Raw genomic sequence first — 72,089 nt, 5'->3', positions numbered from 1 at the left:
GTCACCCACTTCCCCTCACAAAGACCTGGGAAACACTGCCTTAAGAAAGACAGCTCAGCCGAGTGCAGTGGTGCTCGTCTGTAATCCCAGCATTCTGGAAGGCAGAGGCAGGTTGATCTCTGTGAGGCCAGCTTGGTCTACAAAGCAAGTCGCAAGTCCAGGACAGCTAAGACTACCCACAGAAACCCTATCTAAAAAAAAAAAAAAGGCGGCTCTTCCTCACAGCTCACGAGCCTAGCAGTTAAATACTATTCTGTCCACAAGGTGGCAAAACAGTAAATGACAATCCCTAGTAACTTTTGTATGTTTATATAAAATTTGGTTCATATCAAAATACTCTAAAAATATTTTGAAAAATGTGGTCTCCACACAGTTTTTGGTTGACATCTAAAATTTTGTGTCGTAAAAGTGACTTGGATGCAAAAACCTAATTTTGGACAAGTGTTAACCTTCAGAAATAAAACTGTTATATCAGTACATTACACAAATCTGGTGAAACCTAAATACATTAGTGAGTTGAAAGCCACCAGCATATGCTTTTAAAACTCGTAACAGAGCTCTTTGACAGTCGCAAGTTGTATCTTCCTGCTTTTCTCCAGGAGTTCTTAATTCTTCTCTAGTCTAAAAATAAAAAAAAAAGACCCAGAAACATGTTTGTTTGTGCTTAGAGCAATTAGATAGAGAGATGTTCCCATAGACAAATATTGCTTATTGCTACAGTGAGATAAGACTGAACATCACATTGTTTCTAATTTGTGTGTGGCTGAATGTGAACAGAGAAATCTCTCATACTAAATAGACACTTTCTTTAGAAACATCATGCAAGCCTTTGAATCCTTTCAGAAGTATCACACAATGATTTAGCTTCAAAACTCTTATGATTTCTCAGCTGAAAACTCTACTGGGATTTCCTTCCATTTTATTGGAAGCAAACAATTAGGAACCATCTGAAGTGCAAAAAGATTCAATTCCCATTCACTGTTAGAGCAATTTGTTTGTTCACCGTAGATGTGGTGTTCGGAATTGTCTCTCTGGCACCCTGAAGATTTTACACTGCAGGGTAGTGCATGCAGGTGAGATTCAGGATGAAAAAAAAGATGCTTTTCTTTTGTAAGTGCAAAAAGAAACGTGTGAAAGTGGATATGGGAAAAGAGAAACAGCTTGATCCCTCTATCGCAACTATGGTCTCTGGCAGATCAATTTTAAAACACTACATATAAAATTGGAGGATGTAGAAATTTATTTCCTTCAGTCTCCCATACTCTTACTCCATTTTGAAAGTGTCTCGTTATGTTTCTTGTCATAAAAGTTAGACACACATATATATTTATGGGTTTAAAATGTATAGAAGAGGTCATCGTATGAAAAATGAAAGCCCTCTCTCCCTCATTGATCACACCCAATTCTGTTTCCCTGAACTTTGTGAGAAACTTTCTATGTAAATGTGAGCATTTTTATACACATATCCTTTTATGAAATGTAAATAAGACTGTGCTATGCAGGTGTTTTCTCTAATTGCTGTACACAGTCAATAAAATCCCAATAAAATTACAATGAGTTTATTTTATTTATTTATTACTTATTACAATTTATTCACATTGTATCTCAATACAATGAGTTTTTTATGAGAGATTTTACAAGACAATCTTCAAATAAATATGGAAGACTAAAAGACATCTTCCACTTTCCCCTTTTTTCCTCCTGGAAATGAGGAGTTAGTGACGATAGTGGAAACCATCTTATAACCAATCATAGTTAAAAGACCAAAAATCTGATTGCTTCCGCGTATATTCTTTCATAAAGAAAAATATGGTAATTTATCAGCTCTATGAGGCACATCTCTTCGTGTTACTATGTTGCTGGAGTCTTAGAATAATACTTCATAAATATGTTCAGCAGCAGTTTTGTATTACTGGTATGTCTCGCAGTCCATAATATCCTAGACTCAGAGCCTGAAGAGATGGTTCAGCAGTTAAAACAGTGTAATCTCTTCCTAAGGACCTGGAATCAATTCCTAGGACCCACATGGCAGCTCATGACTGTAATTCCAATTCCAAGGGATCCAATGCCCTTTCTGGGCTCTGCAGGCAACAGCAACACACATGGTGCACAGATATACTTGCATGCAAAACATATAAAATAAAACAAAATTTAAAAATAATAATATTTTAGAATCGATGTCATCCTTTGAAGTCACTATTATTTGAGTCCACATGATGTATTAAGTGACCATTCCTAGTTTAGTCTCAAGTCCTTATTCTGACCTTTCAGGCCCTATGAAATATCTCACTGGTTACTTAGACTTCTCTTCCCATCAGCCTGGCCTTGCATCAAACAGATGATGCATATTACTGCTTCCAGGCCTAAGCCCTGTAGTGGAAGTTTTGGTTTCCTTAAAAACTCAGTTATATAAGTATGTTTTTGTTTTAATCCCAACTGTGGCGTATGGGACTGCCTTAGTTTATCCAGAGCTGACAACAGCTTCCTGAGGCTGGGAGAGGGGTGTGGTCTTTGCCAACTGCAGTTAGTGGAATTCTGAGGACTCTTGGAGAGAATACATACCAGACACCAGAGAGAGGAAGGGGCTTTGAGGAGACGAACAAAGGAGGAAGAAGGCTGTTTGTTCATCCTGCTGTGTTTGCCACTTGCTGTTGCTGGACTGCTAGAAATCCTGACGACTGAGATTGCTATTTTCCCAAAGAACCGGATGAACCTAACCAGCCAGAACTAAATCCAAAGAGGTCTATGTCTCCTTCCTCTTCTAACCTTTCTCTCATACCTATGGTTGGTGGTTGGAAGGGAGATAGAGGCTTAAGGAACTTCAAATAGGCTAGAGTTTAAAAAAAAAACAGCACCTACAAAGCCCTCATTTCTTGTGGTTGGAAATCTCCCTTAGAAATTTCCATAGCTTGAGCCAGTGAGCTGGCTCAGTGGGTAAAACTTTGCCATCAAACCTGATAGCCTAAATTCAATTCCTGAGACCCACATGATGGAAGGAGAAAAACACTCTCAAATTTGTCCTGAGGTTTCAACATGCATGCCATTGCACACTCGGGTGCACACACACACACACAAATGTAAACATGCACACACAAATAAACAAATAAATGTAACTATTTTTACTCTAAAAATATAAAATATAAAATAAAATATAAAAAAGAAAATCTTCATGCTGTTCTCTCTTACTTGGGCAGTTCACTGCTGAAATGTCCATAAATATGACTTTATCTCAGAGTTCTTTCTTGACTGTTGTGCTAGTTTTTAAAACTCTATTTTATTTGGGGTTCCTTAAAGCCTCTCCCTTCCAACCTCACAACCCTACGTAGGAGAGAGAAGGTGAGTGGTGAGAGGAAGCACAGACTCCTTTACTATTCCTGACTGTTTAGGGTCAATGGGTTCTTTTGGGGCTGTCAACAACAGACAGCAAGCAGTCTCCTCCAAGCCTTTATGTTGAAACATTTCTCTTCATCTGTCTCCAAGCCACCACACCATCAGTCTCTGGTCTCTCTAAACTGTCACACCTCCCATTTCTGGTCTCTCCAAACCAAACTGCCACACCTTCTCTTTCTGGGCTGTCATGTTTATATCCCTCAGAGTCCTCTCCATGCTACACAGCGCAGGCCATTACCAGCTAGCAAAGACCATCTCCCAGAGGAGTCAGTAATCAGGTGCAGACAAACTAAAGCCCACACTAAAACCCCAGACTTGGGATTTAAAAAAAAAACATTTATATAACATAAATGAGTTTTAAAAGAAACCAAAACTTCTATTACATTTCAACACCATACTTACACAATATAAGACAGTATCTCATCCCTGCTCTATTTTTCTCTAAAACACCATCGCCACATGATGTATTAATAACTACTCCACGGATGCATTAAATATTATACATGCGTACACATTCACAAAACTAATCTAACTCCTTGAATATAAATTGCTCATTCATCTGGTCTCACTATCTACTTTGGGCTTTTGTATAATCAATTATTTCTGGAATGAGAAAATAATTTTTTTCATAAGTCCTCTATTTTCATATGTCTGTTGGCTCTTTCATATTACCTTCCCTTGTGAATTGCTTAGTCAAATCCTTTGCTTAGCTTTCTTATAAATTCTTTTTGTTGTCATTGGTTTTGTTTTATTTGAGACATGATCTCACTGTGTAGCCCTGGCTTCCCTGGAACTCACTATGTCATGCAGGCTGGCCTTGAACTCATAGAGATTTGCCTGCCTCTGCCTTCTGAGTGCTGGGATTAAAGTCATGTGCCACCAAACTTGGCTTCTTTTAAATTCTTATTAATCATCTTAAGTAAATACTCAGAAATATTCCAAGTGCTAGTCTATTTAACTTGTTTAAACCTTGCCACAACTTTCAGAAGAAAATGCTGTGATACTCCCCATTTTATAATCAAGGAAAGTGAGGCAAAGAATGATGCCCATATTCACGCACAAATTAGGTTAGATATGGGAGTCAAATTCAGTGGCTGGAATATAGAGTTTGGACTCTTAACTCCTAGGCTCATAGCTTTTTGTCTGTTTGATTATAATATATGTTTTCCACTTATCACTGTTATATTTTACTTTTACCATATGTTTAAGATTATTGTGTAGACACATATCTCACACTCTAAACAATATTATAGGTTTATTTATTTTATTGTAATGTCTGAATGTTTTGCCTGAATGTATGTCTAGGTACAACGTGTGTGCCTGGTGCCTGTGAGTATTAGAAGAGGGCAACGTATGTCCTAGAACTGGAGTTAGAGATGATTGTGAGCCACTATTTCAGTGCTGTCCTCTACAAAAACAAGTACTCTTAACCACTGAAATATCTCTCCAGCCCTCTTATGGATTCTTGATTTTAGTATCTTATTTTTAAGAGTTATTTTTTTTCCTGGTTCTAAGAGAATAAAGCAAGGGCAAAGAGGGTTGGGGGAGAAGTACAAAGGGAGGCACAGAGAGAGGGAGAGAGGGAGAAAGGGAGGGAGGGAATGACAGAGAAAAGGAGAGAGGGAGGGGGAAGAAGGGATTGGGTTGGAGAAGGGTGGTAGATATAAGAACCCAATAAAGCAGCCAAAATTTCAGGCTACATACCATAGATAATTTGTGCAAATTGAATATAACCTCCATATTTGCTATCCTGGCTGACACTCTGCTATTCCTTCTAAAATTTTTCTTTTATATGTATGTATGTTTGCCTGCATGCATGTATATGCACCACTTGTATGCCTAGTGCCCTTAAAGTCCAGAAGAGAGTGTCAAACCTACTTGGACTGAATTCCAGACTATTTTGAGCCACCATGTAAGTTCTGTTAATAGATTCCAGGTCCTCAAGATGAATGGCAAGCACTCTTTAACTTCTGAGGCATCTCTCCAGCCCCTCACTCTGCTGTTTCTTCATGCTAGACTTAGCATTGGATTAAGAAATATTTTACAAGCTTTATCAAACAATCACTAATTTTAGCATGGTTTTCAAAGTTTCTAATTTCTTTGAAGTTTTGTTTTTATTGCCATATATTAATTTTATATACAAATGGCATTCAATGTAATATTTTATCAGACATATAGAGTGCCCAAGAATAAAAATCCAGCTTCCTAAGCTCAGAGATAGAGGGCTTGCTCAGCATTCCAAAGGCCCTGAGTTCAGACATTCAACACTGGAAAAGAGGAAACTCAACCTCACTTTATCAGGCATCCCCAAACTCTGGTAATCACTATTCTTCATTCAGGTCAACATAGTTCCCACATATGAGGACATGAAGTACATGTCTTTCTGTACCTAGTCTGTTCCACTTAATATAATGATAACCAGCTCCATTCAATTTGCTACAAATAATGGGATTTCACCTTCCTTTAAGGCTAAAGATAAATTTATCTGTTTTATCTCAGCCTCAAGACTGGGCATGTATCCTGAACTTAATGTAACTTCAAATGGAGAAAAGATTACCATCCTGGAGATATTATTTGTGCACAGAGAAAAATCCTTGAGTTATTAAGACTTAACTCTTCTTAGAATGCAATGAAAATTTAAGTCACTTTTTTGTTTAGTATTTACATATAATGAAAGTGTTCATAATTTCATCTTTGTTTTTCTTTTTTCATTACAGTTATTTATTGACTGCAGATATGTACACACACCATGGTGCACAAACATGTGGTATTAAAAGAACAACTTTTTATTTAAATTTTTATTTTTTATATTAACTACAGTTTATTTACTTTGTATCCCAGCTGTAGCCCCCTCCCTTATTTCTTCCCAATCCCACCCTCCTGCCTTCATCTGCTCCCTGTCCCTTTTCAAGTCCACTGATAGGGGAGGGCCTCCTCCCCTTCCATCTGACCCTAGCTTATCAGGTCTCATCATGACTAGCTGCATTGTCCTCTTGTGTGGCCTAGCAAGGCTGTTCCCCACTCAGGGGGAAGGGGAGGTCAAAGAGCCAGCCACTGAGTTTATGTCAGAGAGCGTCCCTGTTCCCCTTACTAGGAAAGCCACTTGGAGAGTGAGCTGCCATGGGCTACGTCTGAGCTGGGGTTCTAGGTTATATCCATGCATGGTTCTTGGTTGGAGAATCAGTCTCAGAAAAGACCTCTGTGCCCAGATATATTTGATCCTTGTGGAGCTCATGTCCTCTCCAGGTCGTACTAACTCCCCCTTCTTTCTTATGATTCCCTGCACTCTGCCCTAGGTTTGGTTATAAGTCTCAGCATCTGCTTTGATACACTGCTAGGAAGAGTCTTTCAGAGGCCCTCTATGGTAGGCTCCTGTCCTGTTTCTTGTTTTCTCCTACTTCCAATGTCCATCCCATTTGTCTTTCTAAGTGAAGATTGATCATCTTACCCCGGGTTCTCTTCTTGTTTATCTTCTTTAGGTGTATAGATTTTAGTATGTTTATCCTATCTTTTAGGTTTAGTATCCACTCATTAGTGAGTATACACCGTGTGTGTCTTTCTGCTTCTGGGATTCCTCACTCAGGATGATCTTTTCTAGATCCCACCATTTGCCTGCAAATTTCATGATTTCCTTGTTTTTAATTGCTGAGTAGTATTCCATTGTGTCAATGTACCACAATTTCTGTATCCATTTGTCAACTGAGGGATATCCAGGTTCTGGCTATTACAGATAAAGCTGCTACAAACAAGGATGAACAAATGTCCTTGTTGTGTACTTGAGTACGTTTTGGATATATGCCTAGGAGTTCTATAGCTGGATCTTGAGATAGCACTATTCCTAATTGTCTGAGAAAGCACCAGATTGATTTCCAAAGTGGTTATACAAGTTTACATTCCTACCAGCAGTGGAGTAGGGTTCCCCTTTCTCCACAACCTCTCTAGCATGTGTTGTCACTTGAGTTTTTTATTGTAGCCATTTTGATGGGTGTAAGGTGAAATCTCAGGGGCGTTTTGATTTGCACAGAGAACAATTTTTGTGAGTCCCTTCTCTCACTCCATGTGAGTCCCAGGAACCAAAGTCAGGCCATCAGGCTTTGCAGCAGGTGGCTTTACCTGTTAAGCCACCTGGCTGGCTGTCCCCACACCTTTGTTTTTTAATGGCAATTTGCTCAAATGCATCTCATCTTGTTATTCATGGCATTATCAAATACTTATTTGGCATAAATTTGTATCAAACAAAATATTGAAGCATTATATGCTATTTCACTGACTGTTGTCACTTGATACCTTGTAAAGGTACATCACTGACTAACTTTAGGAACACTTAAATTGAAAAGCATTTCACCTAATTAAAATTAAGCAATATTTTCATATTTCTTTAATACTTAAAGACCCATTAATATTAGAACTCCATTAATATTAATTTTACTTATACTAGTGCAGTTGGCCCCTGATTTACAATAGTTTGACTTTCTGATGGTGTGGAAGGAATATATATTCAATGTCAGGACTGTATATTTTGGCTTTTGAACTATTACAGGTTAGCTACATACAGTGTGATATTCTATTCTAATGCCCAGTAAATCCTGAAATCATTAGGGGAATCCCCAAAGACCCAACAATATATGGTGTCTCTAGACTTGTGTGCAGTAGTTACTTGGATTCAAGGATTTTATTGTTTGCCTTTGTATTTGTTTCATTTGAGGAGTTCCCTACAATTACCTCACCAAGTTCTCATTGGTGAACGTCTTAGACTTTTGATTGTTGTGACACAAACAGCATGACTAAAATCCTCATGGGGGAGGAAAGGGTTTATTTTATCATACTAAGGAAGTTGAGGCAGGAACCTGAAGGCAGGAGCTGATGCAGAGGCCATGGAGGAGTGTTGCTTACTGGCTTGCAAGCATCATGCACCATAGGCTTGCCCAGAGGTCAATTTAGTAGGAACATTTTCCCCGTTGATGTTCCCTCTTCCAAAATAATGGTAGCTTTTGTCAAGTTGGCATAAAAGTAGGCAGCACTGTGAGGATTTGAGAAACAAAAACAAAAACAAACAAACAACAAAAAAAAACCAACCAAGCAACCAAAACCAAAACCAAATAATCACAACATCAATAACAACAAAACTACAGGGTTCCAGGTAGTATATAGGGTAACAAAAGGTATTTCTCTACAACAGATGTGTGCCCTTGGGATAGGAGAAGCTTCACTACAGGGCAGTACAAAAACATTATCTTAGATGACTTCTACTCCACTCTTGGGCTTCTTGAATAATTCCATAGTAATAAGGGAAAATGTTTATTGTAAATAAAGTTAAAATGCCATAATGAGGGAGATATTAAGGAGGAGACATTTGTGTAGGGCACTGTGATCAAGACCCAGGCACACTGAATAAAATGTAAACAGAAGTGTATAGACTACTTCCTGTCCCCAGCACTGCATTGCCACATCAGGCAGCCTCCTGTACAGTAGGGAGTTATAATGGAAAGAACTACAAGGCAGATTCTCTCTGAGGAGCAATATAGAAAGAAATCTGAAAGCTAAGAAGGGCAACGAAAATAAAGACCTTGAAGGACTTGAAACCTCGTACCATTTCAGCCACAGCAAGCATTTGAAACTTATTTGAAACAATGATGCCTCCAATGTTGCAGCCAAAAGGAACAACAAGCAACAAACCACAGATCCAAGAAGCTCAGAAAACACCAGGAAAAATAAAGCATCAAAACAACCCCCCAAAGCTTACACCTAAGCATACCTAGAGAACCCAAGACAGGGCAGATATTGAAAGGAACCAGAGAGAGCACATGCATGAATAACCAACTTCACAGTTCTGAGGAAGCAGGTGCTAAAATGGCCATGGATCAAGACCGGTAATAATAATGTTGATAATACCAAAATGGGTTTTGTTGGAAATGTGAACAAAAATACACACTGGTTCTGGGAAAGTGACTCCGTCATTGTGTGTCTCACAAGCATGTGGACCTCGGTTCAATCCCCAGCACCCACATAAGAGGCTAGGTAGAGCAGATATTATGTGTAATTTCAGTACTGGGGAGGCCGAGAAAGAGAATTCCTAGAACTTGCTGGTGACTTGCTGGCACTCTAGCTGAATCCAGGTTCAGTGACAGAACTTGTCTCAAAAAGCAAGGTAGAGAATGACTGAGGAAAACTTTAATAAACCTCTGACCTCCATATGTATCTACATGCATTATGGGCACTTGAACACAGATATGCACACACACACACACACACACACACACAGACCACTAGTAGCGCAAAAATAAAATCCCAAGATTAAATGGGTTTCTTGGTAAATTTTACCAGATGTTAAGGAATTAACAGTCCTCTAGAAACCTGGAATTTAAAAAAGAGGGAACACTTCCCAGTTCATTCTAAGAATCCTACAACCAAACAGGGACACCACACAAAAAGAAAACTATAGGTCAATATACTTCAGACAAATAAATGTGAAAATCTTCAACAGAATATTAATGCTAAGTGGGACAGCATATTAAAAGGATTGTTAACTACAGCAAAACAGGGATTATTCTTTGATGCAAGGTTGGTTCCAGTTCTGAATATCAGAGACACTGATTGCCTGGTATGCACAAGACTTTGGCTTCAGACATCAGCACTACACAAATAATATGGAAATAGGTCAATATCATGCACAGTATTAATACAGTGAAGGAAAAATGTTATTAGCCCAATACATGTAGAAATATATTTAACACAAAACAGCCATAATCGAAAAATGGAAAGATAAGGAAAAATTAGAACCCTCATAGATTGTCAGTGGGACTATAAATACAACATCTGCTTAGTAAACAGCTTGTCATTTCATCAAAGTGTTAAACACCGAGTTACCATATGGCCTAGCAAGTTGACCTCTAGGTATATTCCAAAGAGAAATGAAAACATATATTTACACACAACATATATGTGAATGTTCATAGCAGCATTATTGCTAATAGCCAACATGTGGAAAAACCCAAATGACCACTAGCTGATGAATAGTGAAACAAAATGTGGCATACCTATGTAACAGAATAATAGGTATATCAAGGACGACATATAATACAACAGTAGGAAATCTTGAGAACCTCATGTTAAGAGAAAGAAGCTAAATACAAAAGGCTTCAAATTGCACACTAGTAATTGCTGAGCATAGAGGGACCAGAAATAGAGTGTCTGGCACTAGGGCTGGAGAGATGGCTCAGTGGTTAAGAGGAACTGCTGCTGTTCAAGAGGACCTGGGATTTATCCCAGAACCTTCTTGTTGGCTCATGTCTGCCTGTAGTTCCAGTGCAAGGAACCCCCTTCTGGCTTTCTGTGTTCCAGGTACACACATGGCACATAGACATTTATGCAGGCAAAACATCCATGTATGTCAAAACGAAAATTAAAAGAGTGACTAGCAATAAACTCAGAACTTATTTGGGAGTAATAATAATATTCTAGAGTCAGTATTAATTTCTACACAACCTTGAGGACATACTAAAAGACAGTATGAGTCTTATGGCATGTCAATTAAAGAGGATGGACATCAGAAGAAGAAAACAGAAAACAAGTTAGGAGCCTGCCACAGAGGGCCTCTGAAAAGGCTCTGTCCTGCAGACTATCAAAGCAGATGCTGAGACTTATGGCCAACTGTTGGGCAGAGTGCATGGAATCTTATGTAAGAAATGAGAAAGAGTAACATCTGGAGAGGACAGGAGCTCCACAAGGAGAGAAACAGAACCAAAAAATCTGAGCACAGGGGTCTTTCCTGAGACTCATACTCCAACCAAGTACCATGCATAGAGATAACCTAGAACCCCTGCACAGATGTAGCCCATGGCAGTTCGGTGTCCAAGTGGGTTCCATAGTAATGGGAACAGGGACTGTCTCTGACATGAACTGATTGGTCTGCTCTTTGATCACCTCCCTCTGAGGGGGGGCAGCCTTACCAGGCCACAGAGGAAGACAATGCAGCCACTTCTGATGAGATCTGATAGACTAGGATCAGAAGGAAGGAGAGGAGGACCTCCCCTATCAGTGGACTTGGGGAGGGGCATGCGTGGAGAAGGGGGAGGGAAGGTGGGATTGGGAGGGGAAGTGGGAGGAGTTTATGGGGAGATACAAAGTGAATAAAGTATAATTAATAAAAATTAAAAGGAAAAAGGAAAAAATAAAAATGCTTATGTAACTAATAGAATTTTTCTCCAAGAGTTGTGAAGATCCCAAGCAACAATACATGTATAGTTTTTAAGCCGCTTCCAGGCACCATTCCAAGCGCTCGTCAAATTAAAAGTGCCAGTCTTCTGAGGAGGACAAGGGCTGTGCATAGTTGCCTGGGACCATAGTTCCAGCATTCCAGAAACCAAGGCAGGAGACTCATGAGCTCCACAATGCCTCTGGGACAGACTGAGACTCTCTCTTAAACAATGTGGAGAAAGCTGGGCACAGTGGTGCACACCTGTAATCCCAGCACTCAGGAGGCAGAGGCAGGTGGAGGAGTTCCTCTTGTACCTTAGGCCAGCCTAAAACTCTCTAGTAGCCTAGGCTGGGCTCAAACGCATAATGTTCCTGTTTTGACCTTTTGATTGCTAGGATTGTAGGCATGCCCCATCATCACTAAACCCAGCTCATTTCATGTATTTTATTTACAAGTTTTTCAGTTAAGATTGGTTTATTTATATGCAATTTCAGTGTGAGTCAAAGAGCTTTCTTAAAGAAGTAGTAAGGGTTTTTAGTAGATGTCTCATGTTTTATTTTTTCTTTTATTGAAATTAGACTTTTTCATATATTATATTTTCATTATGGTTTCCCCTCCCTGTACTCCTGTCAGTTTCTCCCCACCCCACCCCCCAATCTGGTTATGGGTCTCTGTATTTGTTTCCATCAACTGCAGGAGGAAGCTTCTCTGACAATGGCTGACCTATAAGTAAATCAGATTATTATCATCAGGTGTCATTTTATCACTGCTTATTTTTTAGACCGGTAGTATTTTGTTTTACCCCAGGTCCCTGAGCTATCTAGTCTCATGTTATTAGTCACCTAAGCAGGGTCAGGTATGGATTTTATTTCATGGAGTTAAGACAAGTCAGATATTGGTTGGTTATTCACACAAGCTTTGTGTCACCATTGCCCTAGCATATTGTATAGACAGGACACCACTGTAGATAAAGGTTTTATGGTTGTCTTGATGTTTACATTTCTCTTTTTATACTCTGCAGGGTAACTTCCTGAATGAAAGATGCTTGAACATAGGGGTGACACTCTATATAGGCATCAGCTCAACATCTCCATGTTCAATGAGTTGTATAAGGTAGTGTCTTTAGCAACGGGGCCTTATTGTCATTTTGTTGAGAGCAACTTATTATCTTGACAACAGCCTGGGTTGTTTGTGCTGGCCAACATCTCAATTAGATGTAATCCAAACCTACTACTGGAAACTTCATTTGGTGGTAAGATGGCCAGTTGGGACTTCGTCTCTCCCATTGTTTGGTGGTTTCATTTGGATCACCTTCATACGTTTATATATTTTAGGAAACATCTACTGTATTAGGTTTCCATAGTACCCCTCAAATGCCCCTTAATTTTACCTGTCTCTCTCCCCCATATGCCCTTCTTCAACCCTTGCTCCCCTCGCTATCCCCACAAGATCCTCCCATTCCAGCCATGCTCCCAATCTATCCATAACTATTTCCAGTTCCTAATGAGATTTATTTGTACCATCCAGTGTCTTACTTTATACCTTTCCTCTGTGGTTCTATAGATTGTAGTTTGGCAATCATTAAATTAACAGCTAATATTCATATATAAAGGAATAAATACCCCTCATGAAACTGAAAAGCTTCTGTAAGGCAAAAGACACTGTCGTTAGAACAAAATGACAGCCTACAGATTGGGAAAGGATCTTCACCAACCCAACATTTAACAGAGGGCTGATATCTGGACTATATAAAGAACTAAAGAAGTTAAAAGGCAATAATCCAAGTAACTCAATTAAAAATGGGGTATGGAGCTAAACAGAGAATTCTCTGTAGAAGAATATAGAATGGCAGAGAAATACATAAGGAGATGTTCAACATCCTTAGCCATCAGAGACATGCAAATCAAAACGACCTTGAGATTTTACCTTACACCCATCAGAATGGCTAAGATTCTAGAGACAACGCATGCTGGAGAGGCTGTGCAGAAAGGGGAACCCTACTCCACTGCTGGTGGGAATGTCAACTGGTACAACCACTCTGGAAATCAATCTGATGCTTTCTCAGACAATTAGGAATAGTGCTACCTCAAGATCCAGCTATACCACTCCTAGGCATATATCCAAAAGATGTTCAAGTACACAAGGACATTTGCTCAACCATGTTTGTAGCAGCCTTATTCGTAATAGCCAGAACCTGGAACAACCCAGATGTCCATCAACAGAAGAATGGATACAGAAATTGTGGTATTTTTACACAATGGAATACTACTCAGCAATTAAAAACAAGGAAATTATGAATTTTGCAGGCAAATGGTGGGATCTAGAAAAAATCATCCTGAGTTAGGTATCCCAAAAGCAGAAAGACACATATGGTATATACTCACTTATATAGACCTATAAGATAGGATAAACATACTAAAATATGTACACCTAAAGAAGATAAACAAGAAAGAGGTCCAGGGATAAGATGATCAATCCTCATCTAGAAAGACAAAGGAGATGGATATTGGACATAGGAGAAAACAAGTAACAGGACAGTAGCCTACCACAGACGGCACCTGAAAGACTCTACCTAGCAGTGTATCAAAGCAGATGCTGAGACCCATAACCAAGCCTTCGGCAGAGTGTAGGGAATCATATGAAGAAAGGAGGAATTAGTATAACCTAGAGGAGACAGGGAGTCTCACAAAGTCCAAATATATCTGAGTACAGGGGTCTTCTATGAGACTGTTTGTCCAACCAAGGACCATGCATGGATATAACCTACAACCCCTGCCCATGGTAGCTCATTATCCAAGTGGTTTCCCTAGTAATGGGGACAGGAATTGTTTCTGATATGAACTTATGAGCTTCCCCTCCCCCTGAGAGAGGAGCAGCCTTGCTAGGCCACAGATAAGGACATTGCAACCATCCTGATGATACCTGATAACCTAGGGCCAGACGGAAGGAGAGGAAGACACCCCCTCTCAGTGGACTCAGAAGGGGGCAGGGAGGAGATGAGGGAAAGAAGGGAGGATTGGGAGGGGAAGAGGGAGTGGGCTACAGCTGGGATACAAGTGAATGTATAAAATTATTTAAAAATAAAAAAATATTAATATAAAAAAGGAATAAATACCATATTTGTTCTTCTGGGTCTGTGTTACCTCACTCAGCATGATATTTTCTGGTTCTGCTCTAGCTAAGATTTCAAGTACTATATTGAATGGAGAGAGTGGAAAACCTTGTACTGTTCCTCATTTTAGTGTAATTACTTTGAGTTTCTCTTCGTTTAAGTTGATGTTGGCTATGGGCTTGCTGTAAACTGCCTTTATTATGGTGAAATATGTAGCCCTTTTATCCCTACTCTCTCCAGGACTTTTATCATGGAGGGGTGTTGAATTTTGCCAGACCTTTTCTGTACCTAATGAGATGATCATATGGTTTTTGTTTTTCAGTCTGTTTATTTGGCAGAATACATTTATCAATTTATGTATATTGAATCATTCCTGAATCTCTAGGATGAAGCCTACTTGATCATGCTAGAAGATCTTTTTGATGTGTTCTTTGGTTCAGTTTGAAAGTATGTTATTGAGAAAATTTGCATCTATATTTACGTAGGGAAACTCGTCTGTAATTTTCTTTTTGTGTTGGGTCTTTATGTGGTTTGGGTATAATGGTAACTCTTGCCTCATTTCTAATCTTGTTAATTTGGATATTGACTCTCTGCCTTCGAGTTAATTTGATAAGGGTTTTTCTTTTTTAAAATTATTACTGTTTATTACAATTTATTCACTTTGTATCCTGGCTGTAGCTCCCTCCTGTATCTTCTCCCAGTCCCACCCTCCTTCTCTCTCCTCCCCCTATGTCCCTCTTCAAGTTCACTGATAGGGGAGATCCTCTTCCCCTACTATCTGACCCTAGCCTATCAGGTCTCATCAGGAGTGGCTGCATCTTCTTTCTCTTTGGCCTGGCAAGGCTGCCCTCCCAGGGGAAGGTGATCAAAGAGCTGGTTTTTCAATTGCATTGATTTTCTCAAAGAACCAACTCTCTTTCATTAATTCTTTGTATTGATTTTTTTGGTTTTTATTTATTTGTATTTTATTGAACTCAGCATTGAGTTTGATTATTCTTGCTGTCAACTCCTTTTGGGTGTGATTTCTTCTTTTTGTTCTAGAGCTCTCAGTTGTGCTCTTATGTTACTAGTTTTTGTTTTGTTTTGGGTTTTTTGTTTGTTTGTTTGTTTGTTTAATGTAGGCACTTAGTGATAAAAGCTTGCCTCTTAGAACTGTTCTCATTGTGTCCCATAAGTTTGGGTATGCTGTGTATTCATTTTCATTTAATTCTAGAAAGTCTTTAAATTTTTTTGTTTCTGTTTTGACCCATTTTTCATTCAGTAGAGAGTTGCTCAGTTTCCATAAATTTCTAAGTTTTCTGTTGTTTCTGTTTTTGTTGACATCCAGCTTTAATCGATGCTTGTCAGATAAGATAAATGGAGTTATTTCAATTTTCTTTTTTTCTGTTGATATTTGCTTTGTATCCAAGTATATGGTCAGTTTTGGGGAAATTACTATAAGGTGCAGAGAAAAAGGTATATTCTTTTATGTTCGGGTGAAATGTTCTATAAATATCCATTAGGTCCATTTGGTTTATAACATCAATTAGCTCCAGCACTTCTCTATTTGGTTTCTGTCTGGATGACCTGTGTATTGGTGAGAATGGGGCACTGAAGTGTCCCAGTATCAGTGTGTGAGGGTCAATATGTGATTTAAGCTGTAGTAGTGTTTCTTTTACAAACTTGGAAGTCCTCCTGTTTGTGGCATGGATAGTAAGAATTGCAATGTCATTTTCGTGGAATTTTTCTCTGATGTGATGGTATGTTTGAAGTCTCTTCTAATTAGTTTTTGTTTGAAGTCTATTTCACCAGATATTAAAATGGCTACACCAGCTTGATTCTTAGGTCCATTTTCTTAGATTATCTTTTTTTTTAACAACTCTTTACCACCTGAAGAGATGTATATCCTTGATTTTAAGTTTTGTTTCTAAGATGCAAAAGAAGGATGGATCCTGCTTTCACACCCACTCTGTTAGCCTGTGTCTTTTTATTGGGAAACTGAGATCATGATGTTGGGAGGTATGAATGACCATTATTGTTGATTCCTCTCATGGTAGTGGTGGTTTTTTTGTTTTTTTGTTTTTTTTGGCGTGTTTGTGTGTGTGTGTGTTTCCCCTCCTTTGATTTTGCTGGTCTGGGATTATTTAGTGCCTGTGTTTTCTTAGATGTAGCAGACCTCTTTAGATTGGAGTTTAACTTCTAGAACTTTCTTTAGGGCTGAGTTTATAGATAGATAATGCTTAAATTTGGTTTTATAGTAGAATATTTTATTTTCTCCATTTATGACGATTGGAAGTTTTACCTGGTATAGTAGTCTGGTCTAGCATTTGTGATCTCTTAGAGTCTGCAGTACATCCATCCAGGTCCTTCTGGCTTTGAGAGTCTTTATTGAGAAGCCAGGTGTAATTCTAGTAGATCTGCCTTTACATGTTACTTGGTCCTTTTCCCTTGCAGTTTTTAATAATACTCTTTTTGTTGTTGTTGTTGTTGTTCTGTACATTGAGTTTTATTATGTGTTGAGGGGACTTTTTTCTGGTCCAGTTGATTTGGTGTTCTGTATGCTTTTTGTACTTTGACAGGGATCTCCTTCTTTAGATTAGGAAAATTTTCCTCTATGATTCTGTTTAAAACATTTTCTGTGCCTTTGACATGGGTTTCTTCTCCTTACTCTATTCCTATTATTCTTAAATTTGTTCTTTTCATAGTGTTCCAGATTTTCTGAATATTTTATGCCAGTTTTTTTTTTTTTAGATTCAACATTTTCTTAGACCCAGGTATTCATTTCTTCTATCGTGTCTTCAATGTCTCAGATTTACTCTTCCATTTGTTGTATTCTGATGGCGAAGCTTGCCTCTGAGTTTCCTGTTCAAGTTCCTAAATTTTTTCATATCTATATTTTCCTCAGTTTGGGGTTTTCTTTACTGATTCTATTTCTACTTTCATATCTTTAACATTTTTATTCCTTTCTACCGTTTGTTTGTGTTTTCAAATTTTTCTTCAAGGGATTTTAGTCATTTCCTCTTTAGTGACCATTATCTTATACACAAAGGCTTTTAAAGATCTTTTTCTTGTGCTTCATCTATGTTGGAACAGTCAGGGCCTGCTGTGGTAGAGTTGCTAGGTTCTAGTGCAGACATATTGTTCTGGATGTTATCAATTGTGTTTTTATCCTGGTATCTAGGCATCTGGGGTTGGGAAGAGCATAAATCTAGGTCCTGACATCTAGTCTTGTCTTTTTTTTTTTTATCAGTTATATTTTATTAACTCTGTATCCCAGCCGTGTCCCGATCCCTCATTCCCTCCCAGTCCCTCCCTCCCTCCCTCATCTCCACCGTGCCCCTTTCCAAGTCCACTGATAGGGGGGACCTCCTCCCCATTCATCTGATCCTGTTTTATCAGGTATCTTCAGGACTGGCTGCAAAGCCCTCCTCTGTGGCCTAACAGGACTGCTCCTCCCTTGGGGGGTGGAGAAGCCAAAGAGCCAGTCATTGAGTTCCTGTTAGAAATAGTCCTTGTTCCCCTCACTTTGGGAAACCAATTGGTTACTGAGCTACCACAGGCTACATCTGAGTGGAGGTTCTAGGTTATATCCATACATGGTCCTTGGTTGAATGTCAGCCAGAACCTGGAAACAACCCAGATGTCCATCAACGGTGGAATGGGTACAGAAATTGTGGTATTTTTATACAATGGAATACTACTCAGCAATCAAAAAGGAGGAAATCATGAAATTTGCAGGCAAATGGTGGGATCTAGAAAAGATCATTCTGAGTGAAATATCCCAGAAGGAGAAAGACAAACATGGGATATACTCACTTATATAGACCTATAAGATATGATAAACATAATGAAATCTATACACCTAAAAAAGATAATCAATTGAGCAGACATGGGGTAAGATGATCAATCCTCGTTTAGAAAGACAGATGGGATGTGCATTGAACGTATGACAGGAGTCTACTGAGCACATCTGAAAGACTCTAACTAGCAGTGTTTTCAAAGCAAAGACTCATGACCAAACCTTTGGCAGAGTACAGGGAATCATAAGAAAGAAGGGGAGTTAGTCTGATGGGGAAAGGATAGGAGCTCCACAAGGACCAAATATATCTGGGCACAGGGTCTTTTCTGAGCCTGACATTCAACCAAGGACAATGTATGGATATAACCTAGAACCTCCACTCAGATGTAGCCTGTGGTAGCTTAGTCTTGTCTTTGTCATGTGGGTGTTTTGTTCCTTGGTTTCTGTTTCCTCTGTGGTTCTTAGGAGAATGTGGTGACTGTGTGTGTTGCCTGTTAGGAAATTATTCTGGGGTCCTGATAGGTGTGGCCACTGGGAATTCCAGGTAAAATGGTTTCTGAGTATTGAGACCTGAGAATTAGGAATGCAGATGGGCTCGGGGGACTGAAGGAGTTCATAGGAGGGAGGATGGCCAGCTGTTCCACCAGGATCTGCTTAGTTAGTTCCCTGGGAATTGTTGCAGATATTGTGGTGAGGCCACAGCAGAAGGTCTGCTACAGGGCTGGAGATGAGAGTGCCGCATTGGATTTGGAGGACTGGAGGGTGAGGAGAAGATCTGCAGTTTGCCTACTTGCTTCCCTAGTCAGAATGGCCTATGGGTTCCCAGGGAGTGCCTGATGGAGTTGGGGGCTGGGATAAAGCAATGGGTAAGGGGAAGAAATTTTGGAGGGGGAGATCTGTGTGATTTACTGGAGATAGATACAGTGGGAAAAGGGAGGCTGCTGCAGGTGTTCTGTTGCACAGCTGGGGGTGAGGCTGGGGGATTGGACTTGGAGACACAAAGGGAAAAGCAAAAATCTGCAGTCAGCCTACCTGATTCCCTAGCAGGAATGGCCTGTGGGTTCCCAGAATATATCTCCTGTTTAAAGTGGCTACTTCTTCCTCCTCCTCCTCCTCCTCCTTCTTCTTCTTCAAATGACATCTATGAATACAATCAATATGGCCAGAAGACTTTAAAAATCAGAAAGACTATGCCTTATGAAATTCATTTCTTTTTCTGGATCCTGCCAAATATCCCCATAAGGTTTGTATGGTGGGCCAGGATGGGAAAGGACCTCGCTTTATCAAAGCTCACACATGACTGTAGCATGTGCCCTCGTCCTCCTTATTATTGAAAATTTTTCGGTTTCCAATTTGTTGCTTATATGAATAATCAAAATAGAGGAGGAGTTTCAAACAAGTGGCTGGGAGTAAGGGTATATGTCTGAGGTAGGGGTTGAGGTATTTCTATCAATCATTTTTCCATGCTCACAGCATATGAATTTCCCTCATGTTTCAAGAGTTCAGTTTACAGAGTGTGCAATTTACTGTTATGAGTGCTCAAGGGGAAGCAAATAGCTAGCTAACTCATGAATCCAATTGTTCTATAAAAGGTCGAACATACAGCACAGGGCTTAAGAGGTGAAGAAGGGAAAAAGGAGTCAGACTGGGCTATGAAGAAGGCTACATGGATAACTGTTATTTGACATATGACAAAAAAAAATTACGTTTGTGAGGCAGACAAGCAAGGAATTTGGGGAAGCTTATTTCAGGCAGAGAGAAATGCAAGACAAATCTCTGGGACCACAGGAGACCTCAATGAGTTTATCCTAAGAAACTGCTAGCAGAGTAATACTGCCAATGGAAAGGGAAAAAACAAAACAAAACAAATCCAAAAAACAGAGAAGTCTGAAGTTATAACTTGCAGACCATGACAAGGAGTTGAACAGTCATTCTGCAGACACTGGGAAACAATGGAGATACCTAGATGTGGTGTGCACTCTAGACATATCTTTTGCCTTCAGACGTGGAGGTGGTAGAGGCTATCAAGGTCATGTCAATGACTTATTTTTATGTAGATTGCAACTAAAGGGTAAGGGGTATATGAATCCTTGATTTCTTTGCTTTCTTTCTTTCTTTAAGCTTTTTGAGTCAGGGTTTCTCTGTGAATAGCTCTGGCTGTTCTAGAACTCGCTTTGTAGCCCAGGCTGGCCTTGAACTCAGAGATATGCTTGTCTCTGCCTCAGAGGCATGTGCCACCACTTCCCAGCCATAGCCTCAATTTCTTTACTGTCAATAGCAGATGGCGGTAAGAGAAGCAATATGGGCAGAGAAATGGGTCACAAGGGTAAGGAAAGTTGTATTTTGGTGTTGTTATTTGTTAACATTGGTTGGGAATGGGTTTATCTACTTTTCCTGGGGAAATCTGTCCACCATTCAAATACTCTCTCACTCCAAATATTGAAATATTCTCAGACTAGAATATTGATAATTTTCTCTCACATTTTGACAGTTTCTGACCAAATGTTATCTCTAACTCATAAAGCAAGTGTGGCAACAACCTGTTCCAGACCACCCCCACTGCATCTCGGGCCAAGAAGAAAACAACCAAAGAAAAGCGTATCAACATTTCCCCACATATTAGATCAGAAAGATATGAATCAATAACTGCCACATGATTTTAAGAGTAAAAGCTTAAATTGTAGCATGCTCATATTCAAAACATTCTGTATGCTAGTGGCTTTATTTCTATAATCCTTCATAATACCTCCATTGGTAACATAATATGGAGCAGAACTATAAAATATTATTTTCTCACCATGGAGAGGCATCATCTGCCATTCTTTAAGTGGTCCTGCTGTAAACATGAACCTGGAGCCTGGTTTTATGAAATTACACCACAGGTGATCTTAGGCATGGTATTCAGCATGCCTCTCAAGAATTACTGTATAGTGGAATGGATTGAAGAGCTGTTCTTTCTATAATCATAGAAGCCTCTGTGGCTTTATTTTTTTAAGGGGAAATTGCATTGTACAAACTAATCTTAGGTACGACTGAATAGGAACAACAATAGAAGCAGATTAGAGTTAACCAAAGTCTGAGTTGACACATATGTCGGACAGGAGCCCTCATAGAACTGGAAAGACATATTTCTGTTGTCATTACAAATCTGTAGTGCTCTAAACATACCAGAAAAATGCACTGCTAAAAAATGGAGTATGGGGTTAAATCTAATATTTTGGAGGAATTTTAGGCATATGATTTTGGAACTATTGGCTAAAGATTTTGTTATTCCTAGTGAAGAGTTAACAGCAGAAGGAAATCATATTATTTGCACCTATGAGAGAATATCCTCTTTCATCAGGTAAAGACCGTGTGTGTGTTGAAAAAGGTGTGGGACTTGTTTTGTATACTGATGAAAATGGCAGGCCAATCAAATTCACCTCTAAAAGATCAAAAGGTAGTAGCTCTAACAAATGGAGGGAAAGTTGTGGAAAAAGAGTCACCACCAGCTTCATCCTAAGAAATCAATGGAAGAAAGTTGTCTGAAGGGATGAGGCATTCAGAGAATGCCAAGATAAGAGACAAACCCCTGTCTTTATGGTGTGTCTATGCCCACAAGTTCCACTAAAAAAAGCATATTGGAAAATGTGACCCTCAAAACAAAACAAGCAAAGGAGACAACTTGCAGGAGAGAGGAAGGTAGGAAGCTTGAGGAACCCACCTAACCTGAATGAGGAAGAACACTTGTCATAGAGAACCTTAAAATTCCCTTGATCTCAGGGAGGTTTCCCATGTCAGGGATGATGTCATAAGTACAGAAAAGTTTTCCAAATGTTTAATGCAGGTGAGATAAAGGCTGGAGTGACATAACAGTGGAGGCAAGAGGAAATTGTTGGGTCTTTGGCTCAGAGAATTGATAGAGGAATATGTAGAAGGAGGTCAAAGAACACATATGGAATATTTGGGAGTGGATCAATCAGAAGGTAAATGACAAACCACGAGAGAGGTCTTCATAAGAATCAGTTGGAAGCCGTTTTGCTAGTCATCACAAAGGTGCTCCACTCAGTTAGGATGGAACCAAGAATGACAATAACCACTCCAAAAGCACACTTGAAAAACTGACATCTCCATTAAGTGAAATATTGACAATATGGCTTTTCAATTATTACAATGAAGTATGCATAAAAGCCAAACAAAATATTTACTATTGCTGGGAGTGGTAGCACACACTTTTAATTCCAGCACATATCTCTATGAGTTTGAGGCCAGAAGCAGGCATATCTCTGTGAGTTAGAGGCCAGCCTAGTCTACAGAGCAAGTCCCAGGCTAACCAGGGCTACCTAATAAAACCCTGTCTCAAAACAAACAACAAAAACAGAAGAAAAATGTCTATTTGATTTGATTTCTAGAAACCATCTATAAAACAAAACCTGTATGGGTGTGACAGTTATTTTGAGGTGTCAGCTTAACTAGATCATGAATGAACTTGGAGACCTGGATGCTTTCATTTTTGAGTGGATGAGCTGAGGAAGACGTAGCACCAGTGTGAGCAAGCACTAGCCACGAGCATCCATTGTATTGTGCTATGCACAATTGCTAGGAAGTTGAACCAGTCTAAATAGCTACCCACAGATGAAGGCAAAAGGAATATATGATTCATCCACACAATGGAATTTTATTCAGTTATAAGGAAAAATGAAATCATCACATTTCGGGAAAGGGAGTGGCACTAGAAAGAATTACATCAAGGAAAGTGACAGAGTCAGAAAGACAAGTACATATGCTCTCTCATCTACGCTCCTGGATGTCACTTTCTGAATATGTTAATAAATGAGAGGATGTGTATCTGCAAAAAAAATAGAAAGGGGACTATGAAAACAGAAAAAGAAGACTCAATGGAAGACTAAAAGAATACATGTGATAAAAGCAGTAGGGAGGTTATTGTGGAAGGAAGGGCCCACAGAATGGTAGCAGAGCTATGATGGAGTGAGGGAAGAGCAATACAAAGTACATGTAAAAGTAGCATCATAAAACTCACTACTTAGCATGCTAAATTTTGAAAGTGAGTTAATAATTTTAACTAATTGCCTAAATAGAAATATATCCGTGGGGAAAACGCCAATTTGGCTGATTCTCATTTGGACTCAGTTTCAGTTCAAGGGTATAGTTTACACTCAAAAAATACATATAAACTCGCCTGTTATTTCTGGAGACCAGTGTCTCTCCCTTTCAAGCACTAGGCCCTGAAGCACATGATTGGAATAAAATTTGTCTGACTGTTACTAACTTCACATGTGAAACACTGCATCTAAGAAGAAAAGGAAGTTGTCTTCATTCTAAAGCAAGAATATCCACAGACATCTGATCATTCCATCCTTATAAATTTTAAACTGAGAAAGCTAGAATACAGGGTCCCCAATACAAAACTATTTCCTAAGGCTACCCAGGAATTACAGACAAATTTTAAAGGCACAAGTATCCACTGAATTCTGAGTCGAGGCCTAATAATATTAATTTTTTTTTTCTCAAGACAGGCATTGTTTATGAGATGAGAAACTATATACAAGTAGCTGACATCCCACATATAAAGACCAGTGGTACCTCAAACTTTAATAGAAACAACTCCCATTAACACTGATGTCACAGAAGAAATGAGGGAAATAACTTGAGAAATTGTCACCTCTAAAACAGAACTATTACCAGGGCTCATCCACAAGCATTCCCGTATGACTATTCAGAAACCACATTGAAAGATATTCTCTGTCATTTCTGTTTCAGTTTAAGCCTTCAATTTGTCCATAAAGTCCTCTATACTAGTGATAACTTATGACTGTTTATTGAGTGGAAAAATTGTTGGAAAAGCCTTCATCATGTCCATAAAAATAGCTAGATAGATTCTTGGTATAATGTTCTTTTGGAATATAAACAATTTACCCTTGTTCATTCAAATGCTGATTTCTCTACCCCACTTGCTGGTTTCAATTTGGACATTACATTGAATAAGCATCACCCTGTCTCAAGTTTGTGTAGACATGCCACAATTTGTTCTTTGTATTGTCAATAAAACAACCAGCCACAATGCTGAGGGACATCCTGGTCAGGAAGGGAGAAAAAGGAAGCGAGGGGAAGAGTGGGAGAGTAGAGATCAGGAGGACAGAACTTCAAACCATGAGGAGAGATGAACCAAGATATGAATAAAAGCAAGTATAATGGGTGAAATCTGAATGGTAGGAAACTATGCGGGCTTGGAGGTTTAGGATGGAATAACTATTGCCCAGTATTGTGTTCTAGGTTAACTAAATAAATCCTAGTCTCTGTGTGGTGATTTGGGTATACAGCTGGTTTAAGAATAACCAACCATTAACTAAAAGATAAATCAATAGTAAATATTAATAACCCACAACAATAGATATTGATTGATATGTATGTCTTATTTTATTCTCTGACTAATCTTAGGAGATAGCTACTTACTAACCACAGGAGATGTCAAATTATACTTCTAAGATGACCCTTTTGTATAAGTAACATGAACTGCTGGTCCCCACACGAATGTGCACATATATGCATCCACTCCTACTTATGCATGCACATATATACATTACAGAGAGAACCTCTTAGTTTTTTAGGTCTTCTGTGGGGAAAAAAAAGTCACAAATATGATGGTTTTAAATAACAGAAATTTGTTCCCCGTTCTGGAGACTAGAAAAAGCAAGATGGTAGTAGGCTATTATCTCTCTGAAAACTGCAGGGAACAATTTGTTCTATGAATTTCCCTTAGGTTCTTATGTTCTGGGCAGTCTCAGATATTCAGGGTTTGTGGACACATAACTTTCAGCTCTACTTCTGTTGTCATATGGCATTCTCCTTATAAATCTATGTAACTCTTCTTCTAAAAGCAGTCATCCTGGATAAAGTCCCATTCATCACCTCATCTTCACTGTGAAGACATATGCCTCAAAGGTATAGGTCCCCTTACTTTTGAGACACATCAAAGACAATAAACCTTTTAGTACAACCATGATGTTGTTGTAACTAGAAAATGTAGAGAAGTGAACATTGAGAGGAAATCCAGTTTCCATTTGTCTATCATGCTTTTTCCAGTAATCCCAAACCAACAACTTTAAGAACAGCTTTCAGCTGAATGCCTACATGGGGTCATCACTTTAGGAAAATTTTACCAAACATATCTCAAAATTGTCTTTCACAGCTCAATAATTAAGTTGAGAGGAGATACCCCTGACCTTGGAAACACTCAAGATATTTGAGCTCTATAAGCAAGAAGGCGGACCCTGAGTAAGGCGATCAATCCTCACTCAGAAAGGCAAATGGGACAGAAATCAAAAGAGGGAAAAAACAGGAAACCGGATAGGAGCCTATCACAGAAGGCCTTTGAAAAACTCTGCCCAGCAGTATATCAAAGCAGATGCTGAGGCTCATAACCAAACTTTGGGCAGAGAGCTGGGAATCTTATGAAAAAAGGGGGAGATCAAAAGACCTAGAGGGGACAGGAGCTCCTCAAGGAGAGCAACAGAGCCAAAAAACCTGGGTACATGGGTCTTTTCTGAGACTGATACTCCAACCAAGGACCATTCATGGATATAACCTAGAACCCCTGCTCAGATGTAGCCCATGGCAGCTCAGTCTCCAAGTGGATACCCTAGTAATGGAAACAGGGACTGTCTCTGATATGAACTCAGTGGCTGGCTCTTTGATCACCTCCCCCTGAGGGGGTAGCAGCTTTACTAGGCCACAGAGGAAGACAATGCAGCCAGTCCTGATGAGACCTGATAGGCTAGGGTCAGATGGAAAGGGAAGAGGACCTCCCCTATCAGTGGACTTAGGGAGGGGCATGGGAGGAGATGAGGGCAGGAAGGAAGGAATGAGGGAGGGGGCTACAGCTGGGATATAAAGTGAATAAACTGTACTTAATATTAAAAAATTAAAATTAAAAAAAGATATTTGAGCTTTAAGGCAAGAGGCATTCTTGGAACTCAGAAATGGCCTAATACATTGCAAACCTCACAGATCACATGCCTCACAAGTCCACTCCTGCAGATATTGTCAAATGGTGGATCTGAGCTAGAGGTTAAACTGCCTGAGGCTGAATGCTAACACTGGGCTAAAAGCCTTTCCTTTCAGGATGTTTGAGACTAAAAAAGTAAGAAACATACATATTGAGGCGTGACTGGCAATTTGTGGAGGCTCTAATATACTGTGGAGCCAAGCATGGAACACAGGAGTAAAGGACAGTTTGACAGTTACAACTGTTTTAAAAACATTTTAGTAGCATAAATTAATTAAATGTGCTCATGAGTTTCATTTTTAAGAAGTTCATACCTGTATATAATATATTTTATCATATTCCATGCATACATGTATTATCTTCTCTTGTCCCCATCCCACTCTTGCTAATCCCCTTTCGCTTCCCAACTACCCCCCTTATATCTCCATTTCTTTTATGTATGTGTGACCCAGTGAGTTTCACTGAAGCTGTTTGCAGGAACATGGGTGAGAATTTGTTTACAGGAGCACAGACACCTTAGGAGTGGATACAGCACTGAAGAAAATGTCTTTCCTTCCACACATCCACTGTTTATTGCCTATAAATCTTTGGAAAGGAACCTCTCCCTTCTGTGGCAGGGTCTTATGTAGCTCTTATGCAAGTAACCACAGCTGCTGTGATCTCAAGAGTAGACTGTAAAGGTGTGGCATGTCTAGGAATCTCTACTTCATACCCGTGTCCCACCTTTCCTCTGGCTCTCAATTCTTTATATCATTTCTCCTGCTACATTCCCTGAGCCTTGAAATGGATGACATTGATGTCCTATTCATGCTTGAGCATTCAACTGTCGCTTATTCTCAACATCTTGGCTAGTTTTAAATCTCTGCATTTACTTACCAGTGAAAAAAAGAAGCTTCTCCAAACAAAGATGGTAGCAGCACCAGTCTACAGATATAAACAGTGTTTAGAAGGCAATTGGACAGGTGCAATGTCATGTTCATTTAACAAAGCAACAACAGTAGCTTCCCAACGAGGACTTACGACCTCCTCAGGCATGGGCTTTTGGCTGCATTTAAAATACCTGTTGTAGAAAATCCTTTTTTAAATGGCTGTTGGTATATATTGGTGTTTATTATTAGCCCTATGATTATCATGGTGGTATTATCTAGCCCACTATCATGAATAATAAGACACACACACCTGTTAAATTTTATAATTGCCTTATTTACCTTGGGCCAGGCAGGTGTTTTTCTTACATTGTCTCAGTAGCCTCACTGTCCATCTCACAGCTCCCATCTAATGCCATCTGCCTTAATCCTCCTCATCTGGTCTACCTTCCATACATAATCCCATGGCACTTGCTTGTATTCCTCATCTGAACCTTTGTACACCATTATTGGAGTCCTTCCTCTAGACCCACTTGATTTCTTCTCCAGGCTAACCCATCGTGGCTTCCTCCTTCTTCCTCTTCTCGTGTCCATCTTTCTTCTCCCAGTGATTCCTTGTGAGTTCCTCCAAAGCCCAGGAACCTTAGCCATGCCTATACCATCTGCCCTGTTTACGTATAGGCTGTTCAATTAGCCAATCAGGTATAATGACTTAGGAAGGTTTACACCTGTAATTAGCATCAGACCAACCTCCAACAAATACCAGAGATGAATTCTCTCCTATGGAAAGGGCCTCAAATCCAATTAGAAAGGGTTGGGTTATCTCCATAACAGACTTCCCACTGTTACACAAGTATTGCAGCATTGTATTGTAGAGCCTATATTGTAAAGTACTGCTGTGCACAGTGTCCACAGCTGAGCAAAATCATTGATGAGAATTCTCTTCCAGTAGCCTATATAGCATCTTCTAGCATGATAAGGGCTGGCCAGACGAAAGGACCACTGTCCTTCTCTAGCTTGAATTCTCTACATTCCTTGATCAACACATGTAGCATCTTCAGCAATGGGACATTGCCATGTAGCTCTAGGTGGGTAAGCTACAGCAGTGACAATTGTCTACACACTTTTGGTAGAACTTTCCCTACCTTCTTCTCTCCCTTATCTCCTTGACCCCACTCCTCACTTCCCACCCCCAATTATCTGTCTTCCACATTGTATCACATACATTTTTTTTTCTCGTCTTGTGTGTCTCTGTCTACTTTCCTGGGATCTATACACATCCACTTCCTCATAAATGCACATGTCCAAAAGTTAGAAGTTAGGCTCCACAAACAAAAAAACAAACAAAAAACATTCAGTGTTTTTCTTTATGGCCTGAATTACTTTACTTAATACAATATTTCCATTTCCATCCATTTTCACGCAAATTTCACAATTTCAGTTTTCTTCACATATGAATAAAACTCTGCTGTGTATATTGCCACATTTTCATCATCCATTTATTAATTGACGGACATCTAGGTTGAGTCTTTTGCAGTTGTGGAATACCAATTTTCTGGCTCAGTTTTTCTTTTAGCCATGTTAAAGAACAAGACACTCCTTACCCAGTCCTACGCCCTTCTCTTTGTTCCTCATAGGTATGAGACTTAAATTGTAGTGCAAAGGTTCCCTCTATGTACTTTTTTCTCTTTGTCACCGACAGACCTTTGCCCTAAACAATGTCATCCACATGTGATCCCATCTTGTTAGCTGCTTCTTGAACATTCTGAGTACTCATAAACTGTACTGTTGATGACGTTTAAGAAAGCAGATGATCTGGTAGCATATGAGGACTATGTCACTCAACAGCTGATGGGTAGAAGGGATCAGATCCTCATTTGTGGACGGAGGCAAATAGTCCTTCACACAGGGAATAACCCACGTACCAGTACGTGGGTTCATAGTAGTCTGAGAAACTGTTTGGTGGAAGAAGAAACTTTATAAATACAATGATTGTGACTTTCAAAAGGCAGGACAATATACACAAAGGTTCTGCTCTCTAGTAGAAAACAACCCAAATAACCAGTAAGAGAAAAGCAAGATGGCACAAAGACCCTACACCCCTCTCTACACCCTGCTACACTTGACTAGAATGGGAAACATGCCTTTTCTGTTTTGTTTGTTTGTTTGTTTTGGTTGGTTGGTTTTCAGTTTTTCAAGACAAAATTTCTCTGTGTAGCCTTGGCTGTCCTGGACTCACTTTGTAGACCAGGCTGGCCTCAAACTCACAGAGATCTACCTGCCTCTGCCTCCCAAAGTGCTGGGATTATAGGCTTGAAGCACCGTGCCTGGCTCTATTTTTATTTTTAATTAGAAGGGTTTTCTTTTTAGGGGGGAGGGGCAGGCAAAGTGGTGCACACCTGTAATCCCAGCATTCTGGGAGGAAAAGGCAGGAGGATCTCTGTGAGTTTGAGGGAAGCCTGGTGTACAAAGCAAGTCCAAGACAGCTAAGACTACACAGAGAAACCCTGTCTCGAAAAAACAAACACAAAACAAACAAACAAACAAAAAACCCAATTTTTTTATGGTTTGTTTTGGGGGAATAGTTTTTGGTTGGTTATTGTTGTTATTGTTTTTGTTTTTGGTGATAAGGTCTCTACATATAGCCCTGGATACCCTGGAGTTAACTTTATAGATGAGGCTGGCCTCAAATTCACAGAGATCCACCTGACTATGTGTCCAAAGTGCTGGGATTAAATGCATGCATCAACACATTCAGCTATATTTTCAATTATAATTTCTTTATTTGTACTCTCATTTTCCTTTTTTGTTTGATTTTCTTTCTTTGATTACAGGCCTTCAATACAGACTTTTAGTTCTGACTAATTAAACCAGGCAAAGCAGTTGAAATATACATTTTTTGTTTGTTTTTTATTTTTTGTTTTGCCTAGTTTTTGAGATGCAACTCACAAGGGCTTCAGACTTCATGTGTATCCAAGGATGACCATGAATATCTGATCCTCTGCCTTCACTTCCTTAAATGCTAGAATTACAGGCTTGAATCACTACAGCCAGCTTTTCTGCTTTTTTTCCCCTCCTGTTCATTTTCTCCATTTTCGCCCTTATTTAATATCTGATTTTTTAAATCAAATTTGTCCTGTGTGAACCTTCTCCACCCCCCAACAGGCTCTCAGTATGGGGCACAAGTTGGCCTGGGGGTATTATCTTCCTAGTTTCATCCTCTCAAGTGATGCATTTGTTTTAGGTTGTCTGTTTGCATTCATCTTCCTCTTTCTTTTCTCACTTATCCTTAGCTTGAGCTGCCTTATCTCCTTCTTTCTTCTCTATTGTTTCTTCTACTGATTATTTTTACCTATTTCTGTTCTGTTCTAGTACTGATAACTGGTCTTACTGAGATTACTTTCCATTTCTCCTTTTACTAATATTCTAGTATACACTATACAACCCCCATTCCTTTATTTCTCAAAAGATATTGGAGTTGGGAGGATATTATTGTTAATTGGTATTTACTGAATTTTCTTTTTTATAAGTTTATTTATTTCTTTATTCACTTTACATCCAGAATGCATCTCCTCACTCCTTTCTTCCTAGTCCCACCCTTCTATTCTTGTCTCCTTTTCCCCTCCTCTTCTTAGAAAAAAGAAGGTCCCCTATTACTGTATTTTAATAGCTAAGTGGCCATAAATTCCTTTGGTTTGTGTTTATAATAACATAATTTCCTTCCTTCAGTTATTAAGAATGTATTTGATGGACTTAGTAATTTATGTTAGAAGTTATCTTTCAGGGTTTGAGAGATATTGTTCCATGCCCTCTAAAATTTTAGAATGTCTATTAAGAAATATGCTGTTATTCTGAGAGAATTTGCCTTTAGATATGACTGGTTGTTTCTCTCTTGCAGACTTCAACAGTATTTTTTTTTCTTTGTTCTGCAAACTTAGTGTTTTAACTATAGTGTAATGTATGGAGGCTACTAGTAGTAAAGATTGACCTTAATACAATAATGGTAGGTCAATCTACACACACAAAAATAGTAATAATAATAATGATAATAATAATAATGACGTCATTGGGTTTTCTATTTCTGTGATAAAATACCATGACCAAAAGTGACTTGGTGAGGAAAGGGTTCATTTCATCTGATAACTCTCAGATCACAGTCCATCACTGAGCGAAGTCAAGGCAGGAACATGGAGGCAACAACAGAAGCAGAGGCCAGGGAGGGATCCTGCTTACTGGTTTGCTCAGTTTCCTTTCTTTTATTCTCCAATATCACCTGCTGAGTGGTGGTACCATCTACAGTGAGCTGGACTCTCCCATATCAATCATTAATGATAAAAACCTTCCATAGACTTGCCTATAGACAATCTGATATAAGTATTTGCTCATTTGGGGTTCCTTTTACCAGATAACTCTAGCTATGTCAAGTTTTAAAAAAAAGAGCCAACTAGGACAGAAACCTACTAATTTGTTAGCCAATTAAGAAATGTAACTTTTGGGCGATCCAAGATGGTGGCACCAGGAGGACACTGTGTCTGATGAGCAGGACAGCAGTGACTGCACAGTGACAAGCACACAGAACTCTGGGCCCTAAAACACCAGCAATTGTTTCTCAAGTGAGATGAAACCCCATGGGGTGGGAAGCAATTGGGTCCATTCTCAGGTCACCGAGCTAAACGCTGGAAGAGTTCCCAGGTCCCAGCAGGTACCTGGTCACCAGCCCAGAGCCACATACTTGTGTGTTCTGATCACCACCACAGAATGAACTGTGGGCACCACAACACCAGAGACTGAGATTTCCAGTCAAGAGAAAACCTCATGGTGAAGGAAGCAATCGGGACCGACCTCAGGTCACAGAGACAATCCCTAGAAAAGGTCCCAGGTTCCTGCAAGTGCCCAGTCACAAGCACGGAGCCACTCACCTGGACCTATGTGCTCTACTCACCATCCCAGACTGAACTGTGGACCCTAAAACACTACCTGTCAGGAGGAAACCCCATGGTGGGGGAACATCAAAGTCTGACCTCAGGATACCCAGTTCCAGAAAAGTTTCTGGGATTCTGCTGCCTCTAGTCTCCTGCCACACCAATGAGTGCTGCACTCACCTGCCACTGATTACCACTTGGGTACTGGGGCACAGAGCTCCAACCTCAGACCTAAAGAAGCCTGAGATCCATCGGATCAGCCCCAGATACTACTCCAAGCTGCAACCAGTTACCCCTAACTAAACTGACCAAACTGAGGGGCTCCCTGATTCTTCAAGAGGGCTATGCCCAGCAAACACAGTATAAGAGTAGAAGCAGCAGCTCATTAAATTCAGAGCAAAAAACCCAGCGACAGGGCAGCTGTCTCCAAGACTTCTCTTGGTGAGAGGACAACCAACTGACTACCAAGAGCCACACTTACCACACAGGTCCATGTGCCAGAAGTGAGCTGTGGCAATTCCTAGGAATCTCCATTTGGTTGACCATACCAAAAATGCTGAGGAGGCCTCCTTCAGGAACAACCATCTTCCTGCTAAGAGGATTCTCCCCAACCTAGGATTCCAGTAGGCACCAGAAACTAACAGCCAATACCTGAGACAGCCAGATGGGTAGAGGCCAGCATAAAAGCACAACCAACAAAGCAATATGGCATCTCCAGAAACCAGGTATCCAGGTGCAAGTACCCCTAGACATCCTAACATAAGTGAGTTCAAGAAGATGACCTTACATCTATGCTTATGAAGAGGATAGTGGAAGAAACAAACAAAATGCATAAAGAACTAGAAGATAAAGTCAAACAGATTAGGGCCATCTATAAAGAAAGAGAGGAACATAAACTGAAATATAGTATAGCCATCAGTAAAGAAATACAGAAGATGCAGCAAAACAATTTGGCCTTCAAAGAGTAAATGATTAAATCAATAAAAGAAATAAAAAAAATAACAGAGGATTTTTCAAACAAACAAATGAAGGAATTGTATGAAAATACAGTCAGACAGGTGAAGGAAATCAACAAAACGGCTCAAGATATGAAGATAGAATTGGAAAAATTAAAGAAAACACAAATGGAGGAAATTGTGGAGAGATAGAAGTTAGGGAAGAAAACAGGAACTGCAAAAGTAAGCATAACCAACAGACTACAAGAGATGGAAGAAAGAAACTCAGGGGTGAAAGATACAATGGAAGAAATTGATATATCCATCAAATAAAATGATAAATATAAAAAAATTCCTGACACAAACCATCCAGGAAATCCAAAACAACATGAAAAGACAAAACCTAAGAATAATGAGAATAGAGGAAAAAGAAGATTCCCGTCTCCAAAGCAAAGAAAATATTTTCAACAAAATCATTGAAGAAAATTTCCCCAATTTAAAGCATACAAGAGGCCTGCAGAACACCTAATGAATCAGACCAGAAAAGAAAATCCCCTGCCACATAATAATCAAAACAGTAAGTATACAGAAGAAAAAAAAATACTAAAAGCTGCAATGGAAAAAGGCCATGAAACATATAATGGCAAACCCATGAGAATCACACCTGATTTCTCAAAAGAGACTATGAAAGCCAGAAGGACCTAGATAGATATCATGCAGATCCTAAGAGAACACAAATGTCAGCCCAGGCTACTATACCCAGCAAAACTCTCAGTCATCATACATGGAGAAAACAAGACAAAATGACAATGACAAAAAAAAACATGTAAACAATACCTACCCACAAATCCACCATTGCAGAAGATCTAGAAGAAAAAATACAACCCATGAAAACTAACTACTTTCAGGAAATAAATAACCTTACTATACCAAAACTAAAAGTATCCTAGCACACAAACACACTACCACAACCAACATCAAAATCAAAGGATCTAACAGCTACTGGTCATTAATCTCTCTCAACATCAATAGAATCAACACTCCAATAAAATGACACAGACTAACAGAACGGATGCATAAATAAGACCCAACAATCTGTTGCATACAAGAAACACACCTAAGTCACAAAGCTAGACATTACCTGAGAGTAAAGGGGTGGAAGACAGTTTTCCAAACAAATGGACCCAAGAAGCAGGCAAGAATAGCCATTCTAATATCTAATAAAATAGACTTTTAACCAAAATTAATCAAAAGAGATGGGGAAGGATACTTCATAAGTATCAAGGGAAAATTCCACCACAAGACATCACAATCCTGAACATCTATGCCCCAAATACAAGGGCAACCACATTTGTAAAAGAAACAATGATAAAACTTAAACCACACATAGATCCCCACACATTAATAGTGGGAGACTTCAACACCCCACTCTCAACAAAGGATAGGTCAACAAAACAGAAATTAAACGAAGAAACAATGTCTCTAACGAAGGTCATGAATCAAATGGACCTAACAGACATTTACAGAACCTTACACCCAAACACAAAAGAATTTACCTTCTTCTCAGCACCTCATGGAACCTTCTCCAAAATAGACCATATGGTTGGTCACAAAGCGAGCCTCAACAGATACAAGAAGATTGAAACAATCCGTTGTATCCTATCTGATCACCATGGAATAAAGCTGGATCTCAACAACAACAGAAATAGCAAAAAGCCTACACACACATGGAAACTGAACAACTTGCTACTAAATGATAGCTGGGTCAGGGAAGAAATAAAGAAATTAAAGTATTCCTAGAATTCAATGAAAATGAAGGCAAAACATACCCAAACATTTGGAACACAATGAAAGCAGTGCTAAGAGAAAATGTTCATAGCACTAAGTGCCTTCAAGATGAAATGTGAAACATCTCATTCAAGCAACTTAATGGCTCACTTAAAAAATCCTAGAAAAAGAAGAAACAGACACACCAAAAAGGAGTAGACGGCTGGAAATAATCAAACTCAGGGCTGAAATCAATAAATTAGAAACAAATAAAACAATTCAAAAAAATCAATGAAACTAAGAGCTGATTATTTGAGAAAGTCAACAAGATAGACAAACCCTTAGCCAAACTTACTAAGAGGCAGAGAGAAACTATCCAAATCAGCAAAATCAGAAATGAAAGGGGGACATAACAGCAGACACTGAGGAAATCCAAAAACACTCATTAGGTCTTACTTCAAAAGCCTATATGCCACAAAATTTGAAAATCTGAACGAAATGACAATTTTCTTGATTGATTCCACTTATCAAAGCTGAATCAAGACCAGGTAAATAAATTAAGTAGTCCTATATCCTCTAAAGAAATAGAAGCTCTCATCAAAAGTCTCCCATCCAAAAAGAGCCCAGGACCAGATGGTTTCAGAGCAGAATTCTACCAGACCTTCAGTGAAGAACTAACACTCATACTCTTCAAACTATTCCACAAAATAGTACAGAAGAAACATTACCAAAATGATTGTATGAAGCCACAGTCACCTTGATACCTAAATTTCACAAATACCCAACAAAGAAAGAGAATTTCAGGCCAGTCTTCCTTATGAACATTGATGCAAAAATACTCAACAAAATATTCACAAACCGAATCCATGAACACATCAAAGATATCATCCACTATGACCAAGTAGGCTTCATCCCAGGTATGCAGGCATGGTTCAATATACAGAAATCTATCAATGTAATCCACATAAATAAACTAAAAGAAAAAAAAACACACATGATAATCTCCTTAGATGCTGAAAAGGCATTTGATAAAATCCAACATTCCTTTATATTTAAAGTCCTGGCTCTCAGCGATACAAGGAACTTACCTAAACATAGTAAAGGCAATATACAGCAAGCCTAGAGCAAACATTAAACTAAATGGAGAGAAACTTAAATTAATCCCACTGAAATCAGGGACATAGCAAGGCTGCCTACTCTCTCCATACCTTTTCAACATAGTTCTTGCAGTCCTTGCTAGAGCAATAAGACAAATAAAGGAGATCAATGTGATTCAGTTCAGAAAGGAAGAAGTCAAATTATCACTATTTGCTGATGATATGATAGCATACCTGAGCGACCCCAAAAATTCTACCAGGGAACTCCTAAAGCTGATAAATACCTTCAGCAAAGTGGCTGAATAGAAAATTTTAAAAAAATCGGTAGCCCTCCTGTATACAAAAGACAAAAGGGCTGAGAAAGAAATTGGGGAAACAACTCCCTTCACAATAACCACAAAGAACAAAAGTACCTTGCTGTAATTTGTTTTTTTTTTTTTCTTTTTCTTGTACAGAACAGTTTACTCAGGAAGCATAAAAAGAGTAGGAAGGGTTATTATGCTTTTAGATTTTCATATTTTTTCCAGGCAAGAGATAATGAATGTTTTCTAGTTGACATTTTATGAATGGCTATTTACATAAACTTTTTGCTATTAAATAATATGATTCATATTAAATATATTTTTAATAAATATACTAATATGAATGTAGAATTAGATGTAGCCTTAATGAAATTACTTTCATCTTAGTTTTGGAATTCAGGGGAGATGGTACCACTTCTCCTCAGTGGCTAATTATTTTTTAATTTTAATTTTTCTTTTTTATATTAATTGCAGTTTCTTTGCTTTCTATCCCAGCTGTAGCAGACAAATGGTGGGATCTAGAAAAGATCATCCTGAGTGAGGTATCCCAGAACCAGAAAGACACACACGGCATATAGTCACTTATAATTGGATATTAGACATATAATATAGGATAAACATACTAAAATCTGTACACCTAAAGAAGCTGAGCAAGAAGGAGGACCCTGGGTAATATGAATTATTCTCACTCAGAAAGGCAAACAGGAGGGAAATCAGAAGAGGGAGGACAGGAGCCTACCAAAGAGGGACTATGAAAGACTTTACCCAGCAGTGTACAAAGTAGATGCTGAGGCTCATAACTAAATTTTGGGAAGAGTGCAGAAAATCTTATGAATGAAGGCGGAGATAGAAAGACCTGGAGGGGATAGGAGCTCCTCAAGGAGAGCAACAGTACCAAAAACCTGGGTACAGGGGTCTTTTCTGAGACTGATACTCCATCCATGGACTATGCATGGAAATAACCTAGAACCCCTGTAGCTCATGGCAGCTCAGTCTCAAAGTGGGTGCCTTAGCAATAGGAACAGGGACTATCTCTGACATGAACTCAGTGGCTGGCTCTTTGATCACCTCCCCCTGAGGGGGTAGCAGCCTTACCAGGCCACAGAGGAAGACAATGCAACCAGTCCTGATGAGACCTGATAGGCTAGGATCAGATGGAAAGGTAGGAGTACCTCCCCTATCAGTGGATGTGGAGAGGGGCATGAAAGGAAATGAGGGAGCAAGAGTAAGATTGGGAAGGAATAAGGTAAGGAGCTACACCTTGGTATGATTCTGACCAAGCAAGTCAAAGACTCCTATGAAAAAAACTTCAAGTCTCTGAAGAAAGAAATAGAAGAAGATATCAGAAGATGGAAAGAACTCCCATATTCATGGCTTGGCAGGATTAACATAGTAAAAATGCCCATCTTATAAAAAACAATCTACAGTTTCAATGCAATTCCCATCAAATTACCAACACAATTCTTTACAGACCTGGAAAGAAAAATTCTCAACTTCATATGGAATAACAAGAAACCCAGAATTGCTAAAACAATTCTCTACAGTAAAAGATCTTCTGGAGGTATTTACATCCCTAATCTCAAGCTGTACTATCAAGCAACAGTAGTAAAAACTTCATGGTACTGACACAGAAACTGGCTGGTGGATCAATGGAATTGAATAGAAGACCAAGAAATAAACCCACACACCTACGGATACTTGATTTTTTACACAAATAACAAAACCATACAATGGAAAAAGATAGCATCTTCAACAAATGGTGCTGGTCTAACTGGATATCTACATGTAGATAAATACAGTTAGATCCATACTCATCACCCTACACAAAACTAAAGTCCAAGTAGATTAAAGACCTCAATATAAAACCAGACACACTAACCTGATAGAAGAAAAAGTGGGGAAGAGCCTTGAACTAATTGGCACAGGAGACAACTTCCTGAACAGAACACCAACAGCACAGGCTCTAAGATCAACAATAAATAAACAGGACCTCATAAAACTGAAAAGCTTCTGTAAAGCAAAGGACACTGTCATCAAAACAAAATGACAGATTAGGAAAGGATCTTCACCAAACCTTTATATGACAGAGGGCTAATATCCAGAATATATAAAGAACTCAAGAAGTTAAAAAATAACAAATCAAGTAATCCAATTAAAAATGGTATTCAGAGCTAAACAGAGAATATAGAGGAACATCAAATGGTAGAGAAACACTTAAAGAAATGTTCAACAACCTTAGTTATCAGGGAAATGAAAATCAAAATGATCCTGAAATTTCACGTTACACCCATCATAATGGCTAACATCAAAACTTAAGTGACAACACATGCTGGAGAGAATGTGGAGAAAGTGGAACCCTCCTCCATTGCTGGTGGGAAGGTAAACTTGTACAACCACTTTGGAAATAAGTCTGGCACTTTCTCAGACAATTAGGAATAGTGATACCTCAAGATCTAGCAATACCACACCTAGGCATATATCCAAAATATGTTCAAGTATACACCAAGGACATTTGCTCAACTATGTCCATAGCAGCTTTATTTTTTAATAGCCAAAATCTGGAAACAACCCAATGTCCCTCAGTTGAGGAATGGATACAGAAATTGTGGTACTTTTATACAATGGAATATTACTCAGCAATTAAAAACAAGGAAATCATGAAATTTGCAGGCAAATGGTGAGAACTAGAAAAGATCATCCTGAGTGAGGTATCCCAGAAGTAGAAAGATACAGATGGCATATACTCACTTATAAGTGAATACTAGACATGTAATATAAGATAAACATACTAAAATCTGTACACCTAAAGAAGCTAAGCAAGAAGGAGGACCTTGGGTCAGATGCTCAATCCTCATTCAGAAAGGTAAACGGGATGGACATCAGGAGAGGGAGAAAACAGGGGACAGGATAGGTGCCTACCATAGAGGGACTCTTTAAGGTTCTACCTTGCTGGATATCAAAGCAGAGGCTGAGACTCATAGCCAAACTTTGGGCAGAGTGCAGGGAATCTTATGAAAGGGGGGGGGGGGCGTGTAGAAAGACCTGGAGGGGACAGGAGCTCCACAAGGAAAGCAACAAAACCAAAATATCTGGGCACAGAGTCTGATACTCCAACCAAGGACCATGCATGGAAATAACGTAGAACCTCTCATAAATGTAGCCCATGGTAGCTCAGTGTCCAAGTGGGTTCCCTAGTAATGGGAACAGGGACTGTCTCTGACATGAACTCAGTGGCCAGCTCTTTGATTACCTCCCCCTGAAGGAGGAGCAGCCTTACCAGGCCACAGAGGAAGACAATGCAGCCAATTCTGATGAGACCTGATAGACTAGGATCAGAAGGAAGGGGAGGAGGACCTCCCTTATCAGTGGACTGGGGGAGGGACATGTGAGGAGAAGAAACTGAACTGATCTGGAATATTCTTCCCTGTTGACTAGTTTTCATATTGCTGGAAGGTACTATTCAGGCTTCTGGGAGAAAAGCCATCAACAGTCTTCATCACCTGTCGACCCTTTGAACTACAATGCTGTATTCATTTTATTTGTTGCTGTGATAAATACCGTGACTAGGGCAACTTATATGTAGGAAAAAAAAATATTTTGTATTACAGTTCCAGAGGGAGAGCCCATATGTTGAGGAAAGTACGACAGTAGGTGGGTGGTGTAGAAAGCTGAGAGAGTACATATTCAACCACAAACACAAAGCAGAGAGAGCAAACAGAAATTAGGGTAATGCTGTGAGATCTTAAAGGCTTACTCTCAGTGATGTACCTTCTCCAGCAAGGCTCTACCTTCTAAAGGTTCCATAACCTCCCCAAACAGTAACGCCAATTGATCAAATACCTGAGCCTATAGGAGACAATTTTCATTCAAACCATCGCAAATACCCACCTGCTAGACAAGATGTGGGGGAGGTACGATAATGGCGTGACTGTTATGAAGGTAACTGACCACTTGGATTGGAGTTGAAGCCCACTCAGCTGCCAGGTACTGAACTGGGTCACAAACATATGGCTGGGAAGATCATATGTCCAGCATGGGGCAGTTACTACTGTTGTTTCACTGATTGGCATGGCACCAAACTGCCTCCTAAATATTTGTGTTTTCACCCATAGACAAAAGCTATTCATTCTCTTTGCAGCAAATGTCGGTGATGAAGACTTATAGCCTCTTAAGATGATGAGAATAAATGACATTTGAGTGCTCATCCTTTAATAGGACATATATACCACATGTCCTGTGCGACTGTGTGTGTCTGTGTGTGTCTGTGGGCTTTGTCTGAGTGAGTGTGTGAGTGTGTGTGTGTGTCTGAGGCGCAGGGAACATTGCGGAAAAGGGAGTGGAAAAAAAAAACACATAAAAGCCAGAAGACAAGGGGCTATGAAATGCCATCTTCTGAGCATGACACAGCTATTGTAAATCATTCATTCTCAGCAGCTGGAGTTAATGCACTGAACCTGCAGAAGACTGAGCCTATCAGCTGTGGATCAGGGAAAGGTTCCCGGAATCCCATGGGAAGTAGTGGAAGCCCTGAGCGTGTGAAGTTCTGAGTAAAGGGAAGTTGCTGATATGAGCCAGCCATGTCAAGGATCAGAGCCTCAGACCCATGGGAAAATGGCAATGCCTTCCCCCTGGGGTGAAGTTCAGAGAGACTGCAAAGCCTCTGGTCTATATGAGGATGTTGATAGTCTGTGCAGAAAGTGTCCTTCATAGCTCTCTTTCCTCAGATGTTTATGGCCTGAAGACTGCTCCCTTTCAGAGACTGCTCCTACTGAGATTAGTTAAATCTGTAAACTAAACAAAGCAAATTTAATATGAGAGGAGGCCTTATAGGGAGAAGAGAGGATAAGAGATGACAGTTGTAGGAGGGAGATGAAAGAGGATGAGGGTGAGAATAATCAGGCAGCAGAAATGGTTCTGAAGTTAACAGTGTTTTCTGCTCTTCCAGAGGAACCAAGTCTAATTCCCAGAACTCATATCAGGCAGCTCACAACTGCCTATGACTCCAGCTGCAGGTGACCCAAAGTCCTGTTCTGTCCTCCGTGGACCTGTACACATGTGGTACACACTCACACAGACACTGAAAGACGAACACATTCAGACACACACAGGCACATACTCAGACATAAACACACACTGAGACACACACATACACTCTCTCTCTCTCTCTCTCTCTCTCTCTCTCACACACACATAATTAAAAAAAATCTTTTAAATTGTCAACAAATCAATTTAAAAAAGATGACTAGAAAACCTGACAGATTTGAGACATGGCTATGTTACATTTGGGCTTTTACAGATCATAATTTCAAAATACTCCCTACAAAAACTTTATATACAATAGGGAACATTTAACACCTTTGGATCCATGTTGATACCTTAGGTGTATTATAACGTGAGATTTCATTTTAAAAGAATCTGTGTGTTTTCAAGACAGCTGTTGCTTAGTATGTATGAGGTCTATGAATTGACTGAAAGGAATTGCTTGGGAAGTGTTTAGTAGGTGGATAAGCTACTCAAAGAAAGCAGACTACGCCTTGCTAACATTGAAGCTGAGTTATTTGTACGCAGTAGTTTGTTATGCTGGTCTCTAAGGATCCTTTTTTCCATAAGGAAACAGGAAGGCAAAAGTTGAAAAAAAAAGTCTCCAAGGCATATTAGCATAACAAATAGCGACAGCCCTTGGGCTAGAAGCAGCGATCTGTGTGGCTGTGTTTTGCTACAAAGCAATAGTTACCTAAAACACAGAGAAGTTATGGAAATACCACATTTCATGCAGAGCAGCAACCATGTGTATTTTGGGTCCAAAAGAAGATAATACTTTTGTTCTTGCTATAACTTCAACAAAATTGTTTTCCATAGCCAAGCAAGAAAATTTTAGGTCAAAACTTCATTTTATTTTCTTATCTGTCTAATTTATTTTTTATTACATGCTATTATTTCATTTTTACAATGTATTTTGATCATATTCTTTCTCTCCCTCCAAGTCCTCCCAGATACTGCCTACGTCCCTGCCCACACATCTTCATGTTCTCTCTCTTTCTCTCTCTCAAAAGAGGAAACAAAACAAAACCCAACAAACAACACAAAGCATAGAAAATACGAAGTCCATTTTGTATTAGCCAAATATTATTAAGAATGAGACCTCCCCTGGAGTGCTTGATATACCCAGTGTCACTCTACTGGAGAAAACTGATTTTCCCTCTCCCAACAGGTACTAATGTTAAATAGTTTCTTTGTTATGGGTGGGACTTTGTGCTCACTTCCTCTCCTTCTGTGATAGAATGTTTTCTGGCTTGAATTTGTGCAGGTCTTTTGCATGCTGTCACAGTCTTTGTGAGTTCATAACATCATCCCGGTTGTGGAAGACACTGTTGGAAACTCTACTGGGCCTTGTTGTGGGCAAGAATAATGGGCAGGATGGATATGAGCACTTTGATCTCGGCAAAGCCATATCCTTTGATGAAAACTATGGGGTCAGCCTGATCTTCATGTGGAGAGTTTGAATGTGTAAGCACTGAAGGAATGGCTGCCATCCTGCCCAACACCTGCTTCCTTGTGAGAACCTCAGTTTGAAGGAGATACAGAGGAAATATAAAAGATGTTTTCAGTGTAGCTGTTGGAAAAATGTATGTAAGTGTGTGAAATCTTTAAATTATATTAAATGAAATATTTCTTATCAATAAACATTTTCAGTAAAATTGAGTATGTTTGAGGCCAGTTTGCAATGATTTTATTAATCAGATTTTTGAGAGAGTTGTTTTCTTGTAATGCTTCGAAACCTGAAACTAAATATTCTTCTTGTGGTTTTTTAAGTATTTTATTTCAATTTCATTTGAAGGTAGGTGTTATTATTTTGTCTTTTTGCTGTTTACATTTTGCAACAACCATTTTGAGTTTGTATATGGACTGTAAATAAATACCTACAGCAATAGTTTCTTCTTCTTAGTAACAATTCTGCTACTGTGCTTCTTTTCCTGCTTCTGAAATTTTAAAATGTTTCAATGTTCTTGCATTCTCTATCTCTTTCCTGTTTTATAAGCTTTTTTGTACAGCTTTTTATTAGTCTTTGATATTATTTTTATACCATATGATTTTGTGTCAAAATTAAGGGTATGAATGTTACTAGAGTTTCCACTTGGAGATATTTGATAAAACTTTGTGTGGCATATTTTAAGCCTTGTAAGCTGCTTATGTTTATATTTATTGATAATTGTATATATTTCAAAATTTGGGGAGTAATTTCTTATTCTTTTAGATTGTAAATCTAATTTCCATAACAATTTTATTATTCCTATTCTGTTTAAAAGTGGGCTTACAAAGTACCTTCAATCAGCAGTTACTTTTCTTTTGTGATAAGAACATTTAATGTGAGGTCTACTCTCGTAACAGTTTTTAAATGTGCAACATAGTGTTGGTAATTAAAGGCACAATGGCACACAGTGGATCTCTAAAACGTATTCCTGTTCACCTGTGAAACCATACCCGAAGAGCAGCTTTGTGCTTCTGCTTACTCTTTTACTCTCTGCTTCGATTTGATCATTTTACAGTCCGCATAGAGGTAGAATCATATTGCATCTGTCTTATAATCAGCTTACCACTCTTAGTATAATGTCCTCAAGTTTCATCTGTGTTACCACACTTTGCTATACTTTTGCTATGTGAGACATGCACAGTTAATTCTTGATCTTCCTGCCTAGCCTCTGCAATTACAGTTGTATGCACTCTGTGTGTGTGTCTGTGTGTCTGTCCGTCTGTCATGTTTGGTGCTTAGGACTAAATCCAGGGCCTCAAGCATTCGAAACATGTGCTCTTGATCAGCAGAAAGTAATCCAAAGAGGTCTACATCCCCTTTCCTGTCTAACCTTCTTTCTTGCCTGCCTAGTGTTGGGGGATTGGAGGGTTTAGGGTTTGGAGAAAGGTATTAAACATAAGAACCTAATAAAATAGCCCAAAAAAGTATGCCTGCAGGTATTGAAATGCATGAAGTTACTAGGAAACATGCCTGATGATGATTCATAACATTTATAGGTCAGAGGGTGTACCTCTTTCTTTATTTTTTAAAACTAACATAAAAGATATTAGGTCAAAACTCATTCTGTTGATTCTCCTCTCCCCCACCCTTCATCCCTCTGTCCTCCTTGGTACTTTCTGCCCTCTCAACTGTAAAGAAAAGTGAAATTTGCAGAAAAATCAACAGATCTAGAAAATAAAATATTATGCCAGTTACACAGACTCATATAAATCCTAGCTTTTAATGTTTATATAGATAAGTGTGGGGTGAGAGTGTGCATAGGCTATGAAACTAGAGAGGAGACTGCTTACAAAGGGGAAGGATGCATTACAAAAAGAGTGATCCATATAGACATATAATATAGGATAAACCTACTAAAATCTGTACACCTAAAGAAACTAATCAAGAGGGAGGACTCTGGCTAAAATGCTCAATCCCCATCCAGAAAGGCAAAGAGGATGGACATCAGAAGAAGGAGAAAAGAGGGAACAAGTCAGGAGCCTGACACAGAGGGCCTCTGAAAGGCTCTACCCTGCAGACTATCAATGCAGATGCTGAGACTTATGGCCAACCTTTGGGCAGAGTGCGGGGAATCTTAGGAAAGAAGTGGGAAACAGTAAGAGCTGGAGAGGACAGGAACTCCACAAGGAGAGCAACAGAACCAAAAAATCTGAGCACAGGGGTCTTTCCTGAGACTCATACTCCAACCAAGAACTGTGCATGGAGATAACATAAGACCCCTGCACAGATGTAGCCCATGGCTGTTCAGTGTCCAAGTGGGTTCCATTGTAATAGGAACAGGGACTGTCTCAGACATGAACTGATTGGCCTGCTCTTTAATTACCTCCCCCTGGGGAGAAGCAGCATTACCAGGCCACAGGGGAAGACAAGGCAGCCACCCCTGATGAGACCTAATTGACTAGGATCAGAAGGAAGGAAAAGAAGAGCTCCCCTATCAGTGGACTTGGGGAGGGGCATGCGTGCAGAAGATAGAGGAAGGGAGAGATTGGGACGGGAGGAGGGAGGGAACCACAGGGGGGATACAAAGGGAATAAAGTGTAATTAATAAAGAATTAAAAAATAAAATAAACAAAATTATAAGCTTAAAAAAAAGAAAGAAAAGAAAAGAGTGAGCATCTGCGCTCTGTGGCACATGCCTGTAATCCCAGCACTCAGGAAGGCAGAGACAGGTGGATTTCTGTGAGTTGCAAGCTAGCCTGGTCTACAGAACAAGTCCAAGAGAGCCAAAGCTACACAAAGAAACCTTATCTTGAAAAACCAAAAGAAAAAAAAAGAAAGAAAAGAATGAGCAAGAAAATGTACATTTTTTGAGACACTTCCCTACCATTTTTTATAGATGCTATATCATTCTTACCAACAGCATACAAGAGTCTAAATGATTTTCACATCTCTGACAATAACCATCTCATCAGGGGTGATGTGACATTTCAGTGTAGATTTGATTTGCATTCCCCTAATGATTAATGATATTTACCACCTTAATTTATTTTTAATCATCATATAGAGCATTACATTTCATTGTGGTGCTTTCAAGTGCTGTTTTTGCTGATTCCCCTTCCCTTGCTTCTCCTTCACAAACATGTTGGTCATTTGTGTCTTCTTTTGGAAAATGTCTATTTAAGCAAGCTTTTTGCCTAATTTTGAAACTGGTTATCAGGTCATTTTAGTGTTTTACTGTTGAGTTGGGTGAGTTTTGGATATATTTTTGTACATTAACCTCTCCTCTGATACAAGCTTTACAAATATCTTCTTTCCACATGTTGCCTTTTCATTCTGTCCACTGGCTCTTTTGCTGTGCAGAAACTTACTCTCAGTAACTTTTTATGTTTGAATTAACTTTTACAAAATCAGGAGTTCAGCTACTCATACTATAAAGATATGGCACACTTTCATCGTCAATCAGTATGGCTTAAACTCTTTTTATTTCATTGTATTTTTCTTTCCTTTTTTATTTGTGTATGTGTGAGAGAGAGAGAGAGAGAGAGAGAGAGAGAGAGAGAATCTGACCACACAGACAAGACTTGCTTCAAACCACAATTCTCTTGCCTCCACTTCTAAAATATTGGGATTACAGATGTACACCACCACAATCGGCTATTTTGTTTGATTTGTTATATAATTCATCTGTAGTCTCATTCCTCTGCCTCCACCACAGACAGACAAACATGATATATGCAATATGATCGGCATATTTTTCTGCTTTAAAAACACACCCAACTAGGTTTTACAACATGTCGTTATACTTTTCTCTCAGAATTTATATTGTCAAATTTTAGTTTCTTTCTCAGAAATAGTCCCTCACTCTATAAAAGCTTGTTATATTTTTGGTTGTCTTTATCACTTCCATCAGTTCGGGTTTCATTAAGCATAATGTTTCTCAGTGCAGGGATATTATGCTGCTACTATTTGCTTTGCTTCAAAATTGAAGCTTTTATCTAATTAGACCTGTTTTGCATCATGAAAGACTGGTCTCTGTGTAACAGGGTCAGGGATGCAAGCCACTTTCTGGTCAGGGAATAATAATTGGTTGCAAATTCTGTAATCATCTTGATAAACATCTCTTCTAATCATTTACAATGTGCCATCCTTTATGATAGAGGCTAGAAAGCCAAAAGCTCTATTACTTCTCTAATACAAGAAAATGTATGTAATTTAGGTTCTGCTTATCAGATATACTCATGTGAAAATTACCTTTCCACATGTAGTTGAGTGGGGAGAAAGGTGGCAATAGGAGAGCCCCCCCATCTAGTTACTGTGGTTCTGAAACAACAGATATTACGATGCCAGTTTCCACCTCTCCATAACACAGCTGAGGTAGTATGCTCCTCAAGCCAAAGGCTGTCACAAAAGATTCCCAATCCTAGGGTTTAGGCTTAGACTGTTTGATACTGCACACAGCTGACAGGAGAGAAAGGTCCTGCTTCCCAATGGTAGCAGAGGTGTTGTCCTGCTGTGACAGTTCATTTAGCTGCCCTACTTGTTCCTAAGCCTAATGCCTGCTCTATTAGATCCCCAGTGACTTTAAAAGCACCAGATTATTTATGTTACATGTATGTGATGGTATAATAGCTACAGTAATTTGTTATGTGCAACTGAAATTTGATATATGTGCTAATCAAAATAAAATCCTCATAGACATCAACATAGTGTCCCTTCCAACAACGTGCTCTTATTTTGAAGAACTCTCACTAATGCCTATCAGGTGCATATCGTTTTTGCATGACCTACAAATCATAGATGAAAGGAAAGGAGTCTATTCTATACTAAGGGAGAAACTCCTTTTCCTGGGCAATTTGAGTCCCTTACTCCCAATAAAATTTGCTTTTAATTACGCATAGGATCTTTCTTATCAGAATAAATTGATCTAGTAGAGAAATGCCTCCCTCTTCTATACTTAAGGCCCAGGTGTTGGGCCTAAAAGAAGAAAAAAGGAAGGGGACTAGTAGAATGTATAAATCATCTTTAGCAAGACATTGAAGGAGCAAGAACAATAAGCCCCAAAGGCACCAGGCCTGAGAGCAGGTTAAAGAGATCCTCCCAGCTCACTGGGCCATCTGAAACTTTATGGTGCTGTAGAACAGTCAGTGTGTGGGTCCTCTTCAGAGTGAGCAGTTTCCAGTCTGTGCTTCTGGTTTGCTTTGAATTCTCAGCCCACCCTCCTCCATGGACTATGACTCATCATTCAGAGAATGTGAAATGCCTGTATATGCAACACCATGAGGTGTTAGCTGAAGACCTATTGGAGTGGAAGGATCTTGGGCAGCCCAAAGGAAAGTATGCAGAGGATGGTAGGCCATACAAATGAGGGACAACTACAGAAAGAGCAGCTCCCTGGATGCGCTCCTATTCAGCCCTTCTTCATCTCTACATCAAATCATCTCAGCTGCTTTTCAATGTATTGTTCTTCTATATTATAAGCTTTATTTGTCCAGAATGGTACTCCTATTTCGCATATGCTCTGAGTTTCCTATCTTTGGAATGCATTTTCTAGGCTCTTATCAACCATGTTTCCATACTAAATATTTTCCAACCCCAAAATTCCTAAACAGCCCCCCCCATAGGGACCTAGTATTGGAACACCTTTCCTGGAAGGCAACCTTGACAGAACATTGTAGGGGTAAAATTGAGAACTTGGTAAAGTAGTCCTCTACCATCAGCCCAAGAATTGTTTCTACATGGTTTCACTTTCTATTATTATTAGGTTTTTAAAATCAGCATAGAAAGTGGTAGATTTTGTTACACTGTTTTCATTTTATTGATCCTCTTCTCCAACTCTTCTCTTCCACTTGCCTGCCTCCCTCCCTTTGGTCCCCTGATTTCCCCAGCAGCCCTTCTGCGTGGTTTTCTAAAAGTGATTCATTTTTAGAAATTTTGGAGAAGCAAAATCCTAGATCATGAAATTAATGATTGCTTAGGAAAATCTTTGATACTTCCCTACACTGGTTAAGGTAACAAATGCACTATCTATTATAGCAGATAAAACATGACACAACTCAAAAAAAAAAAAAAAAAAAGCCTGGCAGTGTTGACACATGCCTTTAATCCCAGCACGCAGGAAACAAAAGCAGGTGGATTTTTGAGTTTTAGGCCAACCTGATCTACAGAGCAAGTTCCAGGACAACCAGGACTACCTAGAGAAATCCCATCAAGAAAAAAATGACACAAGTTCACTGGGATAAAACAATAGAAGTTTAATTCCTACCAGAAGTAATATTCTTGTCTGCCAGTGAACACCCCACACTCTCTAGACCCCCCTCAATGTTTTCCTCCATTTATAAGGCAGAGAGAAAAACAGACCATTAACAGAGCACATCTAATTGTGCATGCGTGTATGTGTGTGTGTGTGTGTGTGTGTGTGTAGTAATTCTGGTGCTCTGCTAGTCACCTGAATGGAAGGAGTGGGGTGAACATCAACAATTATAATCTGTTGCTAGGCACCTGCTCCTAGCAACCATCCCATGCCATAGAAATGGCATGTGAATCTTAGAGACTGAGCCATCTCAGATACACTGCCCTTCTCTTTCAAATAAATAATGTCCAAATAAATTACAGCTGGAAATGAAATTTCAGATTTTATATCAAGAGACAATATTTTTTCAAAATAAATTAGGAACATATTCTTTTACTGTCTGAATATTGGCCCAAAATACAAAACTGGTCTTTAGAATTTGTAATATTTCAATGTGTAAAAAATAGCACTCCCCCTTTTCACCAACATTGAAATGGTCACAAATGCTTAAAGGTTTAAAAACAAACAAAACTGAAAGTTTCTGCATTTCCTCTTATTCTAGAAATGTTCAAATATTTGGAAGGCATTGGTTTTTGAGTCCTGCCATTTATATATGGAAATCCCTACTCCTCGTGTGATGTTACAAGAAGGTAGAGCCTTTGGGAAGTAATACATTAGGTCAGGACAGCTTCCTGGCTGGAATTAGTGAACATATTTATCAGGGTTCTTGGGAGGAACAAAACTGACAGAACATATGTATATTAAAGGGGGTGTTCTTAGACTGTCTTGTGCCATATGGCCCGGGCAGTCCTGTGAGTGTGGTAATCATAGTTCTCACACTGCAGAAAGTAAGAAGGGTAGCTGCCCACTCCATGAGGTGAGGTGTCTCCAAATTCCAAATCTAGTGCTGAAGGCTTTGAGTGTTTATATATTGTGAATTTTGATGTCATCAAAGGATAGCACTGGCAGCAACAATAGCAGTGGCAGCCACAAAGGTACACAAACTCACTGATAAGGTAGTTGAACTTGCCAGCAAGACACAAAACAAAGACACAAAGCAAAAAAAAAAAAAAAAAAAAAGCTTTCCCTTCAACATCCTCCTCTCTGGGCTGCCACTAGAATGTGCCTCTCACATTTAGAGGGGTCTTTCCACTTCTATTAACCTACTCAAGAAAATTGCTTGTAAGTGTACCCGAAGATCTGCCTCTTATTTGATTCAGACAAACAGGCAACCAAGACTAACCATCACATCGTCCCTATGAAAACAGTTCCAAAAGAATCTTTTTCCCATCTGTCCTGGGAGAAAAAGAATGAAGATTTGAGCTGGACTCAGTGCTGCACACCTGTAATCCCAGCACTTGGGGAGGCAGAGACAGGTGGATCTCTGTGAGTTCGGGGCTAGCCTGGTCTACAAAGTGAGTCCAGGACAGCCAAGGCTACACGAAAAAATCCTGTCTCAAAAAACAAATGAACAAAAACAAAAAGAACACAGGTTTGTTTTTTCCTTAAGCCATTTATAAACTAGAAAGTGAGTCATCACCACACAAGATTTGCTGGAACTTTGATCTGAGACTCCCTAGCTTCTGAGAACATGATAAATGAGATGTTTGTTGTTTAAACCACCCAGACTGTGGCAATTTGTTACAGCAGAGCAAACAGAGTAACAATTGGTACTAAAAAAAGAATTGACTCTGGCTTTTGGTTTTGTTTAGGCAAAGCTTACATTTATTCTTGCTTCTAAGCTATTCTTCTGGACCTGGCAAGACTACCCACACCCCAGCAGGAATCTGACTTTCTGAACAACATCACTAGGAGGCATAAGTCTAGTTGTATTTCTTGGTGATCAGTATAGGGGTGTGTTCTAGGAGACTTGAGACTTTTATCAGAGGAAATTCCATCTGGGTCCTCCAGACGCCTCTCTAGCCTATGCTCCTCTAGCCAGGCTTACTAAATACACACCATCCTTACTTAACTGGTAATAATGAATGCTAGCTCTACCTTCCTTCCTTCTTTCCTTCCTTCCTTCCTTCCTTCCTTCCTTCCTTCCTTCCTTCCTTCCTTCCTCCTTTCTTTCTATTTGTTTGTTTGTTTTTGTTTTTGTTTTTTTTTTCCAGACTGGGTTTCTCTGTATGGTTCTGGCTATACTGGAACTCTGTAGACCAGGCTGGCCTCAAACACAGACATCCTGCTGCCTCTGCCTCCCCAGTGCAGGGATTAAAGGCATGTACCTGGCTGAATGCTAGATCTTTTCATGTAACAAAGCTCTTTTCATTTTCAGAAGAGTATCTCTTCTTCTGACCTGAAATCTCTGATTTTCTCCATATCTAAATCTTGATCTTGTTCAAAGTCATTTATCATAGATAACCCATTCCCACACATTATATGGACATTAGAGAGCTGCATGAAGACTTCCTAAGGGAACTGCTCAAGCAGAATTTACCTGAAAAGTCCTCAAACATTATTTCTTCTCTCAAACATTCCTTTCCCATCTCCAGTGACCACATCACCCTCTTCTTCACTCTCCACACCATTTCTCAAACAGCCTTCTACCTTCCCTGGCTTCCACCCTGCCATCAGGTAGCTTATCCAGTTCCTCAGAATCACTCTACTTGCTCTTGCTGGGACCTTTCAACCTCTTTCCCTTCTTCCTGTCTACTTGTATGCTCTACCCACTACTGAACACTGTTAAGAACTGGGACCATTAATGTTATTGAAGTCAGTAACTTTGCACCAAGCCTCCCACCAACAAAACAAAGAAGAAAACTTAAAAACCTCTGTTAATTGAGCTTAGTCCTCTCTCAAAACTACATTGTTTCAGATCTGATTTCTCAACATAAACATCATAGCATTTTATCAAATTTTTTGTAGGGCAACCCCTGTGTTTGGCACATTCTCTCCGTAGAAGTCACTAAACTAGACATTGTCAGATGGAAAGGAGGGAAGAAACACACATTACGGATCAAGTGAAGTGTCAAATACATATGTCGTATGTTTGCTAAGAGCTGGTCAAGGTGCCTCTCCTTCCTACAGTGCCTGACACTTGAAACTATTCACACCATGCATGGGAATTTACATGTGCATTTGTGTTTGCTCCAGCTTTCAGAATCAGACAGCTACACCAAAGTTGCAGTAGAAAAAACAACATTAGGGTGGGACACATTTCATTTCTTTCTTCTTTAATTGATTAATGAATTAATGCAGCACTGGGGATCAAACCCAGCTTTTATGTTTACTAGGCATGCTGTATGCTAAATAAGAGTGTTCTATCACTGAACTACTCCTCTGTAGCCCTAATTTTTAAAGTTTTAAGATTTTAAATTTTTAAATTTTTTAATTTTTATAACTGGTCTCTGTCTGATATAAAAATACTAATATTGTTAAAAACAAATTAAAATATAGCCTTGCGGGCTCGAGCGATGACTCAGCTGTTAAGAACATGTACTTGTCTTGCAGAGGACCCAAATTATCACCCCAGCACCCATGTTGGGCAGCTCACAATCATCTATAGGATCCCATTCCAGGGGATCTGATACTGTTTTCTGGCTTCCCTGGGCACCTGCATTCAAGTGTACATACACGGACACACATAATTTCAAAAATAGTAAAGCAGATGGCTTTGAAAGAAGATTCTGTCTTAAATAGGATTTTTCACCTAACTGACTGCAAGCCATTGTATCCCCTCTGGAGCTCTTGAGAGACCAAAGAATTAAGAACTAGGTTTTTGGCGTACTGAGCTAAAAAGTTTAAAACATATCAGGCCAGTTGAACTTGCTGCTTCTAGGCCTATCCAGCCAACTGCAAGGAAGAGCTGACCTTGGGTCTCATTAGAGGTTCTGTTGCCAGGAAACCTGCCTGGTTGGCCTTGCTCCTGGAGATAATGGCCCCCTCTGTCCTAGCAGCAGTCTATCAGTCCAGAAAAGGACTGACACCCAAAGCCCAGCACAGGACAGGACTGAAACCCAAGGTTGAACATTTCCTGTCACTGCCCAGCAAAAGAAAACAAATCCAGAGCAGTTCGTGGTCCTGACGCTTTCACATAGCATACAGTTTATGACATGTAACATCCCCTTTTTCTGTATTAACCAATAGAAGCTTTCCAGGCTAGAATTCCCTGCTTTGGGAGCACTGGGAGGGACTGGGACTTATAAATCACCTAAAATTCAGAGCTCAGGTCTCTCCGCTGGATACCAATGCCTTGGTGTCTGCGAAAGTCCAGCTCATGCTACAAATAAAGATCCTCATGTGTTTTGCAATGGACTCGACTCCCTGGTGGTCTTTTGGGAGTCTCCTGAATTGGGCATAATACTTTCAAGGTCATGGAGTTTTAAACCCTGGACAGAAAGAGCATAGGAGGAGCCTGCATGAGAGGAACCCATTGGGGTTGCACAACAGAGATTTTCTTGGCCACATTCTTTCCACTTGACAGCCAAAAGAGCATTCCTAAGAACTGGCTTTCCCCAGACTGCCATAAAAACAGATTTCTGGAAATATCCACAAATGAGAAAAAAAAAAAAAAATACAGTAAAGCTGCCTCGAGGAAATGGATTAGTTCTGTGATGAGGTAGGTTCCAAAGGGCTCTTAAGTAAGAGGTTGATATAAGCAACTACTTCCAACTCCACATTCCATTCAACAATCTCATTGGTACCTTGACTTGGGCTCTATAAGAATATTTACACAGTGAAAATAGGCAACTAATATGAATCATGATTTTCTTCCTAAGAGTGAACACCTACTGCTACAAAAAAAAAAAAAAAAAAAAAAAAAAAAAAAAAAAAAAAAAGAACCAGGCATGGTGGTGGCATGTACCTTTAATCCCAGCAGAGGCACGTGAGTTAGAGGTCAACCTGGTCTACAAACTGAGTTCCAGGAAAGCCAGAGGAACCTTATTTTGAAAAAATGAAAAGAAGAGAGAACAAGAGAAAGAGAGAGAGACAGGACACCTACTGTGCATATTAATATTTTTCATTTACATCATCCATTGTTACCTTTTAATTGCAATAATCCCATTTTTGCCCCTTAAATTTCTATTTTGTTCTACGGATTTATAGTAGACCCACTTGTACTATATAAAGTGGGACATGAGTTACAACTGTACAAATTAAATCCCAATTACATCAGGTGATTTTACTACAGAACAAAGGAAGTTCCACCCCACATTTCATTGTCTTTCAAAATACAGGTCAAACTACTGAAAACCTACTGTGTACAGGTACTTAAAAGGGGTTTTCTCTTCCATGTTTTGTAAGCACTCCAGACCTGGTGACTTGAGGTTCTAAGTGAAGGGCTAAAGGAAGCATTAGAGCAGAACAGAATGTGAACCTTAAGTCCCACATTTGTAATCACTTCACCACTCCGTTATCAGTGCGTTTATCAGGCATCAAGGTAATAAACAACCCTGTGTGGGAAGACAGAAAGTGCTTGGGGACTGCTGTCCTCCCTTGCCCAGGCTTGGTCTCATTATACTTCAGACAGCATGTGGCGAGAGTGCTGAGGAAAAAAAGCCAGCTGACGCGTGGGATTGCCAAGCAACAGCTTATGAAACGAATTCAAACCATGGCAACCAAACACTGCAGACCCAGCAATAGTTTCATTTCATTTACAAGAGTGAGAAGAGGGCTTTATCAACAACAGATGAGATAAATGAGATGACTACTGGCTCCGCAAGCACAGGGAATTGTCATCATCACCACTGCCACCATTATTTTTCAGCACACAATACCAAATTATCTATGCAAATTATTTGAATTAAGCTCCACACTGTGGTAGGGAAACTATAATGTACCCACATTCTTGAGAGGGGGAGTACCCACTACCCTAAATCTCACCTAATTACTCCTTATTTAATAGAGGTATTCATTCATAAGAGGGAAAGGAATAACACATGAATATGCCCGATTTAAAAATCAGTTTCTGTAGAAAGCACTTTTTAATTCATTCTTCACAATAATGCTGTTTTCTGGGGTTTTTTTATGCCATAAGCAAGAAAAGTAGGATGTAGAGATTGCAAATGTGTTTTCATAGGGTACACAGCTAATAAAACACAGACTGTGTTTCCCTCCTGCTAAAATGTCTTTATGTATCAGAACAATCTGATAATCACCACACTCCATCTCCCTCTCCCTCTCCCTTAAAAATTGTACTCACAAGACACCATTCAGTGCATTGTTGTTCACTTGTTGTTCAGAGGGACTCATTTTGCCCTGGTGTGTATCATGAAGTCCATGATAGATGGTGCTCCTAGATCTTTTTTATTTTTTTTATTTTTTTATTTTTGTCTCTAGCAGTCATGAGATATGTCCCTGAAATTCAGAGTGTTGCTAAGTTAGGAGTCACAAAGTGTCAGTCATGCTAGGAGGAGAGATTGTGCATCATTGAGTTATTATTAATTTTAATCTGTCTTGATTTCTGTGCCCCAACATTCAATTTTGACATGTTTCTTTGCTCAATGCATTGACCAGGCTCTCTTTCACCAAAATGGAGGAACAGTGGACAGCTGACCTTATCACAAGTGTTTCTGACTCCAGGTATGTTGAGGCATTCTGCTAATTACTGATCTAGACATTGTGCTTTTCTTAAGGAAAACTCATGGCTATTCCAGCAATGGGGACAATAGAATCTTTATTTGAAAGTCACCATCAAGGAAGTGGTGTGGTTTTTGTTTGTTTATTTTGTTTTGTTTCTCTCAGAGGCCCTAAATTGTTTTGCTGAGGACTCTAGAGAAACTCTTTAAAACACAACATATGCCTCAGGCTCCCAACGGTTTCTACACCATCACTGATGTTAGCTTTTCTTGAACACCACAGATTACCTTTATTCTCTCAATCCCAAGGCCCAGACGAAAAGATAACTAAGCAGAAATTAGGGACCCCAGGACACGCTATTGTGGTGCATGATGAAAATGAATTAAAAACCAATCTGGAGAAAAAAAAAAGAAGAGGATGAAGAGGGAGGGAGGGAAGGAGAGATGGAGGGGGGAGAGGAGTCTCTTTAATGCTTCAGTGGAGTCTGAAATGCTGATTGAAGCCCCTTAGCCTTGAATGTCATAAGTATTCTTGTCTCCCTATAAGCTGTCTGTTCTGTATAAGATCCTTGTCTTGTCTGAGATGGCTGCAAGACCCTTTTGCAGGCCACATATACTTTTATGCTTTTCTAGAGGACCTTATTTCTTTGAATTCAAAAGACCTAAAATCCTATAATTGAAAAAAAAAACCCCTTGCAGTTCTATTTTCTAATTTTTCTTTTGTGACTCTAAACTTGGGATCTCTGACTAATTTGATTTCTGTTGAAATATGATGACCCAGGAGCCTTAGACCTTCTGTGACTGCAGCATGGCCAGAAGTATAAGGACAAGCTGGAGGTAGAGGTGGCAAACAAAGGTTAATAATTCACAATATCACACTTTTCTAAGATGAAAGAGAACTTAATTTCCATACAGAGGTAAGAATTCAAGAAACACCAAGGCAGCCAGTGACAGTGGCACAACCAATAGTCTGAGTACTTGGGAGGCTGAAACAGGAGGTTAGCTTGGGATACCTTGCAAGACCCTGTCTCCAAAAACAGGAAGGGGAAAGGAATAGGGAGGTCCTTAGAGTTGGTTTCTGATTCTTCTCTTATTTCTCCTCTGAAATGAAGCTCCATGTAGAAATAGAGAATTCTAGTCTTGGTTTTACAGATGTTGCACACTAGCCATTCTGATCCAAAAGGAAGTATCTTGTACATGCCTTATATACATTCTCTCATTTAAATCTACAGAACAGTAAGACTATACTTGGAAATATTAGAAGAGATAAAAATTACAAAAAGAATTTGCTCAGGGTACATAACTAAGAACTTTGACGTGAACTATATTTTCTACCCGTCCCTATACAAATAGTCAACATGATATACAGCATTTTCTTAACCTTACCTCCTAACAGGATTTTGAAAGGACACTAGACAGACTTGCCCAGTCCCAAAATCAGAGTGTGTAAGCTGTACTAGAATCTGATATATAAGATGTCTTTGTGGGCTGAGCCCTGGGTCCAATTATCTATTACATTAACATAGAACAAGCATAAGAGGAGCTACATGTTATTGACACTGACTATCACTTATCACTCACTACGCCATCTTTCCTTCCATATGCAAGGATACACAGAACAGGTACCACAACTGCCTCAAGAAAGTTACCCTTTGAAAGGTGCCCTTTTGGGGTGACACCTGGAATGTGTAGCACTTGTCTTGGGTCCCCCACTCCAAGCTGTTTGTGTCTCAATCCCCAGAACCTTTTACTTCCCATGGCAAAATGAATGTGAAGATGTTGTTAAGGTTACAGGATTTGAGATGGAAAAATTACCCTGACTCTCCTGGGTGGACCCAGTCTAACCACCATGAATTCATAAAGCTGGGGTACCTTTCACAGTGCGAGTAGAGAGAGATGCGACCCCAGAAGCACTCAGCTCATTGTTCTGGTTTTGAATTTGGAGATGGAGTCACAAGTTAAGGAATAAGGTGGCGTCTAGAAGCTGGGAATGTCCCCCAGTTTGTTGACAAGGAAATAGGTTTCTGGTCTTTAATCCCAAAAATGCTGAATTCTGCCAAACAAGCAAGCAGGAACTTGATTCCTAGCATCTCACAAGGGATCATGGCCCTGCCAACACCTGCGTTTTAACCCAAGGTTACCTTTCTGACTTGATGAACTCTAAGACAATGAAGTCTCTGGGTTTGGGGTAACTGAGAACAGTTTGGTTAAATAGATTTTGTTTGGCTTAAGACAGGGTATCATAGTTCAGGTGGCCCTTAGATTCATAGTCCTCTGACTCAGCTGCCCAGATTCTGGCGTTAGAAGCACACGCTTGGGATAATTTGTTAAAGCAGAAATACAAAAGTAATATGGCACTTTACATGGCCTCTAAACAATAACGGTGGTCCAATGTGCCTAACCGTCTGTACAAACCATGTAGCCTACAATGCTTGCTTTCTTCTGGGAGCCTTGAATTTGGTATGTGATAGGCAGTGACTGTTTAGTAAGCAGTCCCAGGAACAACCTTGGGCTCTAGGTAAGCTTTCTTGGGTAAAATATATCACCTAGGCAGTGTGCATTTCATTCCTAAGAAGAGAATACATAAGGAAGCCTTTGCATGGATTTCTCCAGACCTAAGTATTTTCCCCCATTGGTCTTATTAGATATACTTTTGCTACAGCGAACCTTAGTCGTGAGTGCAATGATATACTGAGTCCCTTCTAGCAAACACACTGAGTATGTGGGCTGTCTTGAGTCCCATAAAGTAATGAAATCACAGGCCACATTACAAGTGACGAGTAACTTCCAAATTTGTCACAGTATATAATATCTGAAGGAGATTTTATGTCTATGTCTCACTTGGGGTGACAGAGACATGGAGCACAAGCATGATTGGCTTCCTTATTGCTAAGCCCTAGTGATTCGCCCCCTCCCCCAACCCAGAACAGAAACAGGGTGCAAACAGGAAGTGTCATGTTTCACCAAAGCAGAAGCATACTAGCTCCCTCTAGTGGTCATTCAAAAGTCATAGACAGATCTAGAGATCGATACTTGCTCAAATGTCAAGGCTGCCTGCTCAGCCATCCCTCTGGATATGAAGTTCAATGCCAATAGGATTTCATATGAAGCAATAGCAATGTTTTATCTCTTCCTCCTGGAAATATGCCCTGAGTGGAGAACTGGACCTAGAAAACATCTGGCTGCACAGAAGAATCAGAATGGAGACATGAATGTGGAGGAGAGCCCTCTCCTAATGGAGAGGGATTCAGAAGCCCCAGAGAAAACTGTAGATTATAAGAGTGGAGCTGCCTCTGATTTCTTTTATTTAGCAAGGCACCTCAAAACGGCATCCCTTAGGCTTCTCTTGATATCAGGGGCCTGAAATGTCAATAAAAAGTTACAAGTTCAAGGCAGTGGCCAGTTTTGTTTGTTTTTAGAGCACTGAGCTAGTTGCCATGCAATATTGTGGTAAATTAATCACCATGAACCATCCTCCAGTGAAGACACTAGTCAAAAAAAATACTCTCTCATTTATTAATATCTTGTCTCCCCAGAAAATCACATGTAATCTGACCAAAAATTAGATTGCTCTAATTCCCAGGTGTGTCTGAGCCATATCTAGAATCTACTGCCGGAGGAACAGGACCTGGGAAAGGAAGACGGGCCTCTGACATACTTGTTTCTCGGCACAGAGACAGAACATCACCATGCCCTGCATACCCAACCTTTTCTGAATAGTCTCTGTAAATTTTCAGAAACCCTTTCATTAAGAGTCTTGCCTCCCACATCCCTCTGATGGAAATCCAGGTTTGGCCTAGGCTAAAAGGCTACAACCTAGTAGGCTCGACTGATCAGCTGCTTTTCACTGAAACTGAATCATGAGAGAAACAAATAAGAACAACCGGCTGGCGGAAGCCCCACACCCATTGATGGAATAGATCGCGGCCAAGAGATAAGAACCTTTAAAAAATAAAATTGAACATTTCATTCTTTTCTTGTATGTTTGAGTGTTTTCCTTCCTTAAGTAGCAAGGTAGACAGACAGAAAGGCAGACAGGCAGATGACAGAGATGATAAGTGTGTGTGTCTGTGTGCTGGAGTGCGTACGTGCATGTGCACACGTACACATAATACCTATTAGGGAGCTCAAAGAAACTGCAGCTGCCTAGGAAATTGGTTTGGAGGCTAAGCAGGAGAGACACGTGATCACTCCTCTTCTCCACATGGACACTGCTGTGGCTGAGTTCAGAACTATGCCCCTAGGACATCCACAACATCTGCTTGTGAAAACTAATCCTTGGGAGTGGAGAGATGCCTAAAAAGTTAAGAGATTGTGTTTTTTCTTGCAAAGGATCTGGGTTCAATTCCCAGGACCCACGTGGTGGCTCACAACTGTCCAAAATTCAAGTTCCAGAGGGGAATCCAATGCCTTCTTCTGATCTCCATGGGCAACAGACATGCACATCCTACCCCCCACACACACACACACAGAGAAAGAGAAACAGAAACACCAGTTTTACTTCTTTTAATAGCAAGATGTGTGTGTGTGCGTGTGTGTGTGTGTGTGTATGTGTAAAATTAAGAAGTCTAACAAATAAAGGATGCCGTTACACTGAGAGAACCATGGGTTACTATTTTTCTTTGGCACAGTCATGGCTAGGGATCACAAGCATCTTCGATCAAAGATGACAGTGACGTAAAGAACTGTGACCCTCATCCAGCTACCTACATATATTTTTATTTCCTTATAGCCTCAGTTTTCCAAGTCCCAATTCATCCAACCCTCTAAGGTCCAAACTTCTAGGAAGCTTGAGTCTTTGCTTATGAGGACGTGTTGCTCGTGACTTGTGCTTCACCAACCACACGGTGGCGAGAGAGATTATCACATTAAACCATCCTGTCTGCTGTCTCTTCCACACAGTTTTTTTATTAAACAGAATATTTACTGCGAACTCGCTGTGTGCCAGGCACTGCTCTGAAGGCTTAAACACATATGTCATTCAATGATCACAGCAGTCACATGGATTAGCCACTTTTTCATATATGAGCAAACCAAGATAATCAGATACCTGTGTAGTTTTGCTATTGCCTATATTTAGCACTGCATACATATTTACATCAGCCTCACCACACACGTATGAATACTGTACTATTACTGTATGCAACTGATCTATCATCATTTGGCAATAAGACTTTCTCCATCCTCATCACAATCTTATAGGACCACCATCATAAATGTGCTCTGTTGATCAAAACATTATTATATGGCACATGACTACATATTTCCCATCTGTAATTTTATTTAAAGATTTTTTTTATTATGAAAGACATGTATTCACGGTAACAATTTTCAAATGATAATAATTAGTTTTTTTAAAAAGTCTCCTTTCTTCCCTGCTTACCATCCCACCAGAACTAATAAAAGCACCTAATTCCTGACATGTTCTTTCATAAATTTTTTTACAAATATATAAGCATATTTTATACAACTTACAACACACACACTATATATATATATATACACATACATACACACACACACACACACACACATATGTATGTATATATACTATGTACTGTTCTACAGCAAGCTTCTTCTAATTAGGATAGCATCTTGATATCAGATGTGGGCTGGAGCCACACTGGCATTTGGCTCTCATTTACAGGTCTGAAGTATGACTTGGCTGTACTAACCTGTGTACAGCAAGTATGTCACCTGATGGATTACAGCCTGAGGTGACAATGAAATGTGGGAGGAAAAGAGAGCAGACTTCTTGCAGTGGCTAGAAAGTGTGATAAGATCTAAGGCAAGTCTGTTAATGGGCTTCAAGTGGGGCTGGTCTTCACCTCTGGTGTGTTAAGGCCCCTGATATATATTTTTGAGAAAGCTCAGATTTGGATACAACAGTCACAGTGCTTTTAGGACAAGGCAAATTAAGGAAACAACACCCTTCACAATAGCCACAAAAGACATAAAGTACCTTGGAGTAACCCTAACCAAGCAACTCAAAGACTTGTCTGAAAAAAATTTCAAGTCTCTGAAGAATTAGAAGAAGATATCAGAAGATGGAAAGATCTCCCTTGCTCATAGCTTGGCAGGATTAACATAGTAAAAATGGTCATCTTACCAAAAGCAATCTACAGATTCAATGCAATTCCCATCAAATTACCAACACAATTCTTTACAGACCTTGAAAGAAAAATTCTCAACTTCATATGGAATAACAAAAAAAACCAGAATCGCTAGAACAATCCTCTACAATAAAAGTTCTTCTGGAGGTATCTCCATCCCTGATCTTAAGTTGTACTATAGAGTAACATTTATAAAATCTGCATGGTACTGGCATAGAAACAGAATGGTGGATCAATGGAACCGAACAGAAGACCCAGAAATAAACCCACACACTTATGGACACTTGATCTTTGACAAAGATGCCAAAACCATACAATGGAAAAAAGACAGCATCTCCAACAAATGGTGCTGGTCCAACTGGACAACCAATCCTTTTTACACTCAGTAGGTCACAAAACAAAACAAGAAGATATGAATGTGGGAAAGGGAGGACAGGGGTGAGAGAGAGACTAAAAAGTGGAGATTAGAGTTATTAGAATACATTATAAATATATATGAAATTATCAAAGAAAAAATTCAATTTATTTTTTAAAAGGAAGAAAACCCACACATTAGATTAATTTTAAAAAACCAAAGATGGAGATATTACTTTTTACTGACTAAAATATCCAGTGATTTTTTAAAAGCCAATCCTATAAAACTTCTTTTTAATTAGCAATACCATTGTATTGTTTAGGTATACAACTACTACTCAAATGTTTAATAATTCGTGTATTTTAAAAATGAAATTTAGATGAAAATTGATGGATCTGGAAATGATTTTGTAATGATTCTGTAAATTATTAAGGTGAACTAAACTATAAGGACAGGCAGAGGATGGATCTCTGAGTTCGAAGCCAACTCATTCTACAGAGCGAGTTCCAGGACACCCAGGACTATGGAAAGGAAATCTACAACTTTGTAAGCTAAATTTTTTAATGTAAAAAAAAAAAAAAAAAAACCTCATACAATCACAGGTTGAATCCAATCGTAATATTCTTGCCCAGTTTTTCTTCTTTAGATCTCCCATACTCACACTTCACACCGAAACTAGAGGATCATGAACTGAAAACTATGACAAAATTAATTATACTTAAATATTATTTTGACAGCCAACTTCTGATTATAAATTATTCACTTCATTTTTTCAAAACAACTCCTGAGATGAAGAAGGGGCAAAAGCTGTTTTCCAATCATGTCAGCCATAGCTATTTGTAAACAGCTTTGTTTCTCTTAAAGTCAGTTTGGTGATGTGACTGTCAAGAATGAGCTTTTTATTAAGAGACTTTACAAACAAGGTTTAAATTCACTTAATCCCAGCACTCAAGACGGCAGAGGCAGGCGGATTGCTGTGGTTTTGAGGCCAGCCTAGTCTACAAAATGAGTACAGGACATCCAAGGCTACACAGAGAAACTCTGCCTCCAAAAAAAAAAAAAAAAAAGGTTTTAAATTCACAGGTGGATTCTTCTTTTATGGTTTTTGGTCCCAATTCCATCTTCATTTCTTTCTTTCTTTCTTTCTTTCTTTCTTTCTTTCTTTCTTTCTTTCATTCTTTCTTTCTTTCTTTCTTTCTTTTTCTTAGCAGAATGCCTACATTTATCTCATACAAGCCTTGAACTTGCTGTGCTAGCCCAAACTGACCTTGATGCTCCCAGGTGCTACAATTACAAAGCCACCACACCTAGCACAACTGGATTCTATTATAAAGAGTTTTTGTGATATACAACCATGCCCTGAACTCTTATCTCACTCCTTCCCACCTCCAAGGTCTCCACTGAGGACCCCAGAATCTGTCCTATTCACCATTATGGATGTCTTTCAGCTATGGCTGCTGCTGAAATGCTTCATTGCCATGATCATCATGGACCCATGCTCTGAAACTGTGAGGTCCCCAATAAGCTCCTCCTTCCATAAGTTGCCTTGGTCATGGTGTTTTCACAGCAACAGAAAAAGTAACTAAGACTGAATTCTTCCATTGACCTATGTCTTTAGCCCCACTTCTTAGACTATTTCCAGTCCTGTTGCAGGCAAAGAGCATCCCAAACATGGTGAAACCTCCACTTCTGTTTCAGGAGGCCTTTCTCCAACAACAGGTCACTTAGCTTGTAGATCAGCTTAGGAAGAATTCACTGTATCCAGTAACAAGCCTCAGTGAACTCTAAAGAATCTCACCTACAGTCACTGTGGTGACCCATCTTGCAGCTTTGGGATGGAGAAGGGCACTTTAGACACAGAAAATGTTTTTTATTGACAGAAAGGGAGCTGTACATGTTTTAGTATTTGAGATTTATTATTGGTGCTTCTGTGAGGCTTGAGACTGGTAGAACTAGGAGCTGTGCGTAATCATACTGGCTGTGTAATGCAGGTAGTTTCTCATTCTTCTTAGATCAGTCCAGGAAAGTTCCTTCTTATGTGCAGCCCCCATTTTTTCATTAATTATTTATTACAATTATTTCACTTTGTATCCTGGCTGTGGCCATCTCCCTCTTCTCCTCCCAACCCCTCCCTCCCTCTCCTCCTATGTCCCTCTCCTACTCCGCTGATAAGGGACGTCCTCCTCCTGTTCTATCTGACCCTAGCCTATTTGGTCTCATCAGGACTGGCTACATTTTCTTCCTCTGTGGCCTGGCAAGGCTGCAACCCCTCAGGGGGAGGTGATCAGAGAGCCTGCCACTGTGTTCATGTAAGAGATAGACCCTGCTCCCCTTATTAAGGAACCAACTTGGAGACTGAGTCTATGGGCTACATCTGAGCAGAAGTTTAAGGTCTCCATGCATGGTCTTTGGTTGGGCTATCAATCTCTGCAAGGCCCCCAGGGCTCTGTTTTGTTTGTTTGTTTCTTTGTTGTTCTGTTGCTCTCCCTCTGGAGCTCCTGTCCCTTCCAGATCTTTCTATTTCCCCCTCTTTTCATAAAAGTCCATGCACTCTGCCCAAAGTTTGGCTATGAGTCTCAGCCTCTGCTTCCATACTTCCATCAGTAGAGTCTTTGCAGAGGCTGTCTGAGGTAGGCTCCTGTCCAGTTCCCTGTCTTCTCCTGCTTCCGATGTCTATTGCATTTGCCCTTCTGAATGAGGATTGAGCATCTGCCCTAGGATATTCCTTGTTGTTTAGCTTCTTTAGGAGTATAGATTTTAGTATATTTATCCTATATTACATGTCTAATAACCACTTATGGGTGAGTATATACCATGTGTGTCCTTCTGCTTATGGGATACCTCACTCAGGATGACCTTTTCTAGTTCCCACCATTTGCCTGAAAATTTCATGATTTCCTTGTTTTTAATTGCTGAGTAATATTCCATTGTATAAAAGTACCACAATTTCTGTATCCATTCCTCAGCTGAGGGACATGTAGGTTGTTTCCAGGTTCTGGCTATTACGAATAAAGCTGCTACAAACATGGTTGAACAAATGCCCTTGTTGTGTACTTGAGCATATTTTGCATATATGCCTAGGAGTGGTATAGCTGGATCTTGAGGAAGCGCTATTCCTAGTTGTCTGAGAAAGTGCCAGATTGATTTCCAGAGTGGTTGTACAAGTTTACATTCCCACCAGCAATGGAGGAGGGTTCCTCTTTCTCCACATCCTCTCCAGCATGTGTTTTCATTTGAGTTTTTGATCTTAGCCCTTCTGATGGGTATAAGGTGAAATCTCAGGGTCATTTTGATTACCATCTCCCTGATGACTAAGGACTTTGATAATTTCTTTAAGTGTTTCTCTGCCATTCAATATTCCTCTATTGAGAATTCTGTTTAGCTCTGAACCCCAATCTTTAATTGATTTACTTGGCTTGGTGTTTAATGTTTTAAGTTCTTTATATATTCTGGATATTAGCCCTTTGTCAGATATAGGTTTGGTTAAGATCTTTTCCCAATCTGTAGGCTGTCATTTTGTTCTGATGACAGGGTCCTTTGCTTTACAGAAGGTTTTCAATTTCATGAGGTCCAATTTATTGATTGTTGATCTTAGAAGCTGTGCTGTTGGTATTCTGTTCAGGAAGTTATCTCCTGGGCCAATGAGTTCTAGGCTGTTCCTCACTTTTTCTTCTAACAGATTTAGAGTATCTGCTTTTATGTTGAGGTCTTTGATCCGCTTGGACTTTAGTTTTTTTCAAGGTGATAAATATCGATCTATTTGCATTTTTCTACATGTAAACATCCAGTTAGAACAGCATCATTTGTTGAAGATGCTATCTTATTTCCATTGTATTGTTTTGGCTTCTTTGTCAAAAAAACAAGTATCAATAGGTGTGTTGATTTAATTTTGGGTCTTCTATTCAATTCCATTGATCCTCCAAACTGTTTCTGTGGCAGTACCATGCAGTTTTTATTACTATTGCTGTGTAGTACACCTTGAGATCAGGGATGGAAATACCTCCAGATGAACTGTTACCGTACAGGATTTTTTTTTTTTTTTTTTTTTTTTTTTTTAGCAATTCTGGGTTTATTGTTCTTCCATATAAAATTGAGAATTGTTCTTTCAAGTTCTGGAAAGAATTGTGTTGGTACTTTGATGGGGATTGCATTGAATCTGTAGATTGCTTTTGGCATGATGGCCATTTTCACTATGTTAATCCTACCGATCCATGAGCATAGAAGACCTTTCAATCTTCTGATATTTTCTTCAATTTCTTTCTTCAGAGACTTGAAGTTTTTTTTTTTTTTTTCAAACAGGTCTTTCACTTGTTTGGTTAGAGTCACACCAAGGTACTTTGTGTTATTTGTGGCTATTGTAAAGGGTGATGTTTCCCTTATTTCTTTCTCCAGCCCTTTGTCTTTGGCATATAGGAGGGATACTGATTTTTTTGAGTTAATTTTTTATCCATCCACTTTGTTGAAGGTGTTTATCAGCTGAAGGAGTTCTCTGGTAGAATTTTTGGGGTCACTTATATATACTATCATAGCATCTGCAAATAGTGACACTTTGACTTCTTCCGTTCTGATTTGTATCCACTTGATCTCCTTTAGTTACCTCATTGCTCTAGCTAGGACTTCAAGTACTATGTTGAAGAGATAAGGAGAGAGTGGGCAGCCTTGCCTTGTCCCTGATTTCAGTGGGATTAATTTAAGTTTCTCTTCGTTTAGTTTGATGTTGGTTATAGGCTTGCTGTATATTGCCTGTACTATGTTTAGGTATGTGCCTTATATCCCTGATCTCTCCAAAACTTTAAACATCAATGGGTGTTGGATTTTATCAAATGCTTTTTCAGCATCTAAGGAGATGATCATGTGACTTAGATGATCATGTGACTTTTTTTCCTTCTTTTTGTTTATGTGGTGGATTACATTGATTGATTTCTCTATATTGAACCACTCCTGCATGCTTAGGATAAAGCCTACTTGGTCATGGTGGATGATTTCTTTTATGTGCTCCTGGATTCGGTTTGCAAGTATTTTTGCATTAGTATTCATAAGAGAGATAGGTCTGAAGTTCTCTTTTTTTGTTGGGTCTTTTGTGGTTTAAGTATCAAGGTTACTGTGGCCTCATAGAATGAATTTGGTAATGTTTCTTCTGTTTCTATTTTGTGGAATACTTTGAAGAGTATTGGCATCAGCTCTTCTTTGAAGGTATGATAGAATTCTGTGCTGAAACCATCAGGTCCTGAGCTCCTTTTTAGCAAGGAGGCTTTTGATAACTGCTTCTATTTTCTTGGGGGAATATAGAACTATTTAATCTATTTACCTGATCTTGGTTTAGCTTTGGGAAGTGGAATCAATCAAGAAAATCGTTCATTTCATTTAGATTTTCAAATTTTCTGGCATATAAGCTTTTGAAGTAAGACCTAATGATTCTTTGAATTTCCTCTGTGTCTGTTGTTTTGTTCCCTTTTCATTTCTGATTTTGCTGATTTGGATGGTTTCTGCCTTTTAGTTAGTTGGCTAAGGGTTTGTCTATCTTGTTGATTTTCTCAAAGAACCAGCTCTTGGTTTCATGGATTCTTTGAATTGTTTTCTTTGTTTCTAATTTATTGATTTTATCCCTGAGTTTGATTATTTCCAATGGTCTACTGCTCTTGGGTGTGCCTGCTTCCTTTTTTTTTTATTTAAGGCTTTCAGGTGTGCCATTAAGTTGTTGGTATGAGATGTCTCAAACTTCTTTCTGAAGGCACTTAGTGCTATGAACTTTCTCTTAGCGCTTCTTTCATTACGTCCCATAAGTTTCATTTTCATTGAATTTTAGGAAGTCTCTAATTTCTTTTTTTATTTCTTCCCTGATCCAGTTATCATTGAGTAGAGAATTATTTAGTTTCCATGTGCATGCAGGCTTCTTGTTATTTCTGTTGTTGTGGAGGTCTAGTTTTAGGCCATGATAGTCTGATAAGATACAAGGGATTATTTCAATCTTCTTGTATCTGTTGAGGCTTGCTTTGTGCCCTACTATATGGTCAATTTTGAAGAAGGTTCCTTGGGGTGCTGAGAAGATACATTCTTTTGAGTTTGAGTGAAAAGTTCTGTAGAAATCTTTTAGGTCCATTTGATTTAGGACCTATGTAAGTGTCATTATTTCCCTACTTAGCTTCTGTCTTGATGATCTGTCCCTTGGTGAGAGCGGAGTGTTGAAGTCTCCCATTTTTCAGGTGTTGGGATCGATGTGTGATTTGAGCTTCAATAATGCTTCATTTACGAATGCAGATGCTCTTGTATTTGGGGCATAGATGTTCAGGATTGTGATGTCCTCCAGTTGGATTTTTGTTTTGATGAGAATGAAATCCCCTCCTCATCTTTTTTGATTAATTTTGGTTGAAAGTCTATTTTATTAATATTAGGATAGCTACTCCAGCTTGTTTTCTGTGTCCATTTGCTTGAAAAACCTTTCTCCAGCCCTTCACTCTGAGGTAGTGTCTGTTTTTGTTGTACAGGTGTGTTTCTTGGATGCAGCAGGATGTTGGATCCTGTTTTGGCAATCATTCTGTTAATCTGTTCTGTGTCTTTTTATTGGAGAATTGAGTCTGTTGATGTTGATAGATAATAGTGACCAATGAATGTTAGTTCCTTTTATTGGTGTTGGTGGTCTTGGTGTGTTGGTGGTGTTACTGTGTTTCTATGCTTGTTTGTTTGTTTTTTTATTTTATTTTATTGTGAGGTTATCTATGTCCTGTGTTTTCTTGGCTGTTGTTGATTTTATTAGATTGGAGTTTTCCTCTTAGTATCTTCCATAGTCCTGGGTTACTGTGTGGATATTAAGTTTAGTTTTGTCATGGAATATTTTGTTTTCTCCATCTATGTTGATTGAAAGCTTTGCTGGATATAGTAGTGTAGTTTGACATCTGTGTTTGCTTAGAGTCTGCATGACATCTGCCCAGGACCTTCTGGCTTTCCTAGTTTCTGTTGAGAAGTCTGGTGTGATTCTAATAGGTCTACTTCTGTATGTTACTCAGCCTTTTTCCCTTGTTACTTTTAATATTTTTTCTTTGTTCTGTAGATTTTCTGTTTTGACTATTGTAACATGAAGAGTTTCTTTTCTGGTCTATTGTATTTGGTGTTGTTTAGGCCTTTTGTATGTTTAAGGACATCTCTTTCTTTAAGTTGGTCAAATTTTCTTCTATGATTTTCTTGAAAATATTTTTCTGGACCTTGGAGCCTTTATTTTGTCTATTCCTATTATTCTTAGATTTCGTGTTTTCATGGTGTCCTTGATTTCTTGAATGTTTTGTGTTTATAACTTTTTCAATTTTATTTTTTCTTTGAGAGATGTTTTAATTTCTGCAATTGTATCTTCAACACCTGAGATTCTCTCTTCCATCTCTTATATTCTGTTGGTGTTATTTTTGGTTCCTGATCTTTTCTTTTCTCCAGCTCCAGGATTTTTTCTGTTTGTGTTTTCTTTATTGATTCTAATTCTGTTTTATGTCTTACACCATTTGCTTCATCTGTTTGAATGTGGATTCCTGTCTTTCCATGACAGCCTCTATTTTTTTGTTGTTGGTGGTGTTCATTTCCTCTTTATGTACCTCTCTAAGTGCCTCAGTTTTTTTTTTCATTTCCTCTTTTTGTGCCTGGAATAACTGCATAATTATAAATTTAACATCAATTTAACATCATTTTCCTGTGTTTCCACTTCAATAGAATATCCATTGATTTTTGGAGATTCTGGTGAAGCCATAATGTCCTGTTTTTTGTTGCTTGTATTCTTACGCCAGCCTCTAGCCATCTGATCTGTAGCCTCTGGTGTTTGTTTCTGGAGCCTGTAATCACACTGAGTCTGTGTGTCCCTGGAGTCTGGAATTTTCCATTTTGGTGTTTCAGATCCTCTGTCCTTCAGAGATGGAACATCACTGCCATCTTGGACTCCCCAGTTATAGGCACTCCATGCTGCCCCCATTTATGCTGCAACTCTGAACTCCAATAAAAGCATCTTCCAGATGGCCTGTTATTGCTGACATGTGCTCTTTATCATGGCTACAGTGGAATATGCTGATAACACTAAGAGCACCTATGCCAGGTTTCTAGTTCAAGACACTAGGCACCCAGAAGTTGACTAGAGAGTTATTCCTGGGGTTACAGTCACCCAGTTTGGGACACGTGAGGTTGTAAGCATTTGCTCATTCAGCAGCTAGGAGCCAGCTGAGGAGTTCCAGGGGGTACCTAAAAACAGAATGTAGACACTATAGATGAAAGACTGTGGAAGGTAAGAAATTGAAGAGATTAGGGTTCCCAGTCTTAACCCAGGTTACTGGCTGTTTCAGAGAGTTGCCCAGGGTTAAAATTTAGTCCGCTCTGCTCAAAGCTGTAACACTAGCTGCCAGATACTAGGACAATGGAATTCAGAGACTAGGACAATAAGTCACTGACTTTAGTACCTACAGATGTATTTGAAAGCCTAGACCTTTCAAAAAGTCCCTAGTTTTCAATGACTAAAAGCATTTCTTTGGAAATTCAGAGCAATCAATAAACCTTTGGTAATTTAAAGTTATAGGTCCTATTCTCCTCTAGATAGTTGGATTTTATTTGATTTTTTTTTTAGGTTTTTGTTTTGTTTTCTGAGTCGGGGTCTCTATATAGTCCTGGCTGTCCTGGAACTCACTCTATATACAAGGCCGGCTTCATACTTATGAGATGCTCCTGCGTCTGCCTCCCAAGTGCAGAGAGTAAAGGTATGTGCCACCATGCTTGGCTTCATGTCATTCTTAAAGTCACAAGAGACAATCCAGTCCTCAGTAACTTTAGGATGCCCATTAGGATATACTCTGGTGCCAGTTTCGCCAACTTCTTGACATCAGAATATCTGGCAGCTTTCTTAGACAGTAAGTCAGATTAATAATTGACACATTAAAAGAGGACACATGGCAAATCATGCCATTAGTTTTCCATTGAGATCAGGGATGGCCTTGCCCACAGCCATGGCAGCACTAGTGTACGGGGGGATGATGTTCTCAGCAACCACAGGATAATCACGCCACAGTTCCCCTGAGGGATCATCTATGATTTTCTGGGTGTCGATAGTGGTAGGAATTGTGACTAGAAGTCTTTCCATGATACCATGGCCTAAGCTCAGAAGAGTGCTAAACAGTTTGTGGTACAGGAGGCACAGGTGACAATCTTGTGTACTTCTAATGGTTCGTGGCCATTAAAAGGAGCAGAGATAATTTGTCTTTTAGCGCCATCCTTCAAGTGAGCCCCATGTTCCCAACATTAGTGCAGAAACCAGTGCCACAACATATTCATCACCATCACCACCCATTCAATATTGCTTCCCTTACTGACAAGCTTCCCATTTTCTTAGCCTTGACTATTCCTTGTAACTTGCCATGGGTAGAATCATACTGGTGCATGCAGACAGTGCTGTTAAGGTCAATGAAGGGACCAGGTGGCACAAATAGCCAATTTGTCGAAGTTAAATGCATCTCTGGTGCGCAGATGCTCAATACAGCCAAATCCATTTACTCAGACCTTGACATCATGTCTCAGGAATGTGGCTGGCACCGCATGAAAAGATGTGGCTGTCTGTCAAATAGGAAGAGGCAGAGAGCCAGCAAGTATGCTCTGTTCTGCAGCCAATTTGTTTCTTGGTTTTATAGACAGTTGGTTCTCCAAGGGTGCTCCAGTGGATGAAAGGCAACCTCGGGGTTGTAGGTGTCACTGCATTCAGTATCTTGGAAAGATATCCATAGGCAGGCCAGTCCTGTATTATCACAAGAAGAGTGCTTTTTGGGGAGGTGAGGGTAGAGGACAACGGCCCACTTTTCAGGCTTTTGGTAAACAAAGGAAAGTGGGTGTTTGCTCTGCTCATTCTTGCCTCCACTTAACCCTTCAATAACAGTTCTGTCTCTGCATTTCTAGGGCTATCTGGGTCTCTGTACATTATCCTTAGAGAAGTTCATGTGCTTTGAGAGTTAGACAGG

At 39.4% G+C, this 72,089-nt stretch overlaps 1 long non-coding RNA gene across 1 annotated transcript; it reads left to right on the top strand.

Annotated features, from left to right (window-relative positions):
• The first annotated feature begins 12,605 nt into the window (after positions 1-12,605).
• LOC132650135 (uncharacterized) lies at positions 12,606-59,574 on the top strand. The gene is made up of 3 exons (XR_009588499.1): positions 12,606-12,700; positions 55,592-55,657; positions 59,237-59,574. It is a non-coding gene; the product is annotated as an uncharacterized LOC132650135 (long non-coding RNA).
• Positions 59,575-72,089: the final 12,515 nt, after the last annotated feature.

Source organism: Meriones unguiculatus, chromosome X (genome assembly GCF_030254825.1).
Source record: "Meriones unguiculatus strain TT.TT164.6M chromosome X, Bangor_MerUng_6.1, whole genome shotgun sequence".
Classification (NCBI taxonomy): domain Eukaryota; kingdom Metazoa; phylum Chordata; class Mammalia; order Rodentia; family Muridae; genus Meriones; species Meriones unguiculatus.
The sequence above is the reverse complement of the archived record's forward strand: the minus strand, read 5'-3'. Positions and strand labels throughout refer to the sequence as shown.